The sequence below is a fragment of the Nelumbo lutea genome, chromosome 6 (genome assembly GCF_056320005.1).
Source record: "Nelumbo lutea isolate HS-2025 chromosome 6, American lotus-T2T, whole genome shotgun sequence".
Lineage (NCBI taxonomy): Eukaryota > Viridiplantae > Streptophyta > Magnoliopsida > Proteales > Nelumbonaceae > Nelumbo > Nelumbo lutea.
In genome coordinates, this window is record NC_142689.1 from 30,246,745 (window position 1) to 30,318,833 (window position 72,089).

At 36.0% G+C, this 72,089-nt stretch overlaps 2 protein-coding genes, 1 long non-coding RNA gene and 1 other non-coding gene across 6 annotated transcripts; 2 read left to right on the plus strand and 2 right to left on the minus strand.

The window, feature by feature from the left end:
- Window positions 1–257: 257 nt before the first annotated feature.
- On the minus strand, window positions 258–16,403 carry ATG3 (autophagy 3 (APG3)). Of its 2 annotated transcripts, none has more exons than XM_088949090.1 (10): window positions 16,055–16,383; window positions 15,720–15,790; window positions 15,084–15,200; window positions 14,840–15,006; window positions 13,315–13,400; window positions 11,367–11,418; window positions 5,284–5,349; window positions 2,424–2,551; window positions 2,155–2,257; window positions 258–938 (listed from the first exon to the last, which is right to left on the minus strand). In XM_088949090.1, the coding sequence occupies exons 1-9, from the start codon at window positions 16,213–16,215 to the stop codon at window positions 2,161–2,163; spliced, it is 945 nt and encodes a 314-aa protein (XP_088805216.1). In that variant the 5' UTR covers window positions 16,216–16,383; the 3' UTR covers window positions 258–938; window positions 2,155–2,160. The 2 variants fall into 2 exon arrangements, with proteins under 2 accessions (XP_088805216.1, XP_088805215.1); XM_088949089.1 differs by lacking the exon at window positions 258–938 and adding an exon at window positions 1,386–1,653 and having other exon boundaries at window positions 16,055–16,403.
- Window positions 16,404–16,458: 55 nt separating this feature from the next.
- TRNAS-GCU (transfer RNA serine (anticodon GCU)) lies at window positions 16,459–16,540 on the plus strand. Its single transcript has one exon. It is a non-coding gene; the product is annotated as a tRNA-Ser (tRNA).
- A 5,958-nt stretch (window positions 16,541–22,498) lies between these two features.
- LOC148848298 (sphingomyelin phosphodiesterase) lies at window positions 22,499–36,503 on the minus strand. 2 transcript variants are annotated; one of them, XM_088948149.1, is made up of 5 exons: window positions 36,072–36,496; window positions 34,822–35,991; window positions 24,314–24,460; window positions 23,472–23,588; window positions 22,499–23,316 (listed from the first exon to the last, which is right to left on the minus strand). In XM_088948149.1, the coding sequence occupies exons 1-5, from the start codon at window positions 36,153–36,155 to the stop codon at window positions 22,681–22,683; spliced, it is 2,154 nt and encodes a 717-aa protein (XP_088804275.1). In that variant the 5' UTR covers window positions 36,156–36,496; the 3' UTR covers window positions 22,499–22,680. The 2 variants fall into 2 exon arrangements, with proteins under 2 accessions (XP_088804275.1, XP_088804274.1); XM_088948148.1 differs by having other exon boundaries at window positions 34,822–36,503.
- Window positions 36,504–46,898: 10,395 nt separating this feature from the next.
- Window positions 46,899–53,505, plus strand: LOC148848299 (uncharacterized). The gene is made up of 2 exons (XR_016101347.1): window positions 46,899–47,513; window positions 52,854–53,505. It is a non-coding gene; the product is annotated as an uncharacterized LOC148848299 (long non-coding RNA).
- Window positions 53,506–72,089: the final 18,584 nt, after the last annotated feature.

The following is a 72,089-nucleotide window of genomic DNA, read 5'->3' on the forward strand; positions in this document are numbered from 1 at the left end:
TATCAAAAAGTGAATGGAGCATAGAAGTTAAGGCCAGACATACTACCACGTAGAAACCTTTTTTTTAAAGTAATTTGAGTTGAGTCTCCTCAGAATTCCTAATGCAATTGTATCAAACAGTTCGGGTCAATGTCAAGGGGGAAAGATTTCCGATTCACGTATTGTGGGTGAAAAATCAAAACCATCATTAGTTTGGTCCCATTAGTAATATGACATTAAGGGCGCATGCGGTTGCCAAGAGTGGGATGCATGAGAAATAGGGAATATTCTCCATGGATTTCATTCATCCTGCATCTCATTTGTGTGATGGAACAAGAAAGACGAATTAACAGTTGTACATTGGAAACATCTTAGGATATTTACATGTTATTATTCATGAAAAGATGTTTCTGATGTGCAGCTGTAGTGTCCTGTGGTAAGTGTGGGTAAGACCGTAAGAGATCTGATTGGAGAAAGACTAGGATGCAAGTTCAAGTATGTGGGGTCGCAATGAAATGGTGCAAGTATGCAACCACACTAGGAAAAGAAACACATGGGAAAATATTATTGAGCTGAATCTGTTCTGGGTCTCTCCTCTTCATTTCACCGCCTCCATACCCTGTCAACGGTTGAATCTCTGATCAACAGTTCATGCCATCTCCGGCCAAGGTAAACAGAATTACAGCCTCCAAGCGTCTGGCCGATCATCGCATTTCTCTTCCTTTTTGTTGTGTTCTCAATCAATCATATTGATGTAGGTGTATAGGTGGTAATTGCTAACTTGCTTGTTGCTGAACGAGACTGTGCCATGTGCAAACTGCAACTGAATCCACCCGCTTGAATCATTTTAAGCGTTGCATGTTTGTCGAGGGACAAAAGAGAAACCTTCTTAATCGTAGAGAGCAGATCCAGAATCCTACTGCATGAATCCCACAATTGATTCTCCAGCTTAAGAGGCTCTGATGGATGGACCATTGCAGAAGGGTCAACAGAAAGTTATTTCAAGATTGACCATTCATTTTGAGTAGAAAGTTACAGGAAAGGCTTGTGGCACAGAACCTTTGACACAATAAATCAACTTGTTTTATTTGATGAGAACGATGGGTTATGCAAAGAAACGAGGATCCGTTTAGTTTGCAGTTGGAATCAGAATCAGAATGGTCTATTCCCCCACCTGTTTGGTTCAGACAGGAATTGAAATCAGAACCGACTAGAATGGATTCTCATTTCCAATGGGAGGGGGAGGGAAGGACCATTCCCATTCCCACAAATGGGGGAATGCCATTCTTCCAGGAATGGAAACCAGATTGTGATTCCATTGGAATCAAAATGCACCATTCCAATTCCAATTCAAGACCCCTATTCCCATGAAGCAATGTTAAATTAATTTCATTTACGCAACTCCATACTGAACAAACTGAATGGATTCAGCATGCTGTTCCATGTCAGAAGAAACAAGCTATGGTTACAGAAGAAATCAGGGATTGAACAGCTTTAAATGAGTTTGTATCGTCACCAATGCCACAAGGATTTCAGTTATATATATATCATCTTGTAGAGATCATATGTACAAGCACAAGAACGTTTTCTTGAGTGGGGGGTTGATTTGGAAGGGCCACACGAGATGCAGCTGCATAAACACTTCCTCTACGGCTCTACCATCACATCTTCCATCTGGTTCAAACAAACCACCAGCATAATAACAACAATAATAACCCACCCCAAGTTTCTAATAATAATAACAACGATAACAATAATAACAACCCACCCCAAGTTTCTAAAATTACCCCTGCACTTAATTAAAGTCTAATAATTACAGATATCGTACATTTGTCAATTAGCATGTGGTAATGATATTTTTAGGCTTTCATAATAACAGTTTTAACCTTTGCCTATATGAGTGTTGCCCTCAAAACCCTTTCAATAACCAAATTGCCCTTCTTGCTACATCGTTTTTGACACTTCAGAATAATGGTTACATCCAACGTTCAGAATACCAAACCGAGCATAGAACCAGAGAAAGGGGAGGTTCATGGGTTAGAGGTTCAACCAGGGTTGAACCGGAGGTCAAACTGTGATGACATGACATATAAGTAATGAAGATGCTATCTAGAATATCTAAATCAAGCAGTGACCAAGAACAAATTAGGATCCTGTATAGGTTTATGTCATTACCTCAAATCAATTGCTCGAGCTACCCATGTCAAAGTCCATTGTATAATCATATTCAATAGTAGGAATTACAGAGGCCACAAATTTCAAGAACAAGAACAAGTACCTATAAAAGTAGAAAAAGAAATTCAAAAAACAGAAAGAAATTTCAAAGTCATGCAACAAATAAAAAAAAATTACATCTAAATCACATGCATCACAACATGAACTAAATTCTGTGGGCAAAAACAATTTCTGAATTTTGGAAGTAGGTGGCAGAGAAAGAAAATTACTTATCAACTTGTGGTTCAACTCCTCGTGACATTAGAACATCAATGATCTTTTTCATCACAGCACCATGCCTACATGGATGTACAGATGCATGTTTCCCTGGCAAATGAGGATGGTCCTCAATGGTCACCTGTAGTGAAAATTCTTTTAATAAAAAATATTACACTGATACATAAATTTTGGGCCACATTCAGTTAGAATAACCTCAGTCCCAGAAATGAAGAATTAAAAGGATATCATGTTTGTCCAGAAATGGTGCAATAAAATGCAAGTTATAACTCCTTTTTCACTAGTAATCCCAATATTCATATAAGGGCAAACAGATGTACAACTAAAACTAATTTCACATCAACGAATAATTTAGAGTACGATGATACGACATATCAGTGATGCACCAAGTTCAATGAAGCCAGATATGTTACCAAAAAAAATTAAAATCAGATATAGGGAAGTACGGCCCAATCACTAATTCCTCTATTTCTTTTTCTTTTTTACTTTTTCTTGATTGTTAACAAGATGAAAAGAACTTCGTTGATACTAAAAATATGATAGAGAATACAATCACCTATGTGTTAGCTTGTCACATAGGCATTTCCCCTGAAGTGTTGTTTGATTAAATCATTTATCAAATAAACCTGTTTCTATTTGTGTGAAAGCCATCTGTTGGAAAAAGCCTCTTTTTAATGTTTCTCCCAACGCCAATACATTTTTTCAATATTCAGCTTATGTGATGCCTAATGACGTTTAATAACACCAAGCTGCCAAGAAACATCAAAAAGTGTTTTTCAACCATTTTTCTTGTTTTCCAAAATAAATATTGTACAAAACACATACTAAATAAGGCAACAGAAACAACAGTAGGGGTGAGAAAATGGGTAGGTCTTCCTGGAACCAAATGGAACCGACCTCAAACCCAATTTGTTATAGGGTAGGGTCTGGTTCCAAATTATTGGAACTGAACGCCACCCAGGCTGGCTCCAGGGTCCAAGGGTTTTACCCTACCAGTGGCAATTTCACAATTTGACTTTAGTAGTACTGTATGGATAAGATCATAGGACTAATTTCCCTCAAGGATCAAATTAGTTCAAAAAGTCATATTAGAGGTTTTTTTTCAGTCTTATTACAGTCTTGAAAAGTTGAAATTGCAATAACATCAATTTCTTTTGGCCTGACAAAACTTGTCTGTTTGCTTGGGTGTTATTAGATAGGTTATTTAGCTACCAATCCAATGAGACCAATATCTTGTAACTCGAACATATTTTAAGAGAGTTACGGCCATTTTACCGTTTCTTACCAGTTTTTGAGGTTAAATAGGAGTCTAAAAGATCCAAAGCATTGAATTTCAATAAGTGAAATAATGGAACCAAAACCAATGTTTTAAAATGCAGGGGTGTGATGCAAAGGCATTCCAATACCTAGAGGTGTGAGGTGCAGTTCAGAACGTAAGAGGTGTAAGATTCCTGAAAACAAGGAGGCGCATAAAGCCTCCTTGAAAGGAAGGGGATGAGGAAGAAGAGGAAGGAGCATCTCATTTTTCTTTTCATTCTTTTCACTTTTTTCTTCTCTTTCTTTCTTTTCTTTTTTCTTTCTTTTTTTCTTTTTTTTTTTCCTGTCTTTTTGCATGAGGTGTGTGTGAGGCACATGAGGCATACGCCTCTAGCATGCCTCATGAAAAAGGCATATGAGGCATACACCTCAAGTATCAATGCCTCTAGCATACGCCTTCAGGGCATTTTGGGGGTGCCTCACCTGGAGGCCCACCTCAAGGCATACGCCTCCCATGCCTTTTAAAATACTGATCAAAACTTTGTTTTCAAGCTACCTACAGGTAACGTGTGATCTTTCTCTGTCTTTGCTATCTATATCTCTCTAAAGGTATGACCTTTCTTCACCTTTGCTTCTCCATTTTATTCTGAATTAAGACAAAAAAACCTACCATTTCCCATTCCCTCCTATATTAGATCTGAAGTATTTCTCACACCCTACTAGTTAACCATTGCTAACTAATAGAACTTTCTCCTTCCTGCCATCCATCAGTTTCCTAGGGAATACCCATCAACACTACTCTTTGAAGTCATCGAGACCATTCTTGACTGTATATCTTCCTTTGATGTAGATGAGTTTGCCATGGGTATCTTCCCTAATCATGTCATCGATGAGTTAGTCTTTGAACGCATCCTTAGTGCATAGCCAACAGGTGACTCTTTGGGTAGGGATACAAATAAACAAATGAATAACTCGTAAGAGACTTGAGATGGATATATTCTGATTATTGAATTTGGGTCATAAATCAGATTGGATTTAAATTAGGATAAATGGATACAGACAGTTTACAACTGTAATACAACCCTACCTACAGTGTTCTAGTCATCCCCATGCACAGGGAACAGGTGACCCTTAGTAACTCAACAGTGTTCTAGTCATTTCCCAAGAAATTTTTATATTCCTTACCTCCCATAAGGGCCATTATCCTATGATGGTCCCTGCTATCTGGGGTGTTGGGAGGCAGAGACTGGATTGAACCTAAGCTTTAGCAAATTTTGCACAAACTGGCATTCCTCTCCTCCCACTTCTAGGAAAGCTTCTTGCTTTCTCTTTCCTATTATGAGTTCATATGCTTAACTATTTTACCATTTTGGATGTCCAATAAAGCAAAATATAATCAAAACATAAGACATACAAGACAGAGAAACTAAAGGGAGTGCCTTTCAATAAACACAGGGGTTGTGGATTATATGGATTACACATAGAAGCCCAAATTTTAACAAGTTCAGAAACAAATTTGCCATGAAAAGGAACCATCAATCAGAATGCTAAAGGGACTCATGCAATAAGTCAAACCATTAGGCAGAAATAGCTTACTGTTTTGTGGGCATGGTCTTGACTAACATCTTCAAGTACAAGCTCTGGTTGTAAGAGCATCCTTGACTGAAAAAAAAATAACAAAAAAAAAATATTCTTATAAATGAATGCCAATTCTAGCAATCACATATGGAAATCAAAAAACAAAATTACAAACAAAAAATAAGATCAGTATTATAGAGAAATTAAGTACAGGAAGCCAATGTTTCCCTCCTGGTCAAGGTATTTAAAACCCCGAAAAATCGACCTTCAGAAACTTAAATAGTTCCTTATTTTAATATCATATGAAATAGGACTTGCATAGGCTCTTGCTCTGTCCAAATAGGAATATGCTCAAGTTTTTGGAGGAAAATGCAATCATTGACTTCCCTACAAAATTACCTTGGCAAGAGAACTCATTAATTTCTTCTTATCTGTACACAAATAATAACTTTCCATAACATGTAATGCTTATTAAGTGAATTCACAGAAGTGAACCAGAAAACCAAAATTTTGACTGCAATAGGCCACCAACCTATCGCAACTCTTCTGCGTAAGTAACCCATACTACAGAATTTGCATGCCATAGCATGTCTATAGCAAAGTAATAAATCAAATGTCATTGTCATCTAACACTACTAAAGTCATTACCAATGTTGGTCCCAGCTATTATCAATGGTCATGGGAAGGGTGGGCTGAAATTAGGGGTGATCATTTAATCTACACAAAACTAATTTACAAACCCTAAACCTAGGAACTTGGGAGGCCGCCATTGTGAAAGCTTTGGAATTGAGAGCTTTTAATGCCATTTGGGTTTAAGAGAATAGACATCCCTGCCGCAAATCTTATATTTCCTAGATTTGACTTTCCCTTTTATATTTTGTGCAAGTTGTTGAAGATTAGTTAGCTTTGTGTTGTTTAAAGAGTAGTTGTATTATGTTAGTTGTTAGATAGGAAGTGGGGACCACAGCAGTTATGTAAGTCCAAATTTTATTAGTCTTTTGAGTCCTTTACATGTTGTTTTATGTTTTGCCACCCTATAAGGGCATAGTAGTCTTTGTACTCCTCTTATATTTTTAATATAATAATAAGTGAAGGGGCGACCAGATTATTGCTCTCTTTCTTCTCAAGATCTCTTCTTCTCTCCTTCTTCTTCTTCTCTCTTCCTTCTCTCTTCAAGAAAACACTTGTCTTTCATATTTTTTATTTCAGCAGATTTCTACTTGGTATCAGAGCTTCGGCTAGGGTTCTTGAAGCATTCTCATTAAGCCCTAAATTGGCCGACTGCATGAAGTAACAAAGGGCTGATCGATCTGCTATAAATTGCCCAGTTCTTGGATTTTTTTGGTGAGATCTAGTCATCGGGAAGGTGATCTACGTTTTGGCATCAAAATCAGGAAGAACTGGAGTACGGGGAAGAGTCCTAGAAAAGTTGGACTCTTTGTTTTTTATCTGATCTTGGGTGCACAGGTATCGTTGGATTTCTTTTATTTTTCTATAGGGGGCGGTTAGTTTTCTGGACCTTTCTGGGCCTCTGGAGTGGGCGATTCACTCTTTCTCTATTGGGAGATGTGGGAGGAGAGAGAATTCTCTCTGATTAGGGTTTTCTTTTCCCATAAGGCTTTATTCCTCTTTGTGTGGTTTTAAATTGTTCTTGGAGGCTCTCAACCTTTTTCTTTCGGACTGTTGAAATGTTTGAAGCAAGATGGAGAGTTGGAGTACCGAGCTGAAATCCACTGGTACCATGGGACTGGGCGTTGGAGGTGGTAGTGATATTTTTGGGTCTAGAATCATTACTACAATAAAACTTGATAGTACAAATTATTTAGAATGGGCACAATCAGCCAAGATGGCCATTGGTGTCCGTGGGAAATTAGGGTACATCATTGGGGAGGAGAGGAAACCAAATATAGATTCCTCTCGATGGGTACAGGAGAATTACATGGTGATGTCTTGGCTGTGTAATTCTATGCTACCTCACATTGGCAAAAGTTTTCTAAGGGCTAATGCTGCAAAGGAGATTTGGGATGGAGTGACTGAAACCTATTCTCAGAAACAGAAGCCAGAGCCTATCAGCTAAGGAATCAGGTGATTAGTATAAAACAGGGAGACAAACCCCTTGCCATGTATTTCTCCATGTTGAAAACCCTTTGGCATGGGGATGAGAAAAAAGGGAATATTCCAAAAATATTCTCTTTTCTCATATTTGTTTTGAGGGAAAGAGGGGGATGGGATGAGAAAAGATGGGATGCCAGATCCCAAAATCATGGATTTTGGGTCGCACCAAAACAGTGTGATCACGGTGGGAAAACTCAAGAAAACCCATCTCCTTCACTTTTTTCACAAAATCTGGATGGCTAAGCCACACATTTTCGAATCTAAAAGGTTTGGGTCCTATAGGAAAAAACTCGGTACCTATCTGGATAGGACAGTGATCGGAGGTGACCCAGGGTAACGCTTTAGCAACCAAGGTTTCCAAACTATTCTCCCAGGCAAGGTTAAATAAGAACTTGTCCAACTTCGAACACAAAGGGGTTTCCTGAAGGTCGGACCAAGTGTAACTGTCTTGCAGCAAAGGTATTTCCTTCAGCTCACATTCTTCAATAAAACCATTAAGTTTCCTCATGCTTGTTGTAATTACCTGTTGGGGATTACTAGTTTTATCAGAGAATCTAATGACAATAAAATCCCCGCCCACGCACCAAGGGTCATCCCATAGCCCCTTGATTGCATATAGTTCCTCCCACATCTCATTCCTCTCTTTATAGGAATTAGGGCCATAAACATTGGTTAAGACCCATACACACCCATCCTCTACATTCTTACACTTAATGGAAACTGAGAATCTACCTATCAATTCTTCCACTACTTCCACCACATCCACCCTTCACAGTGTTACGATCCCCCCCGAGGCTCCCCAAGAAGGAGACGAGCTCCAACCTAAACCTCTAGACCTCCAAAAATTCCTCACCCATCTCCCATCTAATTCCATCATTTTGGATTCTTGTAACAGCACAATATCGGGTTTTTCCCTTCGGAGTAGGTCTTTGATCACCCTTCTCTTTCTTGCACTCCCTAACCCTCTTACATTCCAGCTAATATTTTTCATCGAGACAAAATAGCAAAAAACCCATGAAAAGGCCATAATCTCCTCATTTTAGGCCCTTCCTCCTATCCCCTCTACCAAACTTGGGAAATATTCTTTGTTGTAGTTTGTGTATTTGTTGTTTGGAGAGGTAGCTCCTTGGGCCTCTAAGGGGATCTTCTTGTATCTATTCATTATTTTAATGAAATTGTTGTTATTTATCAAAAAATAAAATTGATCTTCCTCCAGACAAGGAGACAGACGGATGTAGGTGGGTGTTCACTGTAAAGTACAAGGCTGACGACAGGATAGAGAAGTACAAGGCAAGGTTGGTTGCAAAAGGGTATACTCAGACCTATGGCATTGATTATATGAAAACATTTGCTCAAGTGGCTAAGATGAGTTTAGTTCGTATTCTTTTGTCTCTAGCAGCCACCTACTCATGGCCCTTGTTTCAGCTTGATTATATGGAAACATTTGCTCTAGTGGCTAAGATGAGTTTAGTTCGTATTCTTTTGTCTCTAGCAATCACCTACTCATGGCCCTTGTTTCAGCTTGATGTTAAAAATGTATCCTTCAATGGTGATTTATAAGAGGAGGTATAGATGGACATTCCAGTAGGATTTTATAAAAATGTTGGTAAAGGAAAGGTGTGCAAACTCAGAAAATCATTGTATGGCCCGAAACAGTCACCTAGGGCTTGGTTTGACAGGTTTAGAGGGGCGCTCATCCGTTTTGGGTACACACAAACCCAGTCTGATCACATCCTCTTTATGAAGAGGAGAGATGCTCCTGTCTCAATTCTAATTGTATATGTGGATGATTTGGAGGAGATTGATGCTCTCAAAAAATTATTGCAGCAAGAATTTGAGATCAAAGATTTTGGTGAGCTCAAATACTTCCTAGGGATTGAGGTTGCAAGATCCAAGCATGGGATCTTCATTTCTCAGAGAAAGTATGTACTTGACCTACTGCGAGAGACTGGGAAGTTGGGATCCAAACCAACCGACACCCCTATTGATCCAAATCATAGAATTAATGCTATGGATGGTGAGTTGGTAAAAGATGTGAGGAGATATCGAAGAATGGTGGGCTAACTGTTATATTTGTATATGAAACGACCAGATATTTCCTATCTCGTCGATGTTGTGAGTTAGTACATGCATGCACCTCGGGTTCAGCACTAAGAAGCTATTGAGAGAATACTTGCATACCTGAAGAAGCACCCCAGCAGAGGCATTCTTTTCTCAAACCATGAAAATCTGAAGTTGGAACCCTATATAGGTGCAAACTGGGCAGGGTGTTTAGATGACAGGAGATCTACATCAAGAGTATGTACCTTTGCAGGTGGAAACTTGATCTCATGGAAGAGTAAGAAGCAAGCAGTTGTGGTTAGGTCAAGTGCAGAGGCTGAGTATCAATCCATGGCTCATGGTGTCTCAGAACTACTTTGGGTTAGATCCCTATTGAGTGAGATATGGATGAAAGCAAAGGACCCTATGATGTTGTACTGTGACAATCAGGCAATAATCAATATTACCCACAATCCAATTCAGCATGGCAGAACAAAACACATTGAAGTTGATAGGCACTTCATAAGAGAGAGGGTAACAACCGAAGAAGTTTGCTTGCTTTATGTCTCTTCAGAGTTGCAGTTGGCTGATGTTCTCACTAAAGGGGTTGCAAAGAACAAACTTGAACATGACCTACGCAAGTTGGGAATGTGTGACATTTACTCTCAAGTCTCAACTTGAAGGGGAGTGTTGAAGATTAGTTAGTTTTGTGTTGTTTAAGAGTAGTTGTGTTATGTTAGTTGTTAGATAGAAAGTGGGGACCACAGCAGTTATGTGAGTCCAAATTTTATTAGTTTTTTGAGTCCTTTACATACTGTTTTATGTTTTGCCACCCTATAAGGACATAGTAGTCTTTGTACTTGTCTTATATTTTTAATATAAATAATAAGGGGGCCGCCACATTATTGCTCTCTTTCTTCTCAAGATCTCTTCTTCTCTTCTTCTTCTTCTTCTCTCTTCCTTCTCTCTTCAAGAAAACACACTTTTCTTTCATATTTTTTATTTCAACAGATTTCTACTCAAGTAATGGCAACAGGGGAGTTGAAAGAACATTTTGGTGGTTTGCCTGCCAAAAACTTAGATGGAAGAGAATCAACCAGTGCAATTAGTTCTAGTGGCTGTGATGGAATGTGTATTGAATGTTCTATGGAAGTTCTTAATGATGTAACTCTCCATTTTTAGATCATCCAGCTTGATAAGCAGATATATGGATCATTTAGATTCAGGTCTGCCAAAATTAGGACATTGTTACTGAAGACAAGCCTATATTCCTAGCATGCAATATTCCCAAGAACTATGGTTCAGGCAGATGCAAAGAGAAAGCCAATGGAGAAGCTGACATTTCTAGGTTATACAAGATCAATCTTAAGGATCAGCTCTTAGTTATTCATAGATGGTAAATTGCTGCCACTACATTGCATTTTGAGGTTCAACTATGATATCAGTTACCAGAAGGACGTGATACTGGAAAAACTTGTAACCAATCAACCAGTATCATAAAGGCGGTAACCAACTGCAATATATCAAAATTCACAAGGGCATTTGATTGGTCACAGCTCTTCCAGTGTCATGTCTTTCCAGCATCATAATTTTTCCTCCATTTTGCCCATGAACATTTTGTATTTTATATTATTTATATATTTAATGATTTAATCTATCAAAAATGTTATTTTTATATTTATATTATAATGCTTAATGCTTTATGCTATATATTTTATATTTTATCGTTAAAGTTATAGGCCCAGAATCCCAGACTGGCCTGGGTCCAGCCCATGATCACCCCTAGGCTGAATACATACCTAACCATTAGCATTTTTCACACAAAGTGGCTGTTCTCAGACTTGAACCCCTGTTCCCACACTTAACAGACTTAGAGTTTACCATTCCCACATTCTCCAATGGATGCAAAAACTATAATAATAAGCAAAATCAAGGTGGACACCAACCTCATCATATCCAGTAAGCCAAACACGTGGAGTTTGATAATACTTATCATACCTGGAAAAGGATAATAAGAAGAGAAGTCACAATCCATGGCAATGCAATGAAATGAGAACGGGAGGTGTTTTAGTAATGCTAGAAGATCGTAAGAACATCTAATATTTCCATGCATGCAGGCTTTTTAAGAAACAGTACGTAAACTTTGGTGATAAACATGAATTTTCATAAACTCTAGCTCCAGGAGTGCCAATATTATTAACTTGGCTGATCAGTGGACATCACCATCAACACTTCTGTGAGTAGCCAAGTGCAATACACACAATAGCCTCACATCCATTTTCCTTCCAAAATATAATGCCCAGATATAGATACAGACATGACACAAACACTGATACAGGAAATGGCCATACAACTCTCAATTTCCTAAAACCCAGACACGGATATTGCAAGTCAGGTCCAGTTGAGATCTACCCTAACCCAACCCAAGTTGTTCAATTACCAACGGCCCCCCATAGGGTTGGGTTGGGATTAGGTTGGCCCAATTTCTTCATGTTTTTTCTTTTAGGAAAAAAAATCTTCTCATTTAGACTTAGAATTAGCTATTTAGGGTTAACTAGCTTTAGCATGAGTATTTTAGGAGCATTGTACTTATTTTACACTAAAAATCTTAGACTTTAAAGAAAGTATTGATGCACATACATAAATGCTTATATATGCAAATATAAACAGGCATGTTGAGTTCAGGTCAGGTTGGGTTGACTAAGGCCTAAACCTTAACCCGGCCCAAAGTTAAGTTGATTTCATCTTTTTCAACCCTAACCCTAGCATGGCCTTCACCAACCTGATTTTTTTTTTTTTTTGTGTGTGTGTGTGTGTGTGTTTGTGTGATGCGTGGGGGGGGGGGGGGGGTGTTCTGGCTAACCTCATCCAAGATGCACCCTACCATGTAATATGCTTATATCATACTTTTATATCTAAATGTCATTTCTCAAGACTTTCCTCTTGCCAAATTTAATTAAACTTCGAACATGTAAAGAATCTTTTATAGCTCAATCTGTAAAAACATACCAATTTATATATTTTCAATCTTTCAATGCTATAAAGTACAGCTTTAAAGCAGATATACAAGCACCCATGCAGTATCCAGTGTCATATCATGTACGAGGACGACACCAGTATGCTTGGCATGTATAAGTATCGAAGTACTATAGCTTCCAAAACATGAAATAAAAGTACTCAAAACCAATCTCCCCCACAACCAAGAGAGACCTAAGTAGGCAACCCATTTTTAACTTGGTACTTGGAAGGAGCATGTAGAGATAAAAATTAGGGTCTTGATCCCTGTACATATGTGTATTTCTTTTCAACCAAGGAGGTTATTCAAGAAACTAGTAATTTTCTGAAAATCAGGTGAAAGTTGTCATTTAATCATTAACTGATTTAATTTGTAGTTTTATAGTTTATAATTCACATGTAATTACACAACATTGATGTAATCAAGTTTATTAGATGAATGTCCTTATTTGCTTTGAATTTGATATAGCATAACCCCATCTGCTCCTCAAAAGATTAAGCATCAAATTTCACATTCAGTAAATGATAACATTGTAAACTAAATGATTCACAAACTTCAAGAAAAATGATAGCTTAGCCATATTCAAATTAACTTCTTAATCAAATATCAAAGGCAGGAGGAGAGAATGAAACCTTATAAATCAAAGTTTGATAATGCGGTCATTCATATAAACGTTAAGAAGATCAAAAATGAAAATACATATCAAGAAACAGTCATATAGCCCCAGTGCCAGCTATGCACCATATCAGCGTTCACTGACTGAGGGAAACCATAAATGAAGTTCAAGAAAAATTATAAGAAAGTTATAATCATATAAAAACACTAATCCCTATTGTAGAGAGGGAGCATGCTTATTATCAAAGGAAACAATTACTTACGTGATGCTAACATCATATGTTCGAGTTCGGAGAATATTGTCATCATCAGGTTCATGAGCCACAAGATATGTAGATTGAAGTGTTGCCTGCATTTTTAGTAGTATACCATAAGTATTGAAAGGGATTGTTAATGAAGGAATGTGTAAAATTCATTAAAATAAAAACAAAGAAGAGGATGGCTGAAAATTGCGGTTAGCACACCTAACAGAAAGGGAGAAAAGAAAAAAACTAGATGCTTCACAATAGAGAGAGAGAGAAAGATAAATCCATTTGAACCATCAATATGAGTCTACAATCAGAAATGGGATAGAAGAATGTGAGCCATTGACCAACTGGGAAAGTTTGATCTCTATTAACATTAACAAGATCCAATAGGGGGTAAAGTAGGCTGGACCAGGGTCAAACATTTGTTGAATTTTACCTTTCAAAAAATAATAAAAAAAAATGAACAGCCCATCAATGCAATTTAAATTCAAAACCTAACTATTAATTCACGCCTGAACTTGTACCTCCAGCTTCAATTGACTGATTATACAAAAAAGAAAAAAGAAAAATGCAAAACCGCCAGCTCTTAGACTAAGTAAACTACTTCTACCATGATCAGAAAAATAAAAACAGAAAAGAAGACTAATCCAGGAATAGACAAGGGTTGGTAATGGTATTTATGTAAAGTCAAATCTTCTTTTATTGGTATTTTGGTAATGTACAATTGTGAGAAATGGAGGATTAAAGAGAAATTTCCAATCAACAGCTATATATTGGACTCTCAATTGAAGGTTGATTGATCCCACAAGTATAGAGGATCTATCATAATACCGACGGTTTGTCAGCATAAAACGAACTAATGCTTTGTTTTTTGTTATATCAGTATATCTATCATTACATGCAAAGCCTCAAATTGATGCAAAAGGCAAACAAAGACAAGCCACCAAAAGTAAACACTATAAGATGGTTAGGAAGAAAGAAAGAAAGAAAGAAAGCTGTAGAAAGTGGTGTAGAGCAAAGGGCATAGACACATTCCCTTCTCAATATCATACATCCTACTTTTCCTAGTGCTAATATTTATAAAGAGAATCAAATTCAAGGTAAAGTTACAATTTATGATTTCCTATGCTGGGAAATATCCCTATAACAGCATTCTAAAGAATGCTCTAGTAACGGACAAAACCTTCAAGCCATCAATGAACTTCTTGACCGGTAATATTTTCATGGTCCATCTAGAGTAGAAAGGTAGATTAACCCAGATAGCCAGGAACTCAGGATAAGGATTTATTGAATTGACAATTGTGTAGATGATCCTTTAGTTCAACATATATGATGTCATTCAATTTTAAGCAAGAATAAAAGTCACATGCTATCAGATTTTCTGTCAGGATTATAGTGATAAAATAAACTATCTAATAGAATTTAAGGCTTCATGTATGAAGTCTTATTTGCTACAAATCCAAGAGTTGCGTAGAAGTTATTAAATCTTTCTCATTTAGTTGAAGGTTCTCGTCAAGAATAGCACCAATGACCAACTTACAGCATCTGTCTCAATAAGGTTATCAGGATCTTCATACTCTTCCATATCTGGAATATCTTCTTCCTCTTTACCACCAAAATATGAGGGGATTGAATGAATAGTTTTGTTCTTGCTGATCTCTAAGATCTCCATGGAAGGTAAATTTTCCTCCTCGTCACACTTGGTTTCTGGAGAAAATAGAAGGTCATTCAAGACTTCAGACATACTTCTACTCCTTTATGTCTAGCTTAACAAAGTAGCATACCCTTTGGTTTCCCATGAGTTGCTAGCCAACCATCATTATCTTCATTATCAAGAAGTACTTCCCCTCCTGCAGCTTCATATTCTTCTTCCACAGATGCTGCCCTTCGTAAACAAGGCACTGCAAGGAAACCCACTGCTTGTCAGGAAAGATTTTCATCTCCAATGTTTTCAAGGAAACCAAAAGAAACAACTGCTGGATGACAAGAATATTCATATCATGGAGAATGAGAGAAAGCTATTACCGGCTACAAACTACACTCTTTTCTCATCCACAACGACAGTAACCTACGTGAACTAACAGCAGATAAAACCTTAACAGAATATGAAGTGTACATTCAGAAACACAATGACCAAAACAGACGGGCCCACTGTACCACTACGAATGGTAAGTGGCAGATCATCAAACGTCAACTATTTTTTCTTTTCAGGCTCAAAAATAAACATGAACGGACATCCTAAGCTAGAAAGAAAAGTAAGGCAAAAACCAAAAACTAAAACATAATATGTTGCATTGGCCTTTATCATTGCTCAAGGCAATCTTGATGAAATGAAGCCAGGAGAGCCCTTAACAAAATATATAAAGGTTCAAACACCAAAACTAAAACAAAGGGATAAAATAGCAGAGAAGATTCAATACCATTTCTAGTGATTAAATACTGCTTATCAGGGGGTAAGTAGGACTTGCGTTTGCTCGGCTCCCCAGATTCCCTGATGCATCATGACTAACCAGTGAGTGGATTAGAAAAATAAATAAATAACAGAACATAGCATAACACAAGTAACCCAAACTAGATTAGTTAAGGAAAACACGGTAACTAAATCAATTTCAGAGAAAATCCTTGAAAGTTGAAACAACAAAGAAAATAGACAGGACATGGCAAACTGGTCAATAACCAGTTAAGGAAACTGAACAAGGAACAGACAATCAAAACCCACGAAATCAAATCAAGAGAGATAAGACAGGAAATTTACCAAGACCAGGTAGGGCATTTGGAGACGAGATTATCGCCAGCGAGAATGAATTCGCTGACGCTAAGAACACCTTTCTCCTTGAATGCGGAGACCGTACGAGGCCCTGTAATCCTCTCGACGGTCCCTTTGAAGGCTTCATGAATCTTCTGCGATAGAACCATCGCTCCAAAGAAATAATTGTGAGGGGTTAAACTTCCAGAAAACTCTCAACAAGGAGTTCGAATCGATAGTTTTGAAGCAGAATTTGTAGATTAAAGCAACGACTTAACAGTTAAGACGCAATTAGTGCCAATCTCGGTGATAGCTTGAAGCTTAAACTAGGAAGTTCCGAAGCGTGAATGCCTTTTCTGTTTTAATAATATTTTCCTGGTTTTCACTTGTGGGAAAGCGGTGATTACATCAACGTCGCTTTGGCCGAGTGGTTAAGGCGTGTGCCTGCTAAGTACATGGGGTTTCCCCGCGAGAGTTCGAATCTCTCAGGCGACGGTTGCATTTTTGTTTTTTTTTAGGTTTTTTGGTCTTTAGATCAAAAGAAAACCAGATTTGCCCTTATAGACTTTACTATACTTAATGTTTTTTATAAAATTAAATTACTTTATTCTTTTCAATAGATTATTTTTTTTGAAGTAAAAATGAAAAGTTTTGGGGGAGTATTTTAATAATTTTTCATAAAAAGGGAGGTCACTATAGGTTTTTTTCTATATTACAAAGAGAGTTTTTGTAAAAAGTGACACCAAGGAAAAGGTTTTATGATTAATAGAAACATGAGGAGAGGTTTCTATATTTTATCCTATTTATTACAATAATAATTATTATCTCAATCATTAGGCTTGCCTGGTTTCTCCCAAAGTTCCTATCCGTAAGAAGTGGGACAGTAACGCATACGCATATGCAATTTCCTATCGTACATAAACATAACTACATAAGCAGAGCAGCAGGTACAACTGTGATGTTCACAAAGGTACAGTTGGGCACATGGTCTTTGGAATTTGGGATTGGAGGTATATGTCAATAAAGGATATGCATCCTATGAATCATGTTGTATAGATGGATACAATCTTATATGCAATTATATATAAATATTAGTATAAATACTAACGGGGACCTTTGCGATGTACGAGATTTATCAAGGAAAAGTTAAATAATGGAAATTGATAATATATTCATAATTTTAGTAATTTATTATAAAAAATAATTTAATAATTTAGATTAATTATATTAATATTTTTTAATAAAAACAATAAATTACTATTAATTACTCAATAGATAATTATTTTTTATATTATCCATTAGTCTTTTATTTAATCTATCTTATTTTATTAATCATTAAATGTTATAATTAAATTAATCTATAGATTAACTTTTTAGTCATAATTAAATTAATCTAAATCCAAGCTCAAGGTTTAAAACTGTGAAACAAATCTTCAGTTGGTATCATTATCAATCCCCATCCCTACCAAGGCAATATCCATCATCAGTGCCATCAGATTGAGAAAGCTAAGTACCCAATGGAATTGGGAACACTACTATCCCTATTCACATTCAAGTCCTATTAATTGGTTAACTGTCATAAAAATGTAATTCGAAACCTAATAAATAAAATTAAATTTTAGCAAATTTTTATCTAGCAACTATTAAAAATTAAGAAATTAATAAAAATTAGTAGTTCATAAAAAATAATAATAATAATAAGTAAAAAATATATTAAATATAATAAAATAAACCACTTGCATTCTATATAAAAACTATAAAATTTAATTAAAATATTAAGACTAACAATGACCTAATTATAAATGTTTTAAGACTCCTACTTAGGGATGATCGTTTATAACTTAGCCTAAACCCAACTAAACCAACAAATTTTCGAGCTCAAGCAATTATTTTCTTCTGAGTTAGGTCTAAATCAAATATACACCAACCCCACACGATGTAGACATTAGGACTATTAATGGTTTGGATTCATATCACAACAAATGAACTTGCATTTACATTCGATTATGAAATCTATATCTACATTCGCATCTAATTATTATATTGGGTTTTGGATCATTTTTGCATTTAATTTGTAACCATCTTATTGGATTTCAATTGTTGTTGTTGTTGTTGTTTGGAGTTGGAATTGGAACAAACTAACAAATTTATTAATAATTTATTATTTTATTAGTCTTTAATAATTAATATCTTAGTATTTGTAAAGATTTTTTATTATTAATCATTAATATTAATATATTATTATTTATTTATTACTTAGTACTAATATTATTATAACTAAAATTAATTTTCCTACCCCAAAATATATATTTTATTTATATATTATTATTATTATATTTAATAATTAAGCGGTTTTGTATCATGAGTTCTTTAGTCCTTAAGGAGAGCCTAAAATACTCAAAGGTCTTACATCTCTCTCTCTCTCTCTCTCTCTCTCTCTTTGTGTGTGTGTAATAATATAAATGCAATCACTCTCTAGATCTCATTAATACTCTCTTAATTGTCTCTCTTTTGTAATATAATCTCTCTCTATTAATATAATATCGTGGTAATAGCGTGCAACTCTAAATATTAATGACATACAACTTTGTTAATGACAATGATTATTATTTTATATTTTAAAACAAAAGAAAAATAAAAAGATGTAAAAAAGGAAAAAATAGATAAATGCATATGCTAACTTTTATAAATACAAATATAATTATTATTTTATATTTGAATAAATGGTTATTTTATTATTTTTTATAATTTTTACTTTTTATTATTAATTCTAACTATCTTATTAATATTAATTATACTAATTTTATATTTCTATTAGTTCTAATTATCCTATTAATATTAATTATACTATATAAAAGCTTGTTAAATTTTAATATTTAAATTAACTTTTGTATTTTTTAGTAATTATAGTTATTATTTATTAGGTTTCAAATTATATATAAATTATTATTATTATTATTACTATTATTATTATTATTACTATTATTATTATATGTCATGTATCACATGTTACGGGTTTTTAGGCAAACCAGTTTAGCTTGTCTTCTTCATAATAGTAATAAAACATATTCTACATTTTAAATTTGCATTAGTTTTTTACTTTTATACCATTTTTAATGAGTCTTGGTGCCCAATGAAGGTCTCAACACAATTCATCAAAATTAGGGTAAAATGTAAAAACCTCCACTAAAGTTTCTGATAATCATAAAAACCTCCCCTATAGTTTTACTTTAACAAAAACCTTCCTTCCATTTTCAAAAGAATCAATAAAAGCCTCTCTTCCGTCAATGAATAAGACGGAAAACGTGGAAAACGTTAAACCAATATATTTTTCAAAATACCTATTTTACCCCTATATGAGTTATTGTATACTTATTTTTACTAAAATACCCTTTTCCCTCTGTACTGAGCGTGTGAAACTCTGTTCCTCTAGTTGCCTGAAAATGACAAGGCCGATCGACTTCCTTAATGGTGGTTTTCTGTTTTTTTGAGGCAAAAGAAAGCCGATCGGAGGAACGCCGAAAAGGAAATCAAAGATCAGCAACTTCTACATTCAATTCCCTTTTACAGGAAGTCGACGGACAACCCATCCAGATTCTCGTTACGATCTAAGCACAACCCATCTGAGGTTGAACAGTGCTCCAAAGGTGAGGTCATACAGTTCTCTAAATCAAAGGCCAGAGCTGGGTCCCAGGAAGAAGCTATCGCCGCACACGCTCTTAGCAGGAGTAACAGGTGCATTGGACCCACCGGAATTTACAAACCGAGGGGTGCTCTGTGCGGTGGAGAACCTACATTCGTCGCCGGTGAAGCTCCAGTCGAAGTCCTGGAAATTACGGCAATCCGGTATAGAGAGATGAGTAGGAATCTGGCATGGAAGGGGAGAGGAGACCATTTGATAAGTTGGGTCTTTTCCGCACTCCGACATTGAGGTCTTGATTCTACGGGATCTCGACTTGGGTCTTACTGTATCGATTTCGACAATCTTTGGGCTCTCTTCGAAGGTGTTGATGGCAGGATCAATAGATGACGAAAGCCTCCGATTGTGAAAAGATGCAGTGTGCTCGCTTCTTGTTTCGTCGAATATTTCCTCAAAATGATAAGACACAAGAATTGAGAAGAAATGCTTGCTCATGTATTGTCCAGGAAGAGGCATTGTCCAGGAAGCTCCACCCTGAGAGCTGCCCTCTTGTGTCATCAACAGCGGGGAGTGGATCTTTCGCCGTTAGCGACAGCAATGAGTATGATGTTGAAGGGGTTGAGAATGATCCAAATGTTGAAGTACAGGAGTGCAAGCCTCATGATGTGAATCTGTTCAATTTGGGGAAGGGGTCAGCCAAGGACAGACTTATGGTTCCCCTACTGCTGTGCATGGTGAAGAAGAAGATAAATAGTGTTGGATTATGGAGTTGCTGAGATATGACTATTTTAGTAAAAACATATGCACATCAATTGTAAATGGGTAAAATAGGTATTTTGAAAAATATAATTTTTTTGACAGAAGGGAGGTTTTTGTCGATTTTTTTGAAAATAGAAGGGAGGTTTTGCTAAAGTGAAACTATAGAGGATTTTTTATGTTTGTCAGAAACTTCAGGTGAGGTTTTTATATTTTACCCTAAAAATTATTAATTTTACCAATATTATTAATTAATTAGTTAAAAATATATTAATACAAATTTATCTAATAAAATAAAAAATAATAAACAAAAAAATACAACATTAGAACACCGGTTCTATTTGCAACATATCAAACTCGTATTTATATCATAATATTATTAAAACTATCAATTAAACTTTTTTATATTTAAATTTCTTACTTTTATTAGTGTTTTAAATTTGGTTTAATTTTTACTAACTTTTGTTAATATTTATTAATTTTAAGTGAAAGTTTAGTGCCTTTTTAAAATAATATTTTTATTTTTGTTGTTTTACGTTTAATTGTTTAACATCAACCTATTTGCATTATTTGATTTATTGATATTTTACCTTATTATGTTGTGTTACTACTCTCTCTCTCTCTCTCTTTCCAACATTGTGCAACTTTATTAGTCTAATCAAAATAGGCAATTATTATTTTCTTATGTTTTTAAAACAAAAGAATAAATAAATACAAAAAATGGAGAAAATAGATAAATAGCTTCTCTCATAGGAGAGACATGCTCACATGGACCGTCCAATATGCTTATATATATATAAGCATATTAATATCTAGTTTGACAAAATGTAAGCTGACCAATTTTGGGTTGTTTTTGAACTTTAACAAAAATTGAAAAGTATCATTATAAAAATTAAAATAAACAATTTAAGAATTATTTTTTCCAAAAAAATTATAAAAATAATTTATTTTATCTATCTTAAATGATTTATATGTTCTATTTTACATATAAATTATATGTTAAAAATAAAAAGCATATTTATTATCTAAAAAAGTAGAGTTATTATTTATATAAATATAGTAAACATACAATTTTCCCAAAAAATTACAAAATTAATTTACTTTATCGACCTTAAATGATTTATATGTTTTAATTTATAATCATATAAAATAAAAAACACCTAAATGTTAAAAATGAAATCATACTTATTATTTCAAAAAACAAGTGATAATTATTATATGATATACATATACATTTTTAAAGTCCTAACATTTTTGATTGCAATGTTTCTCTTCATATAACTTATTAAAACATACATTTCTCATGTATTTATACTTTACACCAACCCAAAGACCAAACTGGTCAGGGGTCCAACTAACGGGTCAAACGGTCTAACCATTCAAACCAAACACTCAGCCCATTCTAACAAAAAAATAAAAAACAATCTAAACGGTTCAAATGGTTAACTGCTCGGTTCAGCAGTTCGCTGATCAAAATCAACAATTTTTGCGGAAAACAGAACCGATCATCTGACCAGTTCCCGTTTTTTCCAGTCCAACTGTCCGGTCCAGTCCGGTATTGAAAACCATGCTTTACACCCTATTCATACCAATTTTAGACTTAACGACATACATTTCCAATTATATCCGATATTTAACCTACATCCATATTCATACATTTCCAACTATATCCGACATTTAAACTAATCAATATGATATATGTTGCTTAATCTGGCTTTCCACAGGACTGGTCCTATTCAGAACCAGAATTGCGTCTAAATTACAGACCTCATAATAAATTACTACTTTCAAATGACTAAAATTGCACGTAGACGGTAGAACCTTTCAAAACACGCAATCAGATGTTTATTGCCCTAGCTGCTTTTTGATATTGCCAGAAGGATTCCATTTAGTAGATCATACCATATGTTTAACTAAAAATGGAATCTTCTGTCAATATCAACAGAACAGCTAGCAACAAACTTCGGACACGTAAAAGACTGACGCAGGGCAGGAATTACCGAGGCATCAAACGGAGAATTTCTTTCCAACAAAAATGAAGGAAAATGCTCGCGAAATGTAAAACTTGTACCTCTTCTTTTCTTTCCCTTCTTTACAATTACACACGCATATACATTGCTAAAGGAGGCTAGGCCTAGGCTACTACTCTCAGAGAGATTAACTTATAACCAAGACCTTATCAGCAACGGCAAGGGACCAAATCATGCTGTATCCCCTTCCTTTCAAGCATGTCATTATGTCAAAGATGCCAGACAACCCCAGGGTTGTGAATGCAGGCAAAAGCCTTCTTCAAAACACCAAACACAAATGATACAAGGAAAACCATCACAACCTTCTTCGATGCCAACATCCTCAGATTCACCCTCAGCCCATGTATTTTCATGAACCTCACTACAGCTGAACCCACCATAACAAGCCAAGCGGCAACACAAGACAAAACCATCCTCAGAGCATCCTTGCCTCCACCAACCTTAACCGGTTCATCATTGGACACCTCCACATAAGACAAAGATGGAACTTCTTCTTGGCTGCTCTCTTCATGGTTTAGCTCAAGACTTTCATTCAGCCAATCTGACAATCGGACCAGCAGCCTTGCTAACCATGCAACCTCTCCATCAGATATGGGCCGCTTCATCCAGTCCCCTTTGTATTTAACTGCGGGCAATGGCTGGTTCCCAATCCTCCTAGGCTTGAATATTTCATTCCTCTGGTGCTGCCCCTGCCTAAAATCTGGTGTAAAGGACCTGGAATCCCCAACAGACCCACCAAATAGACAACACATCTGAGCTTTCAGAGAACCCACGGTCTGAAGGTTGTTTGCCATGTTATCACCACAAGTACCTTGGATCTCAGACTCCGCTCGTAATATCAACAACTGCACAGAAATTGGCATGCAAAGAAAGAACATTGAGATTCTAGCATGTCAACAATTTGTAAATCATATATTGTGGTTCCTAAACATACAAGTAATTCTTAGCAAAGACATTCTTCTTTTGTTTTCAGGTAAAGATCCCAGATATTCAGAAATACCTGGAGGAGTTGATGACCACCATCTTCACCACCATTAAAGAGACGTAAATCCTTGTTCCAGTTCTCATGTAAAAAGGATCCATCAGCGTCACTCTCACACAAGCCATCTTCCCAGTCCTGACTCCATCACAAAATAATATGTAAATAATAAAAGACTGGATGCTCTAGAAGATTAAACAGATATCGTCTTCAATTTGCATGCAAAGTTGGACCTTATGTATCATCAATGCCGGTCAACAACAGACCCATCATGTATTAAAATTAACATGATATTATTGATGGTAACCATTGGTCCATATTTTTTCTCTTGTTCAAAATTGCTTTTTTAAATTCCAAGTTCTCTTGATAATGTAATAGGGTTATGGTAATTGGTAATGACACTAGATCCAGCTTATTTTTGCAAAACAAACCTTAACCATTCTGTCCCTCTGCTTAGATCACATCTGAAGGAGCTTACAATGGTAATACAAATATAACAGAAGTTGCATTCCACATACAAAGGATATCTTTGCAACTGAAAATTGGAAAAATGCATTTGCTGCCACTAAATTACCAGAGAGCATGTCTGCTGCAACTGTGGTCGCAACACTCCCTTGCAAGTTGCAACCCCAATCAAACACAAACAGGCCTGGGATGGAAATAAATTCATTACATCACATGAATTGCCTTTTAATTTCCATCACCAACATTGCCGTATTTAATTGGAGGTTTCAAGGTAGTGCACTGTGAGTCTGTGACCACAAGAACAGCAGATGTGATATCAAATAACCATCTTTAAGTAGTTAACGTTGCCTTGTGTGTGTGTGGTGATTGTGTGTTGGAAGGGAGGGCAAGTAGCATACCTGCAACTGTTCTCTAATGGAAGGAACATATTTATATAAGCCATCAAACATCAGTGAAGGAGATCCAGATGGTTTAGAATGAAATGCAGCGTCTACTTTCTTTACCAAGTCCAACAGCTCTCTTGATGATGTTAGAATGGTCAGTACCTAAAGAAACAAAGCAAAAAATAACTACACAATAAAGAAACAGAGAAACTAAACAACAATTACCATAGAAACGGGTAGTAAACATCACTTCTTTTAGCCATAACCACTTAACTAGATAAAATAAGTATCCAGCATTTAGCGAATTGAGAATTAACAGCTCCTTTCTCCAAGAAAATATGAATTGGAGAGAGGACAGTTGAATGTCCAAACCTCCTCCTCTCACGATCTCATTATAGATCATTAGCAACATTCCAATAAAACATACTAATCACCATTAGAAAGGTTATCCACATCATACAAAGAGTGAGTTTTAGTTAAAATGTCAAATACATAATGGGAAACATTTAGAAAAACAATAACAAAATATTGTAAATACTTATAGAAAACGCTGCAAAATGATCGAATCCAATTAACATTAGAGTAAACCATGAAAGATACACTTTTACAAACATTGAAACTGTCATGTTCAATATATATTATTACTTTATGAAGCACAGAACATGTGGCAAAAAGACCTAATCATCACAGTAGCATATACAAATGACATTCTAGATATCATCAAGGTTTAAAATTTCAATACAGTACACCCAAAACGCTATTTCCAAGGCATATCAAGAAACTTTTGTTTTTAAATGTTAAAGAAAAATAAAACTGGCCCCCTGTAAAAATATCAAAATAAAAAAAAATGTTTCACAGTATCAAAACACCCGATACACATGTCCGTTTGTATTGGGTGAATCGATACCCTGAACCTTGGATATTACATACTATTTTATTATCATTTGAATATAAAAAAAACTTTAAATATTAATGTGATTTTTATGCTTTACTCTAATAATCTATCTCTTCATTAAAATCTAAGACAATGGGGCAAGGGGCCACAGTGCAAACACATTATGCATAAAATTAGAAATTTGTGGTAAAAGTTAACCACAAACACATGTTAATCTTAACTCTTAACTACAAACTTTTTTCGGTTGGAGGCTTAAAAAGGAGTTTTACATGTTTGAGTACAGACTTTTGGATCAGATTAAATTTTCATACACAAGTATTGAAACAAAATACATATCTATGTCAATAAAAGAGTACATTGATCTGAACAAAAAGCAACAAATGAACATTATAGTAATGCTTTGTGCCAGCTAGAAATCGATCTAATTTGTAGGATATATTAGGAAGTTTTGATTTTTAAATCATGGCTCTACAGTATATTTTACATAGAAACATGTGGCTATTCATTATGCAGTCACCACATAATATTAACATTCAAAATACTGTCAATACATGGTTCTCAAATTAAAAACCTAAACAAGTTGCACTTACTACATTGTGGCATACAAAAATTATAAATAGTAAACTCACAAAATGCACAAAGAAGCACCACCTAACACTCATGAATAATTGCACATAATAAGATTCATTAGCCAAGGCCCGAGATAAAAAGAATGATATAAAAAAAAAAAGGTCAATTTCTAAGATAATTAGCTCTATTATGTAATCTAAAGGATTTGATTTCTCATTTAGTATTTTAATTAATAAAATACAACAATTTTCTACTAAATGCAGGAGAACATAGAATACACTACATTATATTTTATATATTCCTTTAGTAAATTTTATGAAAAAAAAATTATGTATACATAGGCCAATTATCAGGCACATATAACTTTTTATATTGTTTCAATTTTATATTCTGTGTATATATCAGTTACTTCCATATAACTTTTAATGCATACACAATGCTGATTATGTTTACAAATGGATAATCAAAATAATCACCACTCATGAATATATGTATATATATACATATATATATATATATATATATATGTGTGTGTGTGTGTGTGTGTATATATATATGTGTGTGTGTGTGTATGTATGTATGTATATATGGCACCATACCCATAACATATCTTGTATAATAAATGTCATAAAGTATATTTGAAAAATATTGATAAAGCACAACTACGAGTACAGCAATCAAGAAACTTTTGTGACCTGGGTAACCAGGGTCCAAATCTTGGAAACAACCTCTCCATGTATAAGGTTGCATACATTTCCCTCCCTAGATCCCACATTGACAGGAGCCACATGCACTGGGCTGCCAGTATAAGTATGGCAATCAAGGAAACCCTACAAACAAGGGACAGACTTCTTACAAATTCATAGGCAAGAATATGGACCTGACTTGTCACTTATGTGGCAATGAAGTGTCTATGGAGCAAATCTATAAAAAATGCACAACTATTCAGCAGATTTTGATGCTACTTGAACCCAACCATCTGGGCCGGTGGGTCCTCAAAGAAATTCATAAGGTTGCATACATTTCCCTCCCCAGATCTCACATTGATAGGAGCCACATGCACTGGGCTGCCAGTATAAGTATGGCAATCAAGGAAACCCTACAAACAAGGGACAGACTTCTTACAAATTCATAGGCAAGAATATGGACCTGACTGGTCACTCATGTGGCAAAGAAGTGTCCATGGAGCAAATCTATAAAAAAATGCACAAATATTCAGCAGATTTTGATGCTACTTGGACCCAACCATCTGGGCCGATGGGTGTCTTGAAGCACAGTCAAAGGAATCCCGGATAGGTGGAATGACTTTGCCCTCCTGGATCGAGTTCCAATGAAGAGGGTTCATCCTCATCTTCCTCTTGTTTCACCAGGAAGCGAAAAGTCTCTTGCACTTGTGCCCTGCTGAGTAGAGTTCATCACAATTAAAACATTGTCCCCTCGCCCTGCATTCCACCATCTCAGCCCTAGACAAGTGCTTAATAGGGGGTGCAACGATGCTGCTCCCCACACTGGATGCTGATCTAGAATTGTTGCTCGTTTGTGGCTTCCGTTCTTGGCTGGCTGCTGAATATGGAGCCATTCGAGTGGTTCCGGGGATGCCCATGCTGATGGAGGCCGCCCCATACTGAAGGTTCCATGACTGAGTTGTAGCTTGCGTTTGAAGGCGCGAGCTATATTCATGGTTGTGACCAGGTTGGGGGGGTGTTGCATCTCCACATCCACCCTCAAGGGTTCTGCTAACCCTGCGGTGAACATGTCTACTTGCTGGTCCGGTCGTACCGAAGCTGCTCTAGCAAGGAGGGTCTGGAATTGGCGCTGGTATTCAGCCACTATTCCCGTCTGTTTGAGGTTGATCAGTTCACCTAAGGGATTGCTTGTTAGTGGGGGCCCAAACCTAAGAAGGCAGTAGGATTTGAACTGGGTCCAACTGAGCCCGGGTTCTTCCTGTTCCAATTGATAGAACCAGAGTTGCGCTTCCTCCGTTAGGTGAAAGGCGGCTAGGCTTACCTTGTCTCGGTCGCCTGTCCGTTGATTGCGAAAAAACTGCTCGCATTGGTACAGCCAACCCAAGGGGTCTCCGTTGCCGTTGTACGACGGAAAATCCAACCTGCTGTACTTGGGAATGACCGCGGCCCCTTGGTTGGCGATCTGCTGATCGCCAGAAGACTCCGACAGATCCGGTCGGCGGCCGTTAGTGGCTACCTCCCTTTTTGTGTTCATCTCCTTGCTAGAAAGGAATAACTCCATCAGACACCGTAGCTCCCTGACTTCATCCTCGATTTCCCGTACTTCCGAGCTGGTCTCCACGAGCCAATGCTCGAGTTCGTGGACCCTGGATGGCAGTTGCTCCAGATCACCCATGACGCCTTGCTCTGATACCAAAATGTTATGGGCCCGCGAATAGGATCTCGTCACGGGTCGGTCCACGGGGAAAACCTCTCGTTTTCCCTTGTTCCTCCCTGCTCTTGATGAACCTATCTTGGCCGCCCTAATAGTGATTTGTCCAAGAGATCACCTAACTCTCCTTACTCTCTTTCTTGACTGAAATTTTCGATGCCTTTATTCAATATTCTCAACTCCTTAAATAGGACATTACAAGAGATAAGAGTCCCACTTTTAGGAAGACTCCTTGCTAATTAAGAAAACTCCCTACTAATCTATCCTACTAAACTGATAAGATAAGACTCCCTTAATCTATCCTACTGAACTGATAAGATAAGATAAGATAAGATAAGACTCCCTTAATCTATCCTACTGAACTGATAAGATAAGATAAGTCTATCTTAATCCTAATCTAATAAGATAAGATAATCCAATCTACTAACTTAATAAGATAAGATAGGAATAACAAGATAGTCTAATCTAATCTGCCGAATGGATAAGGCTGTTGATGCCAAATTGAATAGGATGTGAACATCAGATCATTGCTGTTGATGCTCCCAATATGCGTCCACATCATCAAGGAAACCCTACAAACAAGGGACATACTTCTTACAAATTCATAGGCAAGAATATGGACCTGACTTGTCACTTATGTGGCAATGAAGTGTCTATGGAGCAAATCTATAAAAAATGCACAACCATTCAGCAGATTTTGATGCTACTTGAACCCAACCATCTGGGCCTGTGGGTCCTCAAAGAAATTAAGGATACCTCAATTAACTCAAGGTGGAAAGAATTTCTACCAAGGGAAACAAAGGGGGATAGGACTGTCAATAGGTGGACCTGATTAGACCCAAACCAATTATTAATTGGGACAAAATCATAGACACAAAACCTTCTCAATTACTAATCAGGATAAGGCCTGACCTGATTAGACCCAATTATACTAACATCTATAATTATCTATGTTAACAACAACTTAAAACTTCATTTTTGATAATATAACCTTAATAAAAATGACAGTAAAATAGTAAATTGTTTATATGTTAATAAATCAAGTGTTTTTAACCAAAATTGTCTTAAATATTCTTTATCAAATTTACCCTTTTAGTCTATACTCTATAGACATAAAATATAATAAAAATTACAAGAAAACTAGGAAACATTTAACAATTACTAACTCAATAATCAGTTCAAGTCTAAATCAGTTTGGAACAGCAAGAACCAATCCCAAAACAATTATTAATTAGAACAAAATCACAGAACCAGGACTTATATAATCAATTCAGTTTGGTTGGGTACAAGCGACCCATTGATAACCTACCTCTAATGGTAACGTGATAATTTGAAGTTTTGAACTTGCAAAAAATCATATCAAAACCCACTAACATCTTAGAGGATGTGCAAAGAATGCTCACTAAATACATAAAAGCTAGCCATTATATCTAGGGCCGCAAACGGATCAGATCGGATATAGGAATATCCAAATTTGATTTGTTTATATTCGAATTCGAATCGCGTCTTATCCATCGGATATCTAGCTGATTCAAATTGAATTAAAATTATAATCTCTCTCTCTCTCTCTCTCTCTCTCTCTCTCTCTCTCTCTCTCTCTCTCTCTCTCTCTCTCTCTCTCTCTCTCTCTCTCTCTCTCTCTCTCTCTATATATATATATATATATATATATATATATATATATAATCTGGAATGGGTGGTTTCTCCTTGCAGAAAACGGTAGATTAGGAGTCTCACGTGCAAATGTTTCGCGCATGTATCCATTGCATGGTACACGCATGTCTCAACTTCTTTCTCATTTCTTTTCTTCGAGATCCTTCTTCCAAGTTCCATGCGAGTCTCCCTCTTCGAGAGAGCTCCTTAGCCTTTCAATTTTCCCTATCGTTGCGAAGGGAGAACGAAGGATGCCTTCCCGAAGGCTTCACAAGCTGCTTGTCCCTCTTGAGCTATTGAGTTCTTGAATCAACAGGGACAAGCAGCGGCCGTGCGGCGGTTTGGCCTGCTCAACTCATTTTCAGAGAGCCAAATACTGTTCATCTTCTAGTTTGAAACCTTGAGGATTCATGGAAGCCGAGGCCGAAGTCAAAGAGCCTGCCATCAGAGCCCTGGGTTCTCTCTTCAAGATCACTGAAGTCTTTTTCTGGTATAGTGTTTTTTGTCTATCTAAGGTCTATCTGTTCTTTTGCTTTTTGTTTATGTAGTTCCAAATTAGGGAAAAAAACATATTTTTCTAGCTAGATTTTGTGTGGTTTGGAGTTCGGGCAGTAGGTTGTTCCCAGAAGACTTGTTTTGTCCACCTTCCCCTCAAGTTCTAGAATTTCATGTCTCTACTTTCTCATTCCCGGTTTTGCTGTTAAAATTTTTGTTATTTAACAGGACCAATGATGCTCCCATATACGAAACAGAGGTGTCCGCTTCATTTGTTTGTCAGGGTAATTTGGCAGAAACTGCTGTAGGTTTAACTTAGTTTAGTTTGTTTTTGAATTGATCCGTTGTTCTCTTATGAGTTTCGATTCTAATATTGGGTTTCCTTCTTATTTAGTAGCTATAGTGATTGATGTATGCATGCACTTATTTTTAGACCATTTGAAACCCTTATTCATGCAATTTTCGTCTTGCCAAGCTACTTGTTGGATATTAAATAGTATAAATAAATTAGATTAAAAATGGTTAAAATATTATATATTATTAACAAAATGAGCTAAAAAAGACTTCAATATTATATTTATCAACAAAATGAATTGAAAATTACTTGTATAAAACTTGAACCTATCACAATTTAGTGAAAATACAACATTGAGACCAATTTCAGTGATAGATATAATATAATTTTTAAGTATATATGAGCATATATATTTAAATCGAATCGAATTGGATCAAATAGAGGTAGATCCATATTTGATCCAATTATAAATGGATGGAATTTGGATCACACTTAATAGGATTGGATTCAAATTTGGATAATTGGATACCATTTGCAGCCCTAATTATATCAATCACCCCTTAGAAATGAGGAAAATTAAGGAAATTAATTTATTCTAAACAGTAATATGTTATATTAATATCAAAAAAGTGGGAACAAACAAATTAAATTTGTAATGGTTTGATAGAAAGCTCCTGCATTCCTACAAGTTAAAATGATCTTCAGGCTTCAATACCTCCTCCATTGGGAAGAATGGTGGGGCAGCAATAAGAGTAGTGGCTTATATTTTTTAGGATACCTTTAGGAATCAAATGCAAGGTATACTGGCTGCACCTGCATGATAATTGACATAGTCAAAGCCTCAGCAGCATGGGAAGCAATCAAGCTAGCCAAAAAGTAGCATATTCACAAGGTATGGCTAGAATGAGATTGTAACATGACAATGGGGGTGCCTCCAGGGTAGTTTCATAATTCCATGGAAAACACACCCCATAATGAAAGATACAAGGTAGATTGCCAGAAATGAGGATATTCAGGTGTGTGCAATTCATCAATTCTAGGAAGGAACTCAAATTGAAGAGCTAATGGCTAACTGATGCAGAGGAGACAGAAGAGATTGAGAGATTAGTGAGGAAAAATTGCCAAGACTTGTCTAATGTTATTTGTGAGGACTTGTGGGGTAGCACTACCCCCGATTTCTGTAGTCCTTTTCCTTTGTATTACCCAAAAAATATATATATATATATATATACACTTAAGCCAGCAACATGGCAGGAATCTAATGGTTTTTAGAACCAATTGATGACTGAATTTGATGGGATGACAAGTAGACTTTCCACATTCTGGATTTTGTGGATGGCAGTAAGGCAATTTAGAGTCAACAAAAATCCTCTCATTTTTTTATGGCTTTTGGTTTGCATAAGTGACACAACTAAGTTTTAAACCAGGGTGGGTTATGTCAGTTCAGGGGTAGCAAATGGGTGGTATGCAGGTTGAGTACCTGCCCACCCATTAATGACCCACATCCATTTGTCACCCATACTAATTGCATGTTAATGGGTTGCAACCCACCCATTTGAATATTTAAAATTTAAATTATGTAAACCAATCTTTCTTGAGGAAAAAAGAAGATTTGGATTTCTCTGTAGTGCCACATGTCCATACCTAATTTGTTCAACTCAAACATAAAAATTGGACTTCATTTGAGAGAGAGAGAGAGAGATAGAAGACCTAAAGGAGAAAGAAGCCTCATAACCAAGAGGAGAGACAATTTAAAGGATGGGGCAAGTAGGGATATGAGAGAGAAATATAAAAAATTGGACTTCATTAAAAAAATAGAGAGAGAACCTAAAGGAGAGTGGGAAGAGAAGAGAAAAACATAAAAAAGGACATAAGTAAAAAGTTAGAGAAAGGACATAAAAGAAAGAAAAACAACATAACCAAGAGCAGAAAGAATCTAGAGGAGAGAGAAAGAGAGAATATAAAGGAGTGAGAGGGGGAGAGAGAGAAACAAAATAAGAGGGGAAAAAACATAAAAATTAAACTTCATTAGGAAAATACTAAATAGAGAAAGAACATAAGAGAGAGAGAGAATCCACATAACTAAGAAGAGGGAGAAACAAGAAGAGAGAGGGGTCAAGAAACATAAAAAACTATTCATTAGAAAAAAGTTGAGAGAGAGAGAGAGAAAGGACATAAAAGGAAAAGCCACATATCCAAGAGGAGAGAGAATCTAAAGACATGAGACTAGAAAGAGGACAGAGAAACATAGAGAGAGAGAGAGAAGCAACATATTCATGTGGAGAGAGAATCTAAAGGAGAAAGAACAGAGAAGTGGATGCCCATTCTCTCTTTGACTACTTTCTAATAAAGCCCAACTTTTGTGTTTCTCTCTTCTCTCCCTACTCCCTCTCCTCTTGGTTATGTGGATTTTCTCTCCCTTATCTCCTTTCTCTCTCTAACTTTTTTCTAATGAAGTCCAGTTTTTTATTATTCTCTCTCATATCACTACTTTCTCTCCTTTAAATTCTCTCTCTTCTTGGTTATGAGGCTTCTCTCTCTCTCTTTATGTCTTTTCTCTCCCTAAATTTTTCTAATGAAATTCAATTTTTACATTTTTCTCTCCTCTTTTAAATTCTCTCTTCTTGATTATGTGGGCTTCTCTTTCCAACTTTGTTCCTATGAAATCCAATTTTATGTTCCTCCTATCTTCTTTCTATCTCCCCATGGTTATATGGCTTCACTCTTTTGTGGCCTTTCTCTCTCTAACTTTTTTATGAAGTCCAATTTATATGTTTCTCTCTCCTCTCTTTCCTTTAAATTCTCTCTCCTCTTGATTATGTAGCTTCTCTTTCTTTTATGTCCTCTCTCTCTAATTGTTTCTAATTAAGCCCAATTTTGGTTAAAGTAATTTAAGAAATATGTGGTAGAGATGGGGAGAGAGGGATTCACTTTAATTTTTAAACCAGCATGGATAAGAGATTGGGAGAGTATTCAGGTGAGAAGTGGAGTTGAGAATATGCACAAGTAGGTGTGGTTAACACTTAACAGTGTATTCACATGGAATAGACATTAGTGGAATAGCATAAAATTCAAAGACATATAAAGGATATATTACAAATTTACAATGTATTTTCTGAGTCAAACCTAAAGAACCAGGTCCAAACAGGCTTTAACCAAACTGCCAATTTATTCAATTCAACCCCTAGTCAATCTGTCCAGGCTTTTTATATTTGATCTATAACCAACATCTGGTCATGTTCCTAAAACATTGGCTACTTCAATTCATAGCACAAGTGCACAACCTTTAGAACTCTATTACTCTAACTTGCCTTGATTTTAGCAATGCTTGACAAATTTTGGAGTTTAATCAATAGAAAGGAATCTCTTCCATTTATGATTTTATTCTTAATTCTTCTTCCCCTAATTGTTTCAGCAAATCAAAGAATGACTTTTCGGTTTCATTTTCATGATCCATACCAAACATAACTTCATGAAATTCTCTAAATTGATAAAGATTTTAATGCTTCAAATACTTCATCAACAACATCCAGGAGAAACTTAGACTAGATGCCAACTAGAAGATGTGGACAATCAGAGACATCAGAGAATCTTCAGCTTTCTTCTAGTAATAAATAGTAACAAATGAAAGTGCATTGTCATGTATTAAAAGTGTAAATGGGCAGACTTGTCCAGTATAAATTTTACAAGATCTCAGACGGTTTTCCATAGTATTACCCCAATCAAATAATCAAATGTTCTCTTAAGTCAATCCATCCAATACTAAAACATTATTACATGCTAAATAAGAATATCTATTGATAATTTTTCCATTTTTCCCATTTCATTTCTAAGGTAACAACTAGGACACATTTTCCCTCATAGGAAGCATACTCGGCTATACTCTAAGTTTCCACTGGGATAAGAAACATGCAACAGCATACAAATATAGAAATAGTTAACTTTCCCTCATGGCAAACAATTAAGCCTGAAGGACCACTTAAAGCATGTTACCAAGGCTTGATACAAATACCAAAATAAAGTACCTCAAAAATTACACTAGCATGCATATATATTTACAGATCCATAGATACCACAAGCTAGAGAGCGAACGAATATTGCAATCAATAAATCAAAAGCAGAAAGTGATTAGTTACAAATCCAGTGCATACTACACAATGACAATTTGACCTTCTATTGGCTTATTAAATATAGCAGATGGACAAGTGAGATGCAAACCTTCAGCACCATCTGGGCTATTGTTTCCACGTCAGTGTGAAGAAACTTGTGAGCAAATCCAAGAAAATGCATTACCAATGAACTGTAGAACAGGTAATTGGATACCACATAGCTTTTCCAAGGTAATGAATATCCATCTGCTGATTGACAAGTATCCTTGATCGCATCTCTCTGAACTGGAGACTCAGCATTCCCATTTTTTGATGTTTCAATAGGTTGATCTACTAATGCATCAAGCTCCACAAAATCCTCCATACTAAGCTTCCAAGGTTCCAAGTAACTGATCCAGAGGTCATATACTTGAGATACATTCTTAACTGAAGACTCTATAGGGAAAAACAAAAATGTCCTTAATATAAACCTGTACAGCGGCCTTTGGATCAAAGAGTTCCAGGAACCAACAGAACTGCCTGAAGATAAAGATGATACCGCAACCCTAGAATTAACAGCATCAAAAGAATCTGAATTCCTCCAATGATGGCTTTCACTATATTCAACTGAGTCAGAACCTTCCCCCGGGGCTACCAAGCTTCTCATGAGATACTTTAGAAAAAACTTAACAACTTCTCCCAGACCAGATGCTGGGGGAGTCTCACCCAAAACTGCTCGAAAAGGAAAAGATAAACCGAAAGATTGGCATACACTTACAGGAAGTGGTGAAAAATCATTATCAACCAACCAAAAGTTTATTAAAGTATAAACCAGGAACTCCGCTTGCGAAGCAATCGAGCCGTCATATCCCGATGAATAATTAAGGAGAGAACTACGGTACGGCTGATTGGAATTGGACCCATAATTCGGCACAAACACTCGCAGGTAAGCATAAAGAAGTCGTATGTACAAGCCACATTCGCTTTTTTGCCCTAAACCACGGTTGGCACCACCCAAAACTGGAAGAGAAGACGTCCAGTTCTCTATCCTAAACCGCCGGCTTTTCCTAACCACCACTGCATTGGAATTCTCACCGTTCCCTTTGCACACAGGATAGTAAGCGAACCAGAACATGTAGTACTCGAACACGTTCAACTGAACTTGGTAAATACCCTTTACTGGACCCTCCTTAATCCTCCCTTTAAACAACGGACATAAATCAGATAAAACACCGCAATCCCTCCCGTTCTGAAGCATAAACTTGGCCCATTCCGGCAATCTCTCGAACGGAAAGACATACTTCACCAAGGAATGCCGATCAACAGCAGAAATCGATGAAATCAAAACACCATGCGGGGAAAGGAGATTAAAAATCCTACCTGCAAGTTCAGAATTGTTCGACGCCTGAACCTGATCAATCCATCCATTAGACGACGAGGGCGATTTCTGTGACGACGATTCATCGAACCCGAAAATCTTGCAAATAAGCACAGGAAATGCAATCGAAAAGAACGATCGGCTCTGGTCGGCGTTGTACTTTTGAAGGAAAGTTTCGATTGCAGTGCAAGAAGCAGATATATTAGCTAGAGACGAAGCGTCAAGAATCATTGAGGCGAGTTCTTGAGCTTTGTTCTGAGAATCCATGACGTATGGGTGAGGAATCATGGCGCGGCTGAGGAGTTTGGATAGGGTTTCACGGTAAAACAGAGGGAAGTGTGAAGAGTAGTTTTGCTTTTGTTGCAGAAAATGAGGATTTTAGGGCACAGACAGAAAATTTTTTGAAGTTTTAAATGTGTCGCGGGGCAAATGGCGCCTTTTATGCTTGGCGAGGGTTTATATTGGAGATGTCTAAAAACCCATTATTCCTTTATACGGAAAAATACGGACAGATCCTATGCAGATTTTTAATTTGCCTGCAGAGCTATAAATATTTAAAATGCCAATAACCCACACTTTACAGGCACATCCCACCTTGCTTTGGGAACATCTCCAGTACTTATGTGTTATTATTTTGGGAGAATGACGATTCAACTCAGGGTTAGAATTTATAGGCCTAAAGTATTATTGGGGTAGGTGCCAACTTGGAATTGATGTCAATTTATGAGCGGCATTGGTGCATAGAATGTGGGTTGTTGCCATTTTAAATGTTTATAGCTTTGCAGTGGAAATAGGAAATCTACATTGGGCTTGTCCATACTTCTCTGTATTATTTTTGAGAGATGTTTTCAATGCACAGTGTGATGTGATTGTAAGGTCGTTGTGAGGCACCTGGTTGAGATCGGCTTCGATCAGGGCAAGCCCCTACTCACACCATCCCAACATCCTCTTGCAACCTTGCATCAGGAATATGAGATCAGCTTTCGTCAAGGCAAACCCATGCCCACACTGTTCCAACCGCCTTTTGCAACATTGCATTAGGAATATCTCCCCATGAGATAAGGCACATAAGCATGGAGATATTCTCAATGTAAGACTATAAAGGCCACTCGAACGAGGTTTTCCGAGACCAAAGCCAAACTTTGAGAATATCTCTCCATAAAATAAAGCACATAGGTACAGAAAATATTATTAATGCAAGGCTGTAAAGGCTAATCGAATGGGTGTTGCCCTGATGGAAGCCAAACTCACTTTGGTTGTCACCGTTCAATAGCCGATGGTGTAATCTACGGGGCTGCCTCAGCTTAAAAAATAAGGGCATATTTTTTAAGCCCAAATTTCCAGCTTTTTAAAGTGCTTATACAATAAGCATTTATTCAAAATTTTTCTTCCAAAATTATCCCTAGTTGAATTTTATAAAAGTACTTTAATGAAACCACTTTTTGCAAAAGCACTTTTATGAAAATACTTTTATAAAAGTACTTTTAAAAAAATGCTTTTATGAAAGTACTTTTACAAAAGTACTTTTATGAAAGTACTTTATAAAAGTATTTTTTATAAAGTTACTTTTATAAAGTGCTTTTGTAAAAGTTCTTAGGACAAAATAGTCACAATCCAACTAACAGTTTTGTTTATTCATGGAAGGTCCCTAACCTCTCACTTTTTCCCCTAGGCTAAGAGCTAATTGTAGGGATTTCTGTTGTCTCAAGGCTCTAGACCTTTAATGGTCCCCATCATGATTTTCAGAACCAGACTAGTCGGACAGTTAGACCAAAAAAATCGAGAATTAGTCAGGTGACCGGTTCCATTTTTTTCCAAAATCGGATTTTTGACCAAAAATGTTGATTTTGTCAACAAATCGCTGACCCGAGCGTTTGAATTGTTCAACAGTTTTGACCCTTTTTTATTTTTTAATTTTTTGTCAGAATGGGCCGATCGTTTGATTCAAACAGTCGGACCGTTCGACCTGAGAACTGGACCTCTAACCAGTTCATTGTATGGGTTGGTTTTAAAAACCTTGGTCCCCATAAAATTGGGGCCCACCTCACTTTGAACCCACCTTGTTGCCATTCATATGCTCAATTGAGAGTAGCTTGTTAATAATGTAGCAATAGTTCACCTAACTCAACCGGTACTACGCACATTAATTTCCAACTATGGGTGATCATGGGTCGGACTTTGCATTTATGATAAGGGCTATAGCTTAGGCCCGGGCCTGGCTCAGCCCGAAGTTCTGGGCCTGAAACATAAGCCCTAACCCAGGTCTATACGGGCCCAAGTTAGGCCGAGCCTGATTCTGGGCCAATGTCACTCATATATAAAGCATTACATATCTATAATATTGTATGACATAACATGCATATAAACATATTTTATACATTATATAATATAAAATATTACATATAATATAAATTATACATGTCATGTTATAATATTTATATATGAAATATATAATATAATGTAAAATAACATATATATATGGATACATTATTCACAAAATGTGTAACTTTAAATATATGCGGGTCGGGCCGAGCTTGAAATATTAAGCCCAAGCTTGGCCCTAAAATTTGTGGGTTTGATGTGGTTCCAAGCCGGGCTTAAACACAAAACACAAGCCCAAGCCTGAAATTTCCAGGCCGGGCTAAAATGATCAGCCCTATTTCCAACCAACTTCATGGTAGAAGCTCTATTGGTTTAGGCTTCGGTTTTGTGATCTCTCATTCCATTGTGGTTGAGGATTATGAGTTAGAATGATTCACAAGTTAACTAATATCTTGTAGGACAAATTATGGAAATTTAAGAGTTGTGATGGCAATATATTCTATACAAAGTTTCCTATTTTGTATTACTTCACATGGGATACATTGAATAATCAAAAAACGAGCCATCGGATGTGATCTATAACAAATTTCAGCTGTTGGATTTGAAACTCGTTGATTAATTGTGTGAAATATGCTTATCAACATTTGGTAGGAACCACTCCATACAGCAAAAGAGTTCTTAAGAAATCTTCATTAATTCATTCATTCATTAGCTTCAAAGGAAGAGAATACATCTATTTATAGAGTGACTTGTGTGGCCCGGAACACTGTTCACCATAACTATAAAAAGTGCCACTCTTTATCTTGTGCATCAAGAAACACAATAACTTTCTATATACTGATGCAAATAAACTGAAAATTGAAAGATAAATCCTATTAAACTAGACGAACAAGTTGTTAGAGCCTAAGCGTCACACAGGACTAGTTAAAATGACAAAAATACCCATATTGTCAAAATATACAAAAATACAAAAAATTTAAGAAAATTCTAAATTTGATTCTTCAGCTCCTGCATTACTTCACCATTCTATTATAAAAAAATAGAAAGTCAGGGAATTGTTTCAATCCAATTTACTTCAGCTCTACTCTAGAAAGAGTAAGAAAATCAAGCCCAAATCTATGAAAACTCTACTTATACCTTTGTGATTTCATAATTTGTTGGAATCTTCTTCTTGACAGAAGGTTACTCAACTAAAGAATCAAAAACATCACTTTGATGAATCCTAGTTACTTGGTTCATATTTTTCTTATTTAATTCTCCAATATTCTATTGAATTGTTGGCTTCAATTCCTCCAATTCACTCAAAGCATTCAATAGTTTCTATAGTTTGGGTTTTGGAAATAGCCTAGGTAATTTATCATAAGCATGCACAAGGATATTACATCATTTAGCTTATGAATGTGGATGGCATAACATGTCCCGCACTTCCATAAATGATCATCCATTTAAATCTAACATAAACATCCAATGGAAGTTGGAGTGTCTTAGTGGAAAATATGCCTATGCAAATTCTGGTTTAATTTTGTTTAAGGATTTATCCTGTTTTGTTTGCTTAGGCTCAAATACTCATTGCCCCAAAGTTAGGAAGCTGTACAGAAATCAAATGAGGTAAACAAGATGTTTGAGCATGCTTTCTTTTAACTACTAAAGCCTATATTAAGATCTTTGAATATGAGGAGTTTGAATCCGATGCTAATTTTATGCTCCCATGAAAATTAAGAAAGAGATTAGGATAATAGATGGACAAAACAATGGCTTATCATCAACATTGTTGTCTATGTTGCAGATGTTCCTATTAAGATAGTTCTTGTTGTACAGATGGAGACAAACACTTTCAAAACCCCATGATGCTATTTGTGTCTTGCATTTTGCCCTCTTTACTTTCTATGGTTTTTGTGTTTTATTTTGCATACATCTCTTGTCTAGTAGGGAGAGATTGATCTTGACTCCATTGAGTAAACAACTCACATATAAACCCAATTGGCCAGCCATGTCATACAATGACCCTATTGGCCTAAGATGTGCTAATGAGGATGAGAGCCTTTCAGATTATGACTTAGAGAGTAATGTTTTTAGGATGGATTGATGCAAATCTAATAGGGACAAATTGTAAATTTAAGTACATGCTTGACTTTTTATCATAACCTATATCTCTAAACATCTCTTTCAACTCAAATCCCTTCTTCATTATTCTTCAAAGCTTCTTAGATTCTTTGGAATTAGCAAAACCTTTCTAGCACAATATGTCAAAGCTCCCAGTGGTAACCATCAAATCAGTGTCAAAGGTCCCAATAACTAAAAGCTTAGACAAAATAAAGTTTCACTCCCTACATTTGAGTTCCAAATGAATGGAGCCTCAAAAAAGACAGGAAATATTTAACATAAGAACAACAAGAGAATTATCATTTGGATAAAAAAAAAAAAAAGAAATTCTTCTTGTATGTGGAGTTATGGATTCTACATGGGTTTAATTTCAATGTTCATATATCAAGTTTATGGTCTATCATATATCAGAACTTCCTCTTGTAATTCAAGTTGAAATGCATGTAAGTGCTATGTGTCGAATGACCAAATCCTTCCTAACAAGTAGCCAAGTTGCTTTATTGTTGCCACCAAGCACTGACCCAATCACCCTATCTAGTTTTATACACATAAAATCAAAACCAAGTGGAATGTGATTAGAGGGATTCAACTCTATGTGCCAAGTTGCTTTTTTTTCCCAATCTGTTCTTATGTTCAGGGATGCAAAGGTTCTGCAAGAGAAGGCAGCGAAGAAAGTAGCACAGGCTACAGTTGTTGGAGGAGATGTGAATGGTAAAAGCAACAAAAAATAACTATAGGCTTATTGTATAAGGGAATTGGGGAATTTAGATGCTTGGATCAGATTTTGGGTTTTTTCTATATCCGTGGCTAAATGGAAGAGAGTTGTATGTGGGTGTAAGTTTCGTGGTTCTTTGTCTCTGTTTTGTAAAGATTACCTCTTTTGGTCTCAAATGTGAGAACTAGTTCATGTTTGATTCAAGCAACTCTATTGTCTATTGAATTCTTAATTTGAATGGGGTTAGTTGAAGAAATGTCTAAATATGGCCATATCTCTCATGTGTAATTGTTGTGAGACCCATAATGTTCATTTTAGCTTTCTTGATCTGGGTTTCACATGTTTTGGCTATGTGTTTGTCATTGAGTATTTATATATCATTACCCGGGACCCGTGTGATGCAAGGTTTTGTTAAGCGATAGCTAAATAATAAAAACACATAAGAATATGCAATTATTTTTATATTTTATTTTTTAAATAATTAATGAATATTTATATTTTAATACTACTTTTAATAATTTTTTACAATACAAATAATAATAATAATTAATTTTAGCCAGGATTGTTAATCAAACAAATGAAACTGATCAACTTGACCCAACTCAACCCAAGTTGGTCAGTTTTATAGTATTTCTAATCAGTTTTGGTTTGTCCATTTGTAAACCTACAAAAATTGAATCGGTTCGACTATGAATATACTGTAATATTTTATATTTTAAATATAATTTGTAATATGGGAAAGTGGGAAATTTTCTATATTTCTTAGTCTAGTTAAAATATTTTATATCATAAATTTTGATTTTTAATTTATTTTTAATATTACCGATGTAATTTTTTAAACTTAAATTTAATTTTAAGTTTAAATATTTTTAACTAACTAACTAACTAAACTAAAAATTGACTCAAAGCGATACAACTTTAGTTGGCCGGTTTTCACTAATGGTCAGTTGGTTTTGGGTGACCAACTCCCCAACTTGACCAGGTTGATTTGGTTGGAAAAAAAGCTTGTAGTCTAACCAAACCAACCCGTGAATACTCCTAATTTTCAGCTAAATTAATAGTCTATTTTTTAATAAATAATAATAGTTTAATCTCCAATAATTATTAAAAATTTATAGTGAAAATACAAATTATTGAAAATAATTTTATAATGAAAATACAATATATTGTTTATCTTTCAATTAACAATAAATACTGAAAATATATTAAAAATGCAATAAATACTGAAAATATATTAAATTAGTCAATAAACAGTGCAATATCAAATAATAGTTTAATATATAATAAATATTAATCAATAAATTATAACAAAAGTATACAATTACTAAAAATAAATTTATAACAAAAATATATTAAATACAATAAGTACAATAAATTAAATTTAAATTATTAATTTAGAGTAGTTTAATCTACAATAATTTTTGAAAATTTTATGTTTATTAATTGATATAGGAGAAATTAATTGTTTACAATATTATTTAGTAATTTAAATAATAATATTATTTAACTTTTTAAAATATTAATTATTTATTGAATTTAATAATTTGTAAAATTATAATTTATACTATTATTATGTAATTCCTTTATTAATTTTGTAAACTATTAAATTGATAGAAATTTGAATATTATGAAATCTATTAAAATTATTTTCCTGCTTTTAGGAAAGTTTTTTAATTTATTACACAATTTTATTATTTTACATTATTTTAAATATTTAGTTATTTAAATATTTAAGAATATGTAAAATATTTATTTTTTTGTTATTTGGATTTTATTTTTTAAAGTAATTGCGTAATATTAAATATTTTGTTATATAATTATTTAGATATTTTTTATATTTTGTTATTTAATATATTTAGTTATTGAAATATTTAAATAATGTTTTGTTTGTAATGTTAAATTTATCATTTAAATAAGATTTAAATTCACTAATCTGTTAAATTATTATTTATATTGTTAGTACATAATTTCATGATGAACTTTGAAAGTATAAAATTATTAATAATATGAATATTATTAAATCTATTATAATTATTATATAATTTTTTTATAATATTTAAATAATTCTTGAATTTTTTAATTCAAACTTTTTTTTAGATAAATATAGATAAAAAGTGGGAGAGAGGATAAATAGGAATTAGAAATAATTTAGGAAAAAATGGAGGATAGTGCAGTTGGCTAGACATTTTAGGAGAGGAGATATTTAGGTGGGGGAGGCAATTTAGGATAAATTTTATGAGAGGAGATATTTTGGTTGTTAGGAACGTGTGGGAGAGAGGGGTGGGGGAGGAGAAAGGAGAATGTGGGGAAAGATGTTTAGTTAAAAGCAATAATCTAGGAATTGTTAGAGATTTGGGAGAGAGGAGTAAGACAAGGAGCTAAAGATTATGTCAATGGGAACACAAAATCACGATGAAAGATGTATAGTTAAAAGCAATAATCTAGGAATTGTTAGAGATTTTGGGAGAGAGGAGTAAGACAAGGAGCTAAAGATTTTGTCAACGGGAACACAAAATCACGATGCTTTGATTAATAGGTTACGTTAGTTGGCAAACATACTCTCTTGGCACGTGGCCTGATGAGAGGGAAGGGGAACAAAGAGAGAGAGAGAGATGGAAAGGGGTAAGTGAGAAAGCATAGAGGTTTAAGGAGAGACAAGAGAAGGGGGAATAGGAGGAGAGGAGCGTTGGCGTGGGACCTAATCACTCTATAATATAGCATGGTTTTTAAAACTGACCTGGAGGTCGAATTGGTCAGGGGTCCGGTTATCGGGTTGAACAGTTCGACTGTTCGAATAAAATGGTTGACTCATTTTGACAAAAAATAAATAAAAATAAAAAACGGTCAAAATTGTTCGAACGACTAACCTCCTAGGTCAGCGGTTTGCTGACCAAAATCAATAGTTTTTGGAGAAAATCCAGTTTTGGGGAGACCTGTTAGTAATTGTTAGAAGAAACACTGAACCCGAACCAATTTCCAGTTATGCACTGAACCTTGGAGTAGACCTGTTCATGGATCGGGTTGGGTCGGGCTCGGCCAAGGCTTTCACTCTTAATTAACAGACTTTCTTAATGTTCGAGCCTGAGCCCGGCCTGACCATCAGGCCTACAACTTGGGCCCAAGCCCGGCCCTCATAAAAAGCCCGAAGCTCGAGCCCGAAGTCTAAAGTTCATGTCGTTGCTATCGCTAAAGCGACTGAATAGAGAGAGAGAGAGAGAGAGAGAGAGAGAGAAATTATAAAGAAAAAAAATAAAAACTATATATATATATATATATATATTAAATTATTAAATATATATATGCATACTATAATAAATATTATATATTTTATATTATATAAGTTAGTCGGGTCGGGCCGGGTGTTTTTGACAAAAACTGAGCCCCGCCTGAAACACAGTTGGGCTTGGTGTTTCAATCCCGAGGTTAGGTCCGCGGGCCTAACTACATGTCCAAGGCCGACTGGGGTGTGGGCCAGGCTAGGGCAAGCCGTTGGGCTACTCGGCCCATGAACAGGTCTACCTTGGAGATAGATGGGCAAAATTGGAAAGCCGCACTTAACCTCAAATTTGATTATGATACTGCAATAGGTTTTAGACTGAGTTATCTTTGATATGCCAATGGTGAGATCCATTAAGGGTCAACTATCTGGGTATGTTGGGGCAATTTAGGAAATTACTTGAGTAGGTAATCATAGTGATATGATTGACCCCTTTGTCAGACAAAGTGAATATTCGGATTTACACTTTTTCTAATGGAAACCTAAACTATTAGCAATGGATTTCAACTGTATTTGAAATCTGATTTGCAAAAATGTATTTATATACTATATTACTGTTTATGAAAAAAAGTTTGCAAAAGGTTTTAATCTCGACATCCATCCAAGCAGAGAGTGTGACATTGCATTTTGTAGTCAGGTAAGAGGTTCTTCCCTATGAGTAGTGTTTTGATGATTATGGACCGAGAGATTAGGTGTAAGAGACCATTATATGGCAAACTACCTGATGAGATTTATCTTACATATGTCTATTATCCTTGTGTTTTTATAGGGTGACTAAATCCAATGATCATTTATGTGTAAATGTTGGGCCCAAACTGAGCCCAAGCTGATTGAGTCAGGAGTTCACTGCTCCAAAGTAGTGAATTTGGCTTAACTTATTCCAAAGGTAAGGATGAACCTTCTACACTTGTGTGAGACCTTTGTGGGTTCCACTCCATACACTATTTAGGACCAAAGTGGCCATGCAACACTTTGGAATGTGAACCATTAAAGAAAATGGGCTTAAAGCCCATTACTAATATAATTAGTTAAGAGATCACATGACACCTTAAGTTGTCATGTGGTTTAGGTTAAAAATGGGCATTGATTTAGGTATGGAGCTCCCATTCTCTTATGAAGATAATCGTCAACACTTGATTTTTGCTCAATTTGTTACTTGTCCCCATATTTCACCCTAAACACCCGATCAAACTTGTCCAACCACTCCGAAACACCCAAAAACCCAAAAATCTCGAATTTCACCCTAAGAACCCTTAGATACTTCATTAAACTTGCCCGATGCCTATCTGATGGCCCCGATCAACCTCCACCTACACTTCAACCATTGGATCAGATACAACCATAAGACACAGTAGCCCCCAAATACCCACTTGTGAAATCTCAACCCAAAATACCCCCATTTGCCCTTCAATCGCTCCAAGATTCCATTTTAAGGACCTAGATTAACCAAATTGAGCCTTTCCAAATCTGCCTGATCTATGCCCAATTGGCCCAATATGACCTTACCACTCATCTTAGATTGTCCAAAGAACCTAAATTTCAATCCCTAAATCCTCAAAACTCGTTATAGATCTCATATGATATCCCTTGACTAAATTACCAAAATACCCTTTAAACCAAAGATACCCGTTCCGGATTACCAAAGTACCCTTTGAACAGATCCCCGTAACACCCTCCTCTTCCGAATTATCAAAATGACCCCTTTGACCAATTCCTAAATTACCCCCACCTAATTCCCAAAAATGTCCCTTCTTCCAAAATTACCAAAATGCTCATAACCAAAATTACCAAAATGCCCCTCATTCTAAAATAACCAAAATACCCTTGACCAAAATTACCTGAACTACCACTTTTGACCAATTCCCTAATTACCCTTAACCTAATTCCCAAAAATGCCCCTCCTTCCAAAATTCCCCTAAATCCCCAAAAATACCCTTGACCAAAATCACTCGAACTACCCTTTGACTAGTTCTCAAAATACCCCTTTCCCAAATTGCCCCTTGTACCAAATTCCCAAAATACCCCATTGTCCAAATTCCTAAAATACCCCCTTGACCAAAATTCCCAAAATACCCTTCATTTCAAATACCCAAAACTACCATCAATATTCCCCTTATACCCTAAATTTTCAATTCCCAAAATGTCTTAAGCCAAATTCCTAAAATACCCTTAACCAAAATTATCCAGAATCCTCTTTAACCAATCACCAAAACGCCCTTGACCTAATTCCCAAATTACCCCTCCTTCCCCTTTTCCCAAACCTCCAAATTATCAAATCGCCCTTCATTCATCAAATTCCCAAATCACTCCTTTCAAAATTACCTAAAATACCCCTTACCCAAATATGATCTAAAATGCACCCTTTCAACCCCTAATTGCTGAGTTAACCAAAAAGACCCCATGTACCTTGAAGATTTTGGCAGAAACCACCCTTCCCTCTCTTTATAAATAGGGAGCACCATCCCAAGAAAGGAGGTCGAGAGGGGAAAGGTCGGAGAGGTGGAGTTTGGAAGGGGAGCTCTCTCTGTTTTCCTTTCGAGAAGCTGCCAAAATGAGGGTGAGAAGTTGCCGAAATGAGTGTTCGAAAGAGGAAGGTTGAACTGAGAATTTGAGAAGGAAAGGGGTCGGGTGAGACAAGATTTGAACTTCAAGAGAGAGAGAGAGCGAGAGGAAGAAAGAAGCGAGAGAGAGTTTCAAGGGAGAAAGAGCTCTCCCGTTTTTCTGGGAGAGAACTGAGAAAGTAAGCGGAAAGGCTGAGAGAGAGAAGGGAGCGGTGATTCAGAGCAAAACTCGTATACCCATCTCCCTTCCGACGTTATCATCCTTCGTCAAACGAGCTTTGGCCTCCAGTTGATCATTGTTGAAGCCTCAACCTACCATTGCTCTGCCATCGACCTATTCCCACTGTCACTGTCGAGCTGCCGAGGTAGGGATTCCATAATATTCATCGAGCTCTCCAAATCCAAGCATTATCAGTTCTGCAAATACCAACAGTAGCGTCGTTGATCCTCATGCAGGCCATAAGAGGTAAATCTTCTACCTCATCCTTTTTTTTTTTTATTATTTATTTAGAATCTTGCTGTTGGTTGAATAGGAATTCCGTTAATCTAGCTTTGATTTCATTATCTTAGTAGCTTTAAGAATCATGTATTATCTGGCATTCGAGGAGGAGGTTGTCTTGCTCTCTCTGCTCCTCAGACCTACTAGCCGAGTCCGAAGGTGGGGACTCCGATAGAAAAGGGGTGGAGATTCTCACCCTTTTGCTCAGCGTCCAAAAGGGGTTGGTCTGAAGGAGGGAGGGGAATGCGATTTCAATAACACCCTTCCAATTTGCTAGAAAATACGGATCCCCAATCCACTAACCTCCTGTATTTCTTTGTTTTAGAAGCAAAATCAAATAAAAAATGTAGAGTCACTTTATTTTGAGATTTTTTTTTTTTTACTAGAAGCAAATCCGGGAGCCCCATCACTCCCGGTTAGCTATTTTGTGATGGGTGGTTTTAATTTGGGTTTCGAATATGGTTTGGTTCAGTGCAAGATCGATCCCAAAATTATAGATTTCAAAATCACCAAGAAATCGGCTCCCGAGTCGAGTTAAAAAAAAATTAAAATCCGACTAACCACCAAACCTAGTTCAGCCATGTGAAATTTCATTTTTAACCCTTCAAACAATTCTTTCCATTTCTATTTTTGAGCTCTACCACTATGGCCCAAGTCACACGAAAGACAATATAAAAAGACCGGAACAAGCAATCTTAAATCTCTCATTTGATAGGATATAATATAAAAGATTGCAACAAAAAAAACCTGCTGGAAAGAATTTATATTAACCAAATAGCCAGGAACCAGTTGGGATCAGCCTCTTGGGACGATTATCTTTTCCCAATATATTTTTATATCCAAGTAGAATGTGTTTGTGTTAACTAAGAACCTGCATGATAAACCAAGCTATTGAGTGCGTGGATTTAAAACAAACAAACAATCAAAAAAACCTTTTTGTTCAGTTACAACAAAAATAAATGACGATCAAAAGGTCATGCTATTAGATATTTGTGGTTGGACGATTACTTATTCAATGTAATCACTTGAACATGATGATCTAAAAACCTAATGGCATCTAGACTAGTTTCATGGAGTAAGGATTGACATTTTTAGAGGTGGATAGAGGGATGTACATGGCTATGCCAAGGTTTTCAAGTTCAGACTGCTTTTTTTGTAATTCTTTGGGAGAATAATGAATATTGGGTTCTTCAGCATTATCTATTATGTAGATAATATGAGAGAAGTGTTAAGGAATTTGAACCCAACAAGAGACATAGTGTGCATGACTAATAAGGATATCTTGATTGTATCTCTTGTCTATACATAAGATTACACTCAACATCTTCCAATTATACAACTGTAAAAAATTACTGTGTACAACCAATTTCTTTCTATAACAAACCACTAAATGCATACAACTAATAACTTTTATATGTAATAAATCACTAAATGTGTATAAATACAAGACCCACAAAACATTAGTGGTGAATGAGATTTATTCATTAAACTCTGTTACTTTTTTATGGTATTAGAGCTTATTGACTAGCGTCAATCAATGGCTTCCCTAAAGTCCTCTGGTTCCACTACAAACTCACAATCATCTGATGTTTCCTTTTAATTGATGCCTAGCATCTGCATTTCTTAGTTAATTGATGGTATAAACCATCTCCCGTGGAAATCCAAGTATGGGAAACTCTTGACCGTCTTTATCCATCTAAATCCTTTGCAAGGATAATGCAATTGCATTATGAGCTTCGTACTATAAACAGGGGAAACTCCTCCATGAGAGTTTGTTGGCGTTGGTGTCTAAGTTTGGCACAATAAATTTGGTCACCCAAGTTCAAAAATGGTCCATAAGGTAGTGTCTAAGTTTCAATTACCATTAGGGTATCTGTGCAAATTGCCCTATTTATTCCTGAACTCGTTTAAGGATCCCTGATTTTAAATTCGTTCCAAACTGTCTAATTTTTCCTCTCAATTTCTCAAACTCGTTGCGTCCTGACCGAGGAGTTTGTTGGCGTTGGTGTCTAAGTTTGGCACAATAAATTTGGTCACCCAAGTTCAAAAATGGTCCATAAGGTAGTGTCTAAGTTTCAATTACCATTAGGGTATCTGTGCAAATTGCCCTATTTATTCCTGAACTCGTTTATGGATCCCTGATTTTAAATTCGTTCCAAACTGTCTAATTTTTCCTCTCAATTTCTCAAACTCGTTGCGTCCTGACCCTCACTGTTTGTATTATTTAATGGAATAAAATATATTTTATTAACTTTTGTGTTCATCAACAAAATCAATACACACACATATATATATATATATATATTATGATTAACAATTCCAACTAAAAATTAAAAGAAATAATATTTAAAATTAGAATTTTATAACTAAATGAAATAAACAATCTATCAAATCCAACTTTACATCAAATGATGATTTTAATCCTGAGAAATTTATATAAATAAAATATAAATAATATAATAATTATCTTAGTACTTGCAATTTATAATTTGTGCATGATATATAATATAGCAGGTTAATATTTATGCATCTCGGGTATCAGGTATCAGATATCTTAAAGTTAAAACTCAAACCCTATAGAGTTTTAATCTAAAATCCCAAACCTGTCTCGGATCCTATTAGGGTCGGAACGGATCGAATACCCGAAAATTCCTGTAAAATTGCCATCCCTAATTACCATAACAAGTTGTCTTTTTGTGGACCATGTCAGTTGGGTAAAGGGCACAAACTTCCATTTCATCCCAGTTAAAGAGCCAAGCTTCATGTCCATTGGAATGCCAATTAGACCAGCAACTTCTTCTAGTGCTGAAACAGATATCTTTCCACCTGACAGACCTGCCATTCCTCTAATGAAGAAGTCTCCTACATTTGAAGGTGGGCCTGAAGCTGCTAGTACACTTGTACACACTCACCGTGGACTTGCTATCTCTCCAAGCTCCAACTGAGATATCTCCTATATTTGTTGATGTGCCTACAAATGCTAGAGTTACATGAACCCTCTTGCTACTCAGAAGCTCAAAAATACCCTGAATGGCGTGCTGCCATGCATGAGGAACCCCGTCTTCCATGGCCGCACCAAGCATGTTGAAATAGACTACCATTTTGTTCATGAATGGGTGGCATGTAACCAACTTTAAATGCAGTTCATTTCCTCTATAGACCAGATTGCAAACATTTCCACTGAACCACTTGGCCATAGTCGGTTCCAGCTACTTTGTTCCAAGTTGAACGTGCTTCTCACCCCACTCAACCTGAGGGAGGATGTTATGGAAACTGAACCCAACAGGATACAAAATGTGATTGACTAATAAGGATATTTTGACTGCATCTCTCATTTGTACACAAGCTTACCTTCAAGGTTTTCCGATTGTACAACTATAACAAATCATTTTGTACAACTAATTGCTTTTTGTAACAAACCACTAAATGTGTACAACTAGTTGCTTTATGCAACAAATTACTAAATGTGTATAAATACAAGACCTTGGAAACTTTTTGGAGAATCATTAGGGAAAACATGAACAGTGGAAAATAATTGGAGATTCCAACGAGGGAGAAACAGATGAATAGTATTTGAACAATGTTTGAAACAAACTATAGGGTTTAGGTTTTGAAGAAGATGAACAATGCTTTTAATGTGAAGGGGATAAATCTGAAATTGCAAATAATAACAATAATAATAATAATATAAGCTATAGATGGCATTAAACGTTTTATAAACCGAGGGCCTGCTTATGTCATGTGGGGCCAGCTTAGAATATATATATCTATATATGTGTGTGTGTGTATGTCCCTAATTTATATTATATGATACATAATATATGTATAAAATATATGTTGCAATTTATATAAATATAGAATGTTATAAATAATATATTATGTGTCATTTTATAATATATATATATAACGTAAAACTTATGTATATGTATATATAAAGTGTATCTAACTATCCATGCAATTAATATACATGTGGAATCTATTGAGATCCAATAACTAGGGTGCAACTTGGCTTGGCCCAAGTTAGTGTTTACATTGCTTTGGGTTCATTTAAATTTTGACAAAAATCCAACCCCTCCCCGTTATAACCTTAACATATAATCTTAGAAATGCAACTACAAACATATATTAAATTACATTTGGAAAGAGTGAATACAAATATTTATAATGACAATACAAGGTTTAACACTACAATTGTAAGGTTTAGAAATACAATATATAAGGTTTTGCATTGTACATAATTGTATTTGTACTCTTTCCATATTGAGCCTTAGGCTGTGTTTTGGTTACATTGCAATTTTATTTGTACTAGTACAAATGCATGGAAGTGCAAATGAAAAAAAATGCAAATTCTCATTTATTTATTTTTGTGTTTTACTTTATTCTACTTCCTGTCTTAATTTATTTCATTTGTACTATGATCAAACAAGATAAGCTAAAACTTGAAACAAAAAATACGTCAAATTTTACACTCAAATCATTTGCACTGCCATAGTTTTGCACCGGTATAAATTATTTGCATTGCAACCAAGCACAGCCTTAGGCTCAGTTTGAAAGGAGTACAAATGCAAATATATACTACAAATACATGCAAAATAATACAAAATACAAGGTTTTGCACTCTACATATTTATATTTGTACTCCTTCCAAACTGAACCTGAGGGCCAACCTTTTTTTCATTCTTTAATTGCAAATTCAACTAGACCACAAGATTTGAATAGTCGAAATAGGTAGGTCATCCATTTAAGCTGTGTTTGATTTGAAAAGAGGTTTCCCTGCCTTTTCTTTCAAACCAAACACAGCCTCATATCTTAGATGGCTCAACTCTTTTAAAAGTCAGTGTTAGTCCAACTCGAAATTTGATGGCCCAACACAAACTTTTGTATCAGTTTGGGTGAATGGTATTAGGGATGTTCACGAAATGAACTAAACTGATTTAACTGGTCCAACTGAAACCGGTTTGGTCGGTTTACAAATATTACCACTTGGTTTTGGTTCAGGAAAAAAAAGCCTCAATAATTGTGTTGGATTTTTTTGAGACCAAATCAGCCCCCAACAAGATTCCCCCATCTCCCGATGATAATCCTAGAAATGATGATGCCATTATTGGGAGATGTATACATGGCAGGGATGTGCTGTGAAACTTTGTGGGGGGCTGATTTGAACTCGTTTTTTTCTTACTTTCCTCTTCCTACTTCTATTTACAAAAAAGAGTGAATATGCATTAAATGTTGTGGTTTTAGCCCTTCTAGAGTTCAAAACTAAAAAAAACTCACTCTTTGTTGACCATTCTCCAATCTCAATTGCAGTAAGGCTTCACTTAAAAAGAATGAATCAAGGAACAACCGAACAAAGAAGTCAGTCATACAACCTACAAGTGCAAGGCTTCAAGCTGCAAGCATCCAACTGTTGATCGTTGACATGGAACCAGTGTTTTCTTGGGCTTTTTTTGGGAATAACTAAGCATGCACTTTGTGAACTGGTATGGCTAGCGGACAAACCGAGAAACTGACCAAACCGAGAAATCATGTTCGGGTCGATTTACTGGTGTTCTCGGTTGGTTTCAGGTGGTGAAGATGTCAACTTGAGGATGTCATTTTGATTGAACATATTATATGCAACCAAATCGAACCAATCCATATAAGTGGTATTTTCAAGTCATAAGGCAATCCCTGGCTTGAAAAGCCCAACCAAGCCCAGTTCAACCTGAACCAATCCTCATATACTAATATTTTCTGTTATTAGTTATTGCATAAAATCCCAAAGCCAGATCATCCCTCGTAGGCTCATCCAAGCTCAATCAGATTTCAAAAAACCATATAACAAGAATGTTTATTATCTTAATATTTTATTTATAGTCGGGACCCCAATAGTGCATGATTTTTTGTGATAAAATAATGTATAGATTTTGTTATGCAAAAGTGAAACAGAACTACAGATGGAGCCCCGTGACATTGCTAATTGGCCTAAGCCGGTCCAATTCCAACTCAAGCATTATTTTTATTTTTTTTGGGTGATTTATTTGTCTATCAATAATCTTCTTAATTAGCTTTAAAATTAAAATTATTTTTAAATGGGATTCATGTAATGCATGATTAATAATTTTAATTAAATTAATCAATTTTGACTATTACTTAAATTTTATTGCCTTTTGTATTCATATTATTTTTAAATATTATTTAAATGCAACTGTTGGTTGATTATGAACGTGACGTAGTTGCTGTCGTCTGCATGTGAAGGATAAGGGAAGAAAGAACAATCGATTAATCAACTCTAACCCATATGATTGGGGAGAGGGAGCAAAAACCTAATTTACAGTCTGGAATGCCATGGAAATGCCGGGAATTTTCACAAAATGACATGGAATTTTTTGCATTTGCTATTTTGTTTTCTAAAACAAAATCAACCATTTTGTGTACACCTCAGGCCTTCAGACTAGATTCATTCAAATTTTGACAAAAGCCCAACCCAAGCTTATCAAGTGAAACTTCACTTGATAAGCATTTATTGGCATATGGACAAATTGTTTTTTCACCTTACAAACCAGATTCCCATATCCTCGATTACCATGAGACCCAATATAGCAATAAATGAACGTGGGTATCATGATCAATATATCCTCGATTACCATTAAATGCCAGCAAATGAACGGGGCCTAAGCGTTAACGAGAGAATGCATTGAAGCTACTAGAAAACTTGTATCTTTGTGGCCCGGGCCACGGTGAACCACCTGCGAAGTTGTCTATCGCTTGTCTTCCCTCTTGGGGCTCCCCAAGAAAATTTTATAGGGTCTTCATTAGTTTTGTTTGGTTTGCAGGAAGCAGAGAAGCAGCAGAAAAGTTTGAAACTTGATCTATTTCCACTTTTACATAAGCATTTCAAACTCTAAGTGTGGAATGAGGTACAAATTAGCAAGTAATGGAATGCTATTCCGAGAGTAAGATAAAGCCTAAGGTGCCCTTTTGGAACGCCTGAAGTCTAATTAGGATATTGGAAAACAAAAAAATTGTATGATTATAAAATAAAAACTTGTATGGTTACACTTGTATCAGAGATAAGAGGAAACGAATAATCATTTTTTTCTTAAAGTTAAAAGATTCCTCTTAAGAGATAAGAGTTAAGGGGAAATGAACAGGCCTTAAATAAGCACTCAATAAATATTGTAGCAACTGTCTTAGATATTTGTTGAATTATTTTATGCTAGGCTGAGGTATTTATGGGATAAGAATCAGAAAATTTATTAAACACTTAAAGCACTACGGATCTATAGGTGGATCTATGGGTAGGGAAGTGAAAAGAGTTTGTGAGTAGGAGATCTGAGCATATTTTGGAAGGCTTCATCTTTGATTGAACTGCCATAAAGAAGTTATTGAAATTAGATTCATCGAGAAGTCAATTTATTAGCCCAATTATAACATATCTTTGCTTTCTGCGTTTTTTTTTGCCAAACATAGCTTTTAGGCTTTTCATGTAGGGCCCACCCCACGAATCTAAAAGCCGTTATGTGAAAGCCCTCCCAAGTCCCAAACAGGCACATGCTTGGTATTGTTATGTAGTCATTGAGTGTACAACTTGATGCAGACTCAAGGTCTTCTCTCTTTTAATTAAGGGCCCATTTGGTGTGTCTTTCCATGTGGTATTTCGGCTGTTTACAAGTTGGGTAGGTTGAATTTTAGTCTATTCCCGTTTGGTTCATAGAAAATCTAGCCGCCAAAAGCTAGAGCGCCGAAAAGATGTGATACGCCCATTTTGGGCTGATTTTGGGAAGTTCCAAATGAAGCTTTTCGTGTATTTCAAGTTTTATTATCGCACGGAAAGACACAGAAAGATGCATGAAAAAACGTGATACTGTCAAATTAGCTTCGGACTGCTCAGATCTTCATGCAAAAGCTCAATACGTCTTTTGACTGTCAGAACTACCAGAAGATCTTTCCAAAAAGATGCGCCAAATAGGCCCTTGCATTAGCAAAGGTCCTTTTGCGATATATAATAAAAGTTTTAAGAGGTTGAAGTAAGAGTGCAATTTCAGACAAAAAAAATCATTAAATCGATTTATGTCTGAAAGATGAAATAATCAGGGCAAAATTTTTACAGTTGGTGGCACAAAGGCCACAGACAGTCTGGGCCAATAGGTCTCACATTCCTCACATTAGCTTGGTAGTTGGTATGTTTTGGGTACAGGGCTAGGTCGGGGGGCCTATAGCTTTAAAATTCCCCACATGGATTGTACAGGCCCCCATATCTTGGGCTGAGATCTGAGAATATGGGACCTATGAATAGTTTCGGCCCCAAAAAACTGCACATACGTCCTAAAAAGTATGGCCCCATACCATATTCAGAGTATAGTTTTCTTAGTTGAGCCCATGGAAACTTAGACATGAATACATGATCCAAATTTTAATCATAATTCTCTTCTTCAAACTAAACTGTAATCGAGCTAATGCCATACACAAATTTTCCTTTTTACCTTTTTTTTTTTCTTTCTAAACTATGGAGATTAATTGGGCCAATCCTCAGCTTGACTGATTGCTACAAACTACAAAGTTGTTTAGTGAACTTACTTAAATGACTTAAAAGAATCCTCCAAATAGTAACTTTGTTTGGAACTAAAAAAAAGTCTTTTCATTTCTCTCCCACCTTTTTTTTTTCAATAATGGAAAAAAAAATTGACCCAGAAGATCTGATCATGTGTCCAAACTCCAAAGATAGATTTCTTTATATGCACATATTTTACATTAAAAATTCTCAAGTATAATTAATTGGGCAAAATCTCAATACAAGGTGGGCTTATTTAGTAAAGTTTCTAATTGGATCAATAGGGAGCTTGGAAACATAATCCCCTGAAACATGGAGGGATCCTGTGGCCAATCCATAATATACATTAGATAGAGGAGCTACTGGATTGGGCTTGTCTCCAATCCATCAGACTATATCAACAGTGGAGTTTTTCCTATTGATAAAATGAAGTACATCTATATTTTGTTTTTTTGATATATATTTTTGGTAAAATCTTTTTATATAAATCATGCGTACTAGAAAAAAATTAATCAACTGGTATTCATCAAGATTCACGGGTTTTGATTGGTCAAAGCTCTTCGGGCATCACGTCTTTTTGGCATCATAGACTTATCCCTTAATAATGAAGGAAAAAAAGGTTGGCTTAGTATTTTGCATGTGTCAAGATATTTTTTAGTCAGTTTTTTTTTTTTAACAAATATAGAGTGGTGAGAAGAATAAGCAAACTCTAAAAGCAGCTGTCGCATGGAAGATTCGTTAATTGTTTGGGGAAGCCCACTGAATGACTTGATTAGTAGTGGGCTTCCCTACACGAATTCACCTATTTTTGTCGGAAAAAAACTATGATGCCAGAAAAGCATGATATCGGAAAGGATTCGACCAAACAAAATCCTCATGAATTTTGATGAAAATCCACCTAATTGATTACCACCCGGTTGATTGGTTATAAATTTTTCCAGTGATATAGTCGAAATATGGAGGGATGTAACTGCCAATCCGACCATCCATTAGATAGGGGCATCATAGGATCGAATGCCACATGTTCAATCCCCTTGGACATGTGTCAAACTTGGTATTGGTGACTTTTAGTTGTTTAAAGTTCATCATCATCTTCATTTGAGGTCAGCTACATGAATCCTGTTTGGCCATATAATCGTGTTGTTTTAGACTTTTAGTAGTAGAATAGTAGCTAAGACACGAGGCTTAGATAGATAAACGTTCTACATCACAGAACCCTGACCTAAAGGGAGAGAGAGAGAGAACTGAAGGATGGATTTAAGGATTTTTGGACTGCAATCCCCTCAGAAATCTTTTTTTGTAGTCCCCCCTCCTAGTCTACTAATAGGCCCCCTATAAACCACATTCTACCCTTGAATTTGACATCAATCTACAGACAAATCCTAATTCCACCTAGGGTGGACTGAATCGTAAAAACCCCACGGATCTATTACCCCATTGTATCAATGGAAGCATTTTGGCTTAAATCTGACAGAAGAAATATTACTTTACTGGTTGCCGATGTCTCAGGTGAAAAAACGTTCCACGTTTCAACCTAAAAATTTCCATACGGATATAAAGGTAGCGTCGGAAGTAGTTGAAACAGGAGGGGTCCGGCCGTCTGGTAGAAGCAATAATTTGAGAGAGAGAGAGGTTTATGTTATTTTCAGTTTTCACTTCCTCTCTTACACGTCCTAATTGAGTGTTTGTTCTTCAAAGAAACCTATTTAAACTCATTCATGCAACGAGACAAACAAGTCTTCTTCTCATTTTTCGAGGAATTATTCTTTTTAATAAAACTGAAACGAAATCCCGGACACATAAGAATCTGAAAGATACATCTAGCTGAATCCCACCATTATTTTTCCTCTCACACAGTACGGCTTTTATGAATTTCTTGTCATTTTGTGGTGTCTTTTACTGGATTTTGTGTAAAACTGGGATTGATAGATTCAAGGAACTTCGAGTGTGAAAGGAAGTAACGTCCTTATTTCATTAGAAAGAGATGTTGCAACTACAGCATTATTGGCGTACATTATTGTTTTTTTTGCTTTTGCTAATACCTGAAAAAGTAGAATGCATAGAATTTTGCTTACAAGTATATGTATTTTTTTTTAGGGTTATCTCATGGATCAATAGAGATTCAATGGGTTCTCTAACTTTGTTTTCTACTTCAATTGATGTGTACTTGGATATAAAACAACAGTGGAAGGGTTAAGGACTCAATGCTGTGCTTACTTGGGTCACTGTCAGCCTCACCTTGTAAAACCCAAGCCCACAAAAATTGATGGCCCAGTTACTGCTAGGATTGATAACAGTGGGCATATTACCGTGTCCGTATCAATATTATATGTACCCATATCCAAGATAAGGCTGGATGGGCTAAAGGACAAAAACAAGCAGGCCCCAGCTCAACCAGATTTTGTCAGGTTTTAGGGCCTCCATTGTGAACCCAAATCAAGCAACTTTTGTATGGATCTCATATGACAATAGATAGGGATGGCAATTTCTATCCTATCCGGTGGGTTCCGCCCTATCTTCCCCGATGGGGTGGGTTTTTATTCTTACATAATGGGTTTTGGGATTCTATCATCTGTGAGGGTACACATAGGGCATATAAACATTATATACTAGGTGTTGAATTTAATAATATTTTCAATTTTATGTAAAGGATAATTGATAGTTTATATATTTTTTACATTTTTTAATCAAATAATTAGAAATCATGATGCTTATTTGTGTTATTTTACTTATTTATTGTTTATATATTACAAGAAATAATAATAAATTAGATACGGGTTTTAAACCCAACCCGCCCCTACCCTTGAATGCAGGGAGGGGAGGGTTTTGCATTTTCATGTGCGAGGAGGGTTTGGATTTTCAAAATCCAATCCACCACGGGTTTTGGGGCGGGCATGGGTTGAGAGATTTAGAGAGGTGCGTAGGGTTTAGAATTTACAAAACCCTCCCCAAACCTGCCCCATTGCCATCCCTAATAATAGAAGAGAATAGATGGGTGCTCTAGCAGCTGTTTGGCATCAATGCCATATTCTCAGAAAACGGTGTCACATTAGTGCTACATCAGAAATCCGTTTTTTTTTTTTTTGTCCGGAAAATGTCTGCTGTTAGGTTTGCTATTTTTCCAAAAGCGTTTTCTCAACCTTAAAAATCTGGAAAGGTGTGATCTGAGAAAATGTCATTTTTGGTGTTTTCCTATTTTTCTACTGTTGCTAATAATATGCTGACATGACATTGAAAACGTCTATGTGGCAGCAATAATAATGGAACCAAATAGAAAACTTGAGAAAACAGCATCTTTATACACACCGTTTTCTGAAAAAATGTCTCAGAAAATCGTATTGGTTCCCCAATATCTACTGCCAGTTTTATCTATGAAAATTATTGATACTTACTTATTTTTGTCTCTGATTACGACTATTAAGGCACCGACCACAGTTTCAAGTTTCAACAAAAAATTCTGTTGTTATTACTTAAACGGAAGGCCATAACTTAGGGGGTATTCGTCAATGAAACCATTTACATTATTAAACACTCCATTATTAAGTTAAAAAAGGCCAATGTTCTTTTCCATGATTAAGAGAGAGAGAGATTCTGTTTCTCTGTTCCGACTCAAACAAGTAGACTTTAACTTTCCCAATAATCAATTTGGTTCATTATAAACACAACTAGCAGGCCCATATATGATATTTGCAGCAGCTAGATTAATGATTTGATTTGATTCCCTAATTCTTTTCTTGAATCGATAAGCAACTATTTGGCGTTTGTGATGTTGGTTCACATATCTAACAACCCAACAAGCATATGCTAAATACAAGCCTATAAAAGAATGTTTTGTTAAAGCTAGCAGCTAAAAAAAATAGCTTAAAAAAGTACTTTTTGTTGCTCAAAGTTTTCATTTAAGTTTTAAATATTTTTTTTAAAGATTTGACAGGTATGTTTTTTTTTTTTTTGGAATTAAAAGCTCCAAAATTTTAGACAATTCTGCTAATTATTCAAGTGTAGTTAAATTTACCAAAAAACCATCTATGCCTTTGTGACATGATTAGGCATGGCATTGCTCACAGCATAACAGGTAAATTTTAGTTGTTTAATTTATAAATCTTATATAAATTTTAGTTTTTTACAAAAAAAAAAAGTACTAATCAAGCCCTTCACATGCAAGGCGCAAGGAGGACTTCAAAGTCATTTTCAATTTTTGAAAACTGAGGTTGAACCATTTTTCCCTCTGAGTTGCAAGGTTTATATATACACACACACTCAGCATGTAATATATTTATTTCAGTTTTTTTAATTATTTATAAATAAAATAGCTAAAAATTGAAAATTGTGGCCCAAAAGGTGTTTTTATTTTGGCAAAAATAATGAGTCAAGGTGTGTTAGGATGCATAAATTATGAAAAATAACCAAAAAAAAAAAAAAAAAATCACCCCTATCCAACAACCGAGTGCAAAGTTATAGCCTTTGAAAATTCTTAATTGTAATTTATAAGCCGCGACTGGGTCAAGTGGGTAAATGATTCAACCACCTGGTTGATGGGTCTTTGACCAATTCCATGTTTTTTGACAAAATAATGGGTTTTAGGAAGATCCAAACCAGAAATAAGGCCTAGTGATGGTTCAAAAAGTTTGACTGTCAAGATCATCAACAAGTTGAAAACATTGTATTTTTTATTTATTTTGAAAATTTATATTTTAAATCACACCAATTCATTAAAAGGTAATGCCGAATGGAATTATAGAGTTTGAAGAGAATAATATGAAAACAAAATTATAAATTGCATTTAGTGTGCCATTAAATTTAAGGGCAAAATTGTGATACACATTTATAAGGAGAATCAGTCATTACTAATAAATAATATGATATTTTTTTGTACTGTAATGTTGATGAGGAGAATCAAGAATTACACTAAGGCTCTGTTTGGAAGGAGTAAAAAACATATAGAAAGTGTAAAATCTTGTATTTTATATTATTTTGTGTATATTTTATTATACATATTTGTATTTGTACACTTTCCAAAATGAACCTACCTACATTGGACAGGTAGAAATGTCCTTTAGAAATCCTGATGATGCATTTAATAAAAGGGGGTATTCTCCAATATGAACATTTTTTCTTTAGTTTTTCTTGTTTCTAAAATATGCCATATTGGCAATAAAACAAAAGCACAACCTTTAATGTGTTTTAAAGTGAAAACACCCCAAAAGAAGGAAAGAAAGAAAGAAAGATAGATGGTCAACCCACATTTAAAATGGATTTGGGTTTCGAAGTCTAAATAAAAGTAAAAAGAGCAAAAAATGGTGAGTTAATATCCATTTATCACAACTTTTATCTGAATATTGTTTGTTTTACAAACTGAATAAAACGAAAAACATGTTTTTGAAACTAGAAAGTTCAAAACTGAAACTAGCAAAATCATGGTTTCTACGTTTTTGAAACTCACAACCACTAACAATGTCGACAGCTATGACTAGGGCTGTTCATAAGAAGGCCCAACCCGACCAAACCGACCAACCCGGACTGACCCAACCCGAGTCGGCTGGGTTTTCATCAGCACCAGTCGGTTTCAGGTTGTACAAATTTATAAACCGATGGTTTGGGTCAGTTTCGGTTTTCATATAAGAAAACCGAAATTGACCCGAACCAAACCGAATAGAAAACCGAAACGACTTAGTTCCTAATTAACTAAAAACTGAAATATCTGAAAATATATATATTCTATCTATATCTAAAAAATATATACTATGAAATATGCCATATATATTTCTAGAAAATATATATTCCAATATATTTGTATGTATATTTTTGTTTATATATCTAAAATACATATTTCAGTTTTAAATATATTTCCAGAAAATTAGGTGGACATGGGGGGTATGGATGAACTTAGAGCCGAAACTGACCCAACCCGATTCAAACCGACCAGGTCGGTTTTGCTTAACACTAAGTCACTTTCGGTTTCCATCTCAGGTAACCCAACCAGGTCAGGATAGTTGGAAAACATCAATAAACTGACCCAACCTGACCCGTGAACAGCCCTAGCTATGACAACTAAAAATTGTGTGCCCTCCCCGCCCTCCCCCACCCCAAGAATCCAAATCAGCCCTCACAAAATGATACTCATAGTAAAACTTTAGTTTTATGCATTAGGAATATCTCTTAAAAGCATACAAATATAGAAATATTCTTAACACACGGTAGCAAGTGGCCGTAAAAATAGTGTGAGCACCATTCTCTTTTCTTTTTTAACCGAAGGATCGATGGCGACATATGGGTATACTCATTTGTGAGGGCTGAAGTACATAGGCTTATGGCTTTCTGATGTGGGTGTCACATTGGCAGCCTAGAAGCTGAGAGCCCAAATCAGCTGTCATTCATTCATTTGAAGGGTTTGTCCCCAAAGTCATATTTCAGAAGTCGGCTAAAAAACTATATAGGTGAGATTGAAGCCCCCAAGAACCCAGTCATATTAAAATAAACTTCAATGCGTATAAAAAATTGATGCATCAGCTGATATTGGTTGTATTGCTAGAGATGAGTGGGGATCAACTCTTAAAATTTCTGGGAGAGCGATTCGATTGTGTATTTATTAATGTAGCTGAGGCTTGGGTTGCTTGTGAAGCCCATAAGTTAGCAAAAGGGTTTAGGAATGCTAACATTATCCACGAAGGTGATTCGAAGCTCATTTGAGAGGTCGGAACATCCTTCCATGGAGTATTAAGAACATTATCAGTTCTTTCTGATCCGCAGAAGGTGGAGTCTCAATGTTCAGTATAATCATGTCGACAGAGAAGATAACTTTGCTGCTGATTACCTTGCTATGAAGGGCATAGTTTAGGGAGTTCACATTTGTGCCCCGCAAATGCCTCACATGTATATCTCAGCATGCATTGAAAATATCTGCTGTATTTGTCATCAGGAGACATTCCGAATACACAGTTGGGATGTACTGTAAGGCGTGTTTGTGAATTCTAGTTTAGGTTTCAATTTTTCTTTTTCTTTTTTTTTTTTTTTGTCAAATTCAGGTTTATCTGCTATTTATTTTTGGGATTGCTTGGGGCCTACACGTCTACACCCCACCCCCATCTTGTGTATCCTGTTTTTCCTTTTATAAAAAAAAAAGAACAAAAAAAAAAAAAAAAGAAGGGCAGGCCTTCCGCTTCAGTCTCTTTGAATGGATAATACATAGTAGTTCAAAGCAGCTAAACCAACTTATTATATGAATATTTAAAACTTAGGCTTATATCTAAAGTTTGAAATATCGATACACCTAATACGCATGAACATGCTAGTGTTTCTGTGACCCAAAATAATAGTGCCGATACATTCCAATTTACAACTTTTGTTGATATCAATTCCAATCTAGGTTGGAGAGCTTATACATCATACCTAAAATGGGCTTAAAGGGCTAGTACCTTAGCTATTTACTGGGCTTTTAAGTCAAAGGCTAAGTCGGCTTTCTGGATGGGCCCACCATGGGAGGGGTTGATGGGTATAAATTTACAAGATCACTTGGCCCACTGGTTATCTGTTCTTGTGATAGAAGCTATTTAGGCTTAGGAGAACCAGTAGATGCACTATGCTCAGCTATGCTCTTCCTTTTTCCTTCCCATCGTACACCATGATTTTGTTGTGGTCCTCATTCTTGATAAAACCTATTAACATGGTTGGTAGATCCAAACTAGTTTGATGTGAGAGCCCAATTTTCATTATTGGCTAGTCCTGTACTACATGCTTCATACATGACAGGTCAGGTGATGCAGAGATGGGCCTCACCAATGTGGACATGCGTATAAGTTATATATATAAAATATTTTTCATTTAGGGGGGCTTTTTCAGATGATCTTTTGGGTATTTCAAAGTTCAAAAGATCAGAATTCGGTTCTTTTCCATTTGGCAATGAAGGACAAGAGGTTAGAAATATACATGCATCAGAAAGCTCGTGAAAACCCAAAATGGCTGAAATCAGAAAGCCCATCTTTGCACCTAAAATCTTTCGAATAGCAGCCCAATAGACTATGGTAGATCAGGATACTTAGGCAGCCTTTGCCAAGTTTTTCCATGCAGTCTTTTGGGTTTCTGCAAGCTGAAAAGACTGAAAATCGGTCTTTTTCTATTTAATGACCAAAAGCCAGAAAGATGAGAAGATGCATGCATGGAAAGTCCCAAAAAGAGTAAAAATGCCGAATTTCAAGAAGCTTCGAATGAATGAAGCTTTCTGGTCTTTCCACATGATATTTAGCCTCTTAACGCATTTTTAAAAGCCTGATAAGCCAAGTTGCTTACCAAATGGTCTTTGTCTTTAAAGACAGGACCCCAAAAGTTCATTATGCCTTTTTATCATCTGGGCTGCTAGAATATCTTTCCAAAGAGACTTTTACCAAATGGCACCTAAATAAACAACTTAGGCTGTTGAAAGATCTACTTAAAAAGACTTGCCAAAGTTTAATCCCTAAATTGTCTGCTTTTGGTTTTGATTAAAATTAAACCCATTTTAAATTTGATCTTCTTTTGGTGATCCATTCTCAAGAAAACGGGTCATTCCCTGCATGGACCATCCATCCATTCTATTCCATTTTTCTAGGCATTGAAAGAGAAGGAAGAAATGGAGAACAAACCAGAGGACAATTTGGAATGGTGAATCACTGAATCTAACCATGTCGCGTCTGCATCTGCATCATTTTTCTGGTAGAATTCTGCATCTGGAATCATTTACCAATAAACCGGATTGAGAAAACCAATCCAATGCGGTCTCCCCCAAACAGGCATGAGCATGAGAAAGGTCCTGAGATTAATAAAAAGCCTTGATCACATTTTCAGTACTTAGGATTTGTTTGGTTTGTAGTCGGAATCAGAATCAGAATTGGAATCAAAATTTTTTAGAATCAAAATGGTCCATTCTTATAGTCTGTTTGATTCAGACAGAAATAGAAATAGAAATCAATAGGAATAAAATTTCATTCCCAAGGGAGGGGCAGGAAATGGCCATCCCCTCAAATGGGAGAATACTATTCCAGCAATAATGGGAATAAGATTTCGATTCCATCCAACCCTACAATTAGAATCAGAGTAACCCATTCCATACCCTTATTCCCACAAACCAAACAGGAACTTAGAGTTTAGACCATAAAATTTAGTGCAATTATCGGAATATGCGATTTCAAAACTTGGGCCATACGGATATTAACCGGCCGGTTCACCGCAGTGGGTAGCTCAATTCCCCTTTCCAATTTCCTCCAATCTCTGCCATATTTTGGTGGAGGGTGGGGCTGTGAGGGTAATAGGAACAAACACGTGAGAGAGACCAGTACTGATCCGTGAATTTTGGAAAAAAAAATTATTTCAATGTTCGCTGGGTTTTGAGGCTGGCAAAAATCTCCAAGACATGCAAAGACCTCCCTTCCGTTGGGTTGCAAATGGATCGGATCAGATTCGGTAAAGAATATATCGTATCTGATCCAACAAAAAATCTGATCGATCTAAATTTGATAAGAATTTGTTAGATTTTAAAGATTATGATTCAAATTTGAATTCAAATATCTTATTAGATATCCAATTTGAATTTAATTTGATTTAGATTGTAATAAAAATCTTGATGAGATAATGTAAAATAATAATATGATAATATTTAATTATATAAATAATATATAATATATATCTATATACATATAAAATAATATATAATATTTCCTAATTAATGGAATGGATCGGGTCATAGTGGATCAGAATCAGATCAGGTTATATTCAAATTTGATATGTTAATTAAATGGATTTGATTTTTCTTTAAATGCAAATTTTGGCTTTAAATCCCAATTATTAGTTTTTTTATTTATAATATACTAATAACTAAAATAAAATATAAATTAGATATAAAATAATACATATTATTTTATATGTAAAATATAATTATATATTATTTATTCTATATAATATATACTTATAAGTTATATATACATACATACATATATGTACAGATAGGGGATGAGGGGAGGCCTTTTTCATATTTCTTCGAAACGTGAAACGTTTTTGCTAGGATCAAAACCCAAATAATTTTCCTGTGAATTTTTGTTAAACATTGGTTATTTTGATTTTGATTTTCTCTCTAAAATTCAATTAAAATCATATAAGTGAAATAATTTCTTTTCACTAGTAAGGCCTAAGCTACAAAAAAGGGGGGGGGGGGGGGGGGGGCGCCAAAAGGAAAATAATAGAAAACAGAAAAAAAAACCAAAACATATACACATACAGGGAAGATTTGAAAGATTGAGTAATTTTATTTACTATTAATCAATTGATAAATTAATAATAAAATTTTGCCGTTAATTAACTAAAAATATTCAAAGTTATTGTTAATATTTAAAATATTAATAATTATATTTTTTATTTAATGTTAATTTATAGAAAATAATTATTGTTAATTTAATGGGAATAAATATTTTTTAATAAATTTAATTTTATTAATCATTTGTAGTAATTTTAATAATGGTTATTATCTTCATTATTTTTAAATGAAATTTTGATTTACTTTAAATAAATAAAAATAATTACACAATCTAACATTTAATTCTATTAATTTCACTTACAATGAATAATTATATAGGAATGGCAACGAGGCGGGTTCGACGTGGGGCACCCCCTCCCTACCCTCGTCCCATAGTCAAGACACTCTAACCCATCCCTATTGCTAGGTGGGTTCAAGGCAAGGCACCCACTCCCCATTAGGGATTGGGAATCCTCGAATATTCCTCCCTCATCCTCGATGTCGGGTAGGTTTAGGGCAAGGCACCCAGTCCCCGTTAGGAATGGGGAATCCTTGAATTTCCCTACCTCATCCCCGGTGTCGGGCAGGTTTAGGGCCAAGTACCCACTCCTTGTCAAGGATGGGGAGTCTCGAATTTCCTTGCCTCATCCCCAGTGTTGGGTGGGTTCAAGGCAAGACACCCACTCCTCATCAAGGATAGGGAATCCTCGAATTTTCCTTGCCTATCCTCGGTGTTGGGCGGGTTTAGAGAAAAGCACCCAGTCTCCGTAAAGGATGGAGAATCCCTCAAATTTTCCTACCTCGTCCTTGTTCTCGGGCAGGTTCACAGCAAGGCACCCCACTCCTCATCAAGGTTGGGGAATCCTCGAATTTCCCTGCCTCGTCCATAGTGTTGGGTGGGCAAGGCATCCATTCCCATCAAGCACAAGGAATCCTCAAATTTTTCCTGCTCCATCCTTAGTGTCAGGTTGGTTCAGGGCAAGGCACCCACTCCCCATTAGGGACAAGGAACCCTTGGAGTTTCCTTACCTTGTCCCCAATGTTGGAAAAGTTCACGGCAAGGCACCCACTTCTCGCCACTCCATCAAGGGGGGGGGGGGGGGGCGCCAAAAGGAAAATAATAGAAAACAGAAAAAAAAACCAAAACATATACACATACAGGGAAGATTTGAAAGATTGAGTAATTTTATTTACTATTAATCAATTGATAAATTAATAATAAAATTTTGCCGTTAATTAACTAAAAATATTCAAAGTTATTGTTAATATTTAAAATATTAATAATTATATTTTTTATTTAATGTTAATTTACAGAAAATAATTATTGTTAATTTAATGGGAATAAATATTTTTTAATAAATTTAATTTTATTAATCATTTGTAGTAATTTTAATAATGGTTATTATCTTCATTATTTTTAAATGAAATTTTGATTTACTTTAAATAAATAAAAATAATTACACAATCTAACATTTAATTCTATTAATTTCACTTACAATGAATAATTATATAGGAATGGCAACGAGGCGGGTTCGACGTGGGGCACCCCCTCCCTACCCTCGTCCCATAGTCAAGACACTCTAACCCATCCCTATTGCTAGGTGGGTTCAAGGCAAGGCACCCACTCCCCATTAGAGATTGGGAATCCTCGAATATTCCTCCCTCGTCCTCGATGTCGGGTAGGTTTAGGGCAAGGCACCCAGTCCCCGTTAGGAATGGGGAATCCTCGAATTTCCCTACCTCATCCCCGGTGTCGGGCAGGTTTAGGGCCAAGTACCCACTCCTTTTCAAGGATGGGGAGTCTCGAATTTCCTTGCCTCATCCCCAGTGTTGGGTGGGTTCAAGGCAAGACACCCACTCCTCATCAAGGATAGGGAATCCTCGAATTTTCCTTGCCTATCCTCGGTGTTGGGCGGGTTTAGAGAAAAGCACCCAGTCTCCGTAAAGGATGGAGAATCCCTCAAATTTTCCTACCTCGTCCTTGTTCTTGGGCAGGTTCACAGCAAGGCACCCCACTCCTCATCAAGGTTGGGGAATCCTCGAATTTCCCTGCCTCGTCCATAGTGTTGGGTGGGCAAGGCATCCATTCCCATCAAGCACAAGGAATCCTCGAATTTTTCCTGCTCCATCCTTAGTGTCAGGTTGGTTCAGGGCAAGGCACCCACTCCCCATTAGGGACAAGGAACCCTTGGAGTTTCCTTACCTTGTCCCCAATGTTGGAAAAGTTCACGGCAAGGCACCCACTTCTCGCCACTCCATCAAGGACGGGGAACCCAATATTCAATTTGATGACAAAAATGATCAAAAGGATATACCGAGTATCAACCAAATGGTAAGTTTCCAAAAGTATACTAAATTATCTTTGATTTTAAAAAATATAATTTTATGAAAATTTTGAAAAATTTATTACATTTGTGTAATTTTAAAAACTTATTGAAATTTATTTTTGAATTGTTATTAAATAATTTATTTTCTTTTTAAATGATTTACTTAAAAAATACACTAATTTATCTTATAGTTCGTAATATAAACTAATCAATAATTTCATTTTTCCAATATTCTACTAATTTATCTTAATAATTCATGTAATTATTAGTTCAAATTACAGTTTTCCCTTTCCCATACTCATTTAACTTTAATAATTTTCAATAATTTGCAATGAAAATTACACAAATTTTCAATAATTTTCCAAAATCTATTAAATGTAATAAAATTTCCTAAAAGTTTCAAAATATTCCAATAATTTTCAATAATTATTTACTTTATTTTAAATAAACTTTCAAAAAATTTCCAAAAATACGGTAATATATCTTTATTTTTTTGCAATATAAATTAATTAATAATTTTATTTTCCAAAATTATTTGCTACATTTAATACATTTTAAATGGACCGGGTTGGACTTTACAAACCCGACCTGTACCCGACTCGTTTATTTCATCTTCTTAACCCGCATATATGAATAGTATCGCTCGACACTGCAGGACGAAAACCAATGCTGGGTTCCCTTCTCCGATGGATGTTTCTATTCAGTTCACCCTAAAAACACATTGGAAAAATCTGAGAACGAATGTGTTCTCGTTTTTCCCTTTCTGTGTGTCGGAAAAGTCACACGGAAATTTCCAACCAATACTTGCACATAAGTAACATCAAATAATTGTAGAATAACCTGATTCGTCACTTTTCAACATCACCAAAGCTCCTGAAACATCCCAATCAATGCCAATCACCCATTCCAAGAATTCAACCCCTGTATTGATGTATAAAATGAAGATTCAAACACCGAGTAGAATGGAGGAAGAATAAGCCCATGGTGATGTGTTTTGACGTCTAAAAGAAAATTTTAAAACAAAGAACGGTAGAAGAGATAGGAGGGAGGAATAGAGGTTTCTATAATCAAGAGAAGGTTTTTTTATTTTTTGATAGTTTTCATCCCAATCACGATTCTGAAAAGTTGTTTTGGATGGTTTCTGATGTAGCGCAATCCGGCTGCTCCCTGCTGGAGACGATGTAGCTATCATCAACAACTGGAACTGAGGAACCTGCAAGAGGTGTATTAGAGATCCCGAGGAGGCTTACCCGGTGAGGACACTTTGATGGCTAAGTTAGCACTTAGTAGAGAGCTTGAAGATGATATCAGAGAATTAGAGAGCTAGAGAGCAAAGATTACGCATACCTTCGCCCTTGGGGGGTGAGGTCTTTATATACTAAAGTCCTCGCGGGTTTGGTGGAGTAGTTCCTGGATCCCCGTTGTGATGGGATTCGTTTCCGTGTTAGGTGGGGATAATGCCACCAATCAGTAAGGTTGCCCATTTTCGCTTGGATCGGGGAGTGGGTGAGCTAATATAGTCATTACAAGGTACGATCTCGTAAAATGCAGAGTACGGTGACGAGATCCTTGGAACTACCATGCAGTGGTCGGTCTGATTAGGAGGCGAACTGCCTGTAAGGTGCCAGGCTGCTTGGTGGCGAGCTGACTAGTGGTGAGTTGCCTGAGCTCGTGTTCTTTAGATCCGGCCTGATGTGAATGCCAAAGTGCCTTGGGATCGAGGTGGTCCTGATGTAACCTTGCACCGAGGTAGATTTGTCCTGAGGTGGACTTGTCTCGAGGTGGTCTAGTTATCCGAGCTCGATCCGTTGCGGACTTGGTGTGTCAGAGTGAGTTGTCGCCTGCTAGTTTAGGTTGTGTCCACGTGTCCCCTTATCATTAGGTCGGGCCAAATTACCATTCATCAATTGCCGCCCACTCCCGGAGCCAGGGGTCCTGACATGGTGCGAGGAGTTCATGACGCGCCAAGTGGATTTGGTCCGAGGTCTTGGCAGCTAGCCAAATGATTCACGGGTCGGACTTGTTTGGCCACCCAACTCACCCAGGAAAACCCAAGTCGCGTCTGGCCTACGCACAAACGTCACACGATTTATAAACTCCACGAACGTCAAAAAACATGATAAACCAAATTTATCCTCGGGGGTCGTGCAACTAGTTTTCCTAGGAGCCGTTGGATTGCTTCGATCATGACTGTTAGTTCTCGATCATAGCGGCTATAAATATGGGGTCTGCGACTCATTTTTCTCGCCACAAATTCACAAGTCTATTCTGAGCTCGCGTCGGAATCCTTCAGCCCGCTCTTCTCTTTGTTTTTCGAAGTCATCATTTTTTTTGGTGAGTCTGTATTTTCTTGTTCTTCCTTTATTTTTTAATCATGTCCAGTTCTAGCGTAGATAGACTTTTAAGTAGTTCTAGCGAGGTTGAGGGTGCCGTGGTGCAATCCACAGCCCCAATCCACAGCCCCTGCCGGGGAGGTCAGCTTGTCGCAGGGTGACTCCCCTCTTCAGTCTTTAGTGGAAGCTTCTGCTCCCAAAGTTGAGCCATCTTGGCTCGGGGAGACCAAGGTTCAGGAAGTGGGTCCGTCCTCTAGGACGGGGGTCCCATCTTCTTCCTGGGCTTGGGATCCAGATGACTTCGGTCCTTCTACCCTAACTTCTGATAGGCTAATGTACCTTGTAGCTCGCTACCATCTTCCCGATAGCTTGGTTTTTAGCATTTCCTTAGGTCAATACCCTTGGGCTCATGATCACCACGAGCTCACAGTCTTTGAGGAGCAGCTCGCGGACGGGCTGCGCTTCCTGCTTCACCCTTTCATTATAGAGGTAATTAAGTTTTTTAACATTACCATCGACCAACTACATCCGATCTCTATTCGGAATATAGTTAGTACTATCTCTTTGTTCCACACATACAACCGACCTCTGTCCTTAGACACCATCAGCTCGATCTATGTGATCAAGTGAAACTCTGCTTGTCTGCGCGGGGACGTCAGACAAAGCAATTACATCTCACATCGGCCTGGTTTCAAATTCCTGTTTGGCTGCCCGAACAAGGTTCCATCCTGGAAAAGGAGGTATTTCATTGTCCGAAATCCTGAAGGGTGGTCTTTTCCAACCCACTGGAGGGTAGCTATCAAGGATCACAGGATGAGCTTGGATGCAGAAACTAGGGCAGTCATCAACTCGTGGAGGGACCTCAGCTTCGAGATGAAGGATTTCTTGGCCGAGGAAAAGCTTGTGCGAGTTGGTTTGAGCCCTCCTGGTAGGTTTTCGCCCTGGTTTTTTTCTTTTAAAGTTCTTTTTAGTTCTCGACTAACCTTTTGCTCTTGCAGTTACCATGCTAGAAGTCGATGCCGAGAACCTTCTCAAGAGTTCTCAGAGAGGGAAGAAGAGGAAGGCTTCATAGAAGCTTCATCGGGAAGTCGG

Bases quoted from the DNA above. Each gene is read 5' to 3' on its own strand.
- LOC148848298 (XM_088948148.1), bottom strand. From the start codon at position 36,357: ATGATTCCTCACCCATACGTCATGGATTCTCAGAACAAAGCTCAAGAA. The intron at 24,461-34,821 runs GTTTGCATCTCA...TTGTTTCTTTAG, and splicing joins TAGCCCAGATGGTGCTGAAG to GTACTGACCATTCTAACATC. The intron at 23,317-23,471 runs GTATTTCTGAAT...ATTTCTGTGCAG, and splicing joins GTGGTCATCAACTCCTCCAG to TTGTTGATATTACGAGCGGA.
- ATG3 (XM_088949090.1), bottom strand. From the start codon at position 16,215: ATGGTTCTATCGCAGAAGATTCATGAAGCCTTCAAAGGGACCGTCGAG. The intron at 11,419-13,314 runs GTAAGTAATTGT...ATCCTTTTCCAG, and splicing joins ACATATGATGTTAGCATCAC to GTATGATAAGTATTATCAAA. The intron at 2,552-5,283 runs GTAAGCTATTTC...TTTTCACTACAG, and splicing joins AAGACCATGCCCACAAAACA to GTGACCATTGAGGACCATCC.